The sequence below is a fragment of the Carettochelys insculpta genome, chromosome 8 (assembly GCF_033958435.1).
Source record: "Carettochelys insculpta isolate YL-2023 chromosome 8, ASM3395843v1, whole genome shotgun sequence".
NCBI lineage: Eukaryota > Metazoa > Chordata > Testudines > Carettochelyidae > Carettochelys > Carettochelys insculpta.
This window is the reverse complement of record NC_134144.1, coordinates 45,052,659-45,113,606: the sequence shown is the minus strand read 5'-3', so window position 1 is coordinate 45,113,606 and position 60,948 is coordinate 45,052,659. Positions and strand designations below refer to the sequence as shown.

The following is a 60,948-nucleotide window of genomic DNA, read 5'->3' as shown; positions in this document are numbered from 1 at the left end:
ATAGCTGGACCAGTGTCCTTGGTTCCCTCTGCTGTTTTTATGCAACTAACAATATTAGTCTTTGAGGTGCTACAGAACTGCTTAAAAAAACAAACAAACAAACAATCAATCTCAGGAGCAGTCAGTACCATCCATCCTGGGAAGAGAGGAAGGCGTCCAGGGCTTGGACCTCCTCCTTCTTCCCCAGCCAGCCAACCCTAACTTGATGGCTAGAAGAACACACATATTCATGCCTTCCTCACTCACAGAAAGGAGAGCTCACTTCAGAGAAAGCCATTTCTTTTACAAAGGAGCAGCCAGGATTTCTTACAGGCTTATGTTATGTATAAACAATTGCTTAGTAACTTATAATACTAAAGACAGACCTAGCAGCTGCTACCAAACAAAGCTTATGAAACAAAATATAACTACATAGAACAAAGCTAAATCTATGAAGAAAAACTACTGTTACAAGGCACCGTGCTTAAAACCAGTGATGACTAGAAATTACAAAATTTACAACTGCATTGTACAGGACTGAGCGGAGGCTTTATACGTCAACTGTCACTCACTGCTAGCTTCCAAAAGCATAAGAGAGTAAACAGGCTGAGACAAATTCATAAGTTGTTCTCCTGTGATTTATTCTGTTGTAATAAGTTAAATTTAGCAAAGGATACTGAGGCATTTATAGAGGATTGGAGGCCATAGTGAAATGCTACAATTAATTCAAAAGCAGGTGAAATAAATTTTGAGGAAAGAAACTGAGCCCATATCCAGTCCATAATAAAGACATTGCATACAGCCATGGGCTCTGGATAAATCTTGTTTCTAATTCTGTTCTTTTTTCATTTTTTCTTTGGAAGCATTTTACTAGCTTCTTTCATTGGCACTTTTCAGCTCACGCTTCCCTAAATCCTGCTCTGCATGAGCCCCTGAAAAATCCTAAAATATAAAATACAAACACAAATTTAAAGAAAACAAAAAATGACACTAACAAGAGCTGAGTTTAAAAACCCACAATCATTCACACAGGCATGCCTGATTTGTGGTTACAAATGTGAGAACTACATAAAGCAGTCCCTCGGGATACATGGAACACAACCTCACGTATCCCTAATTTCGGGTAAGTCGGGGGCAGGGGGTCTTGAGTGGTGGGTTGGGGTCGAGGGGCTAAGCCTGGGGTGGATTAGGGCTGCAAGTGGGGTGGGAGGATGGAGTTGAGCCAGGGTGTGTGGAGGTTGGGGCCAGATCCGCAGGGGTAAAGGGCAGGGTGCTGAAGCCCAAGCCCTGTATGCTGTGCCGGGGACTAGAGCTCGAGCCCCATGCAGGGCTGTAGTACGCCAGGGGCTGGGAGTCCCCTGGGTGGGTTGGGGCTGAGGTGGGGCTGCGAAGAGGGGCTGATCCTGGAGAGGAGCAAAGTGGTTTTAACTGCCCTAGCTGCCTGCAGGCAGCTGGGGGGTGCTAAACCTCTTCTCCCTACCTTCCCAGAGTGTGGCTGCTGTCAGCTTGACAGCAGCACCGCTCTGGGAAGGGGGTTTTAGCCTGTCTGGCTGCTGGCAGCAGCAGACAGTTAGGCGAGCTAAAAGCCTTCCCCCTACCTTCCCAGAGCAGTGCCTAGCGCTGTTCTGGGAAGGCAGGGGGAAGGGGCTCTAAGCACATCTAGCTGCCTGCTGCTGTGGGCAGCTAGTCAGGCTGAGGGCCACGCATCTTCATGTTGTGTGAAACTCACATTGAAGTGAGGGAGGTTTGTGCAACCTGAAGACGCGTAAAGCAAGGTTTACTGTACACTCTGTAGGGCACATAATTGAACACAGCCCCTTGTCCTCTTAAAATATCTTTTCTACAATACCTTAATTACTCTAATACCTTCCATCACAAGCACTTTACTCATTATGGCTACAGCTACACTGCAGTGATCTTTTGAAAGAAGTCTTTCTGGAAGATCTCTTCTGAAAGAACTTCTTTCAAAAGAGTGTGTCACCCACCAAAAAGTGAATCAAGAGTGATCTGCTCTTTTGCAAGAGACCGTTCGCACAGCCTCTGCTCTTTTGAAAGAACACACCAAGGATCGAAAAATCAGGCACCATGAGGACTTCTCTTTTGAAAAAAAAAAAAGAGCCTGCAGACCGTCTACACCCACTTTCTTTCAAAAGAAGCTTTCGACAGAAGGCGCTCTTCCTGAAATGGGAGCGGAAAAGCGCTTTCAAAAGGAGCTCTGTCTCTTTTCATTTAATTTTGAAAGACCTCTTTTTGTGGGTAGATGCTCCGCTGGATATTTCAAGAGAGCCCCCTTCTTTTGAAAAATATTTCGAAAGAACATGTTGGTGTCAACAGGGCCTATATACAGAACCACTAAGTCCAGATGCAAGCTTAAAACTTTTGCTGTTACAGTAATGATTGCAGTTATATGTTGGGTTTCATGACATTTTTATTCGGGGTAAAGCCTTCATTGTAGATGCAACTAGCCCACCAAAAAAAAAAAAATCTGGTATGGATTATTTTGTTTGAGGAACTATAGTCACACACTACAACAACAAAGGGCTTTCTTTCAACAACCACCAAACAAGATCTTTTTTCTTCTTGCTAAATAAAAATCTGAAAGAGAAAGAATTCACATGCAACCAAAGGGCAAAACTTGATTTCTTCCACACACAAGATTTTTTTCATCCATCACTAGGCTAGCAGCAGCCTGAAAACGAAAGGATGAGGCAATCTTACTGTACTCCAGCAGATGGCAGACTGCTCTAACAAGCGGCAGACAGTACCTTGATACCAAAGCTACTACACGTGGATCTGACGCCTTTCAGAACTCAAAGTTTAATTTAAGAGCTTAAAAGACTCTTTTAAAAACAGAGGCATGCACAGCAATCAAAGAGTTCCCTGACTATGTATGGTAATTACTACTATGATTGTGAAGTGTATACAGTGTGTGCTTGGCATTTTTCAGATATCAGAAAATGCTGCATCCTGTCTTTTGTTTTTATATATGTAAAAATACTTAAATTAAAAAGCTCTCATTAGAATGTTTACTGCTGGTTATTTTTACAGACAGAGAGAGAGATTTTCAAGCCCTACGAATTTGAATGGGGCTTTCTAAAAGCCACAGATAATTGCTACCGCAGCAGTTAAGGGTGAAATTTTCAAAAGTATCAAAGGGTTGGAGGAACGCAAGTCCTACTGAAAGTTAATTGGACATGTTCTCCTAAAGTCTTTGTCTATTTTTGAAAAATCCTTGCTTTACATGTTTTGCCTCTTAAGTGTGGCTTAGCTCATGTTTGAAAGCAAATATGAAGTTCCATCATATGACGCTGTCACTTGAGAATTGTGAGTAGTGTGCCGAGTGTTCAGAAGCATGAGAGGAAGGATGATGACTTCAGTGAATTCCATGCTAACTGTTCCTTTGTTTTATTTGGGGTGATTTCATGCCTCAGCAATGTGTCACACATCCATAAGCACATCCACAGGACAACAATTCTCTTCTTTAACCATTTCTACTTCTGCTCCTCTCCTTACCCATCCATAGGTCCCTTCTCTGAACCTTCTTCCTAGTCCAAACCGCTTCCTCAGTCCCATATGCTGACCATATACATTTCTTTATGTAGTTATATATGCTACTTAAATTAGGGACCATCCATCCTGTTTTTAGTGGGATAGCCCCATATTTTAGGTCTCAGACAGGTGTGCCAAGTTTTTTTTCAAAAAAATGAGCAAATTGTCCCATATATTACTTTTATGCACACACCCAAACCAAGCTGCCCCTTCCCGGTCAGTGCAGCAGCCTCCGGCTTGTGGCTGAAGATAAAAAGCAAGCAGGTGCCAGACAGCACCTGCGGCACATACTGACCAGCAGGCAACCGGAGAGGGAGCCAGCCCTACCAGGGTAGGTTGTGGGGGAGGGTAGAGTCACCCCCCCATGTCCAGAGCTGGTAAGGGGGAGTGGAGAGCCCTCCCACCACACAGACAGACAGATGGTTGGTCAGCGTCTGGAATTGAGGAAGCAAACTGCTAAGTTTCTGATGCTCAGGGCACCAACACACACAGCCTGTGTGAGCATTCAGAGACCACTGAGCATATATAGGCCAAGAGACAGACAATGACACTGTGGCAGCCACTGGAGCCGATAAAAAAGTGAAGTGTCCCCATTTAGAGTCTAAACTCAACAGGTCGGCAGACATCACGAGCTTTAAGAAACACTAGTGTGAGGTGTGTGGGGCCCACTACACAGTCTCCCCTACTAGAGAGGATGCTGTGGCAGACAGACAGGCGGCACTGTTTCTTATGCAAACATTTTAAGTTTTCCATGCTAGGGAAGATGTGCCCTAATACACTCACACTCCTAAGACCTCTGTCTGCTGGGTAAAAGTTGCCTAAGAATGTTTCTAGGACCCGTTATGAAGAAGTATACAACAATGAAGAAAGCAATACCCAAGCTCTAGACAATACAACTCATTTTTAAATCAATTTAAAATAGAATGCTATCCTTTAGGTAAACAATAGCAGAGTATTTAATTTATTACAATTGCCATCTTCTGAAAATCCATTATGTGAATTATATTTATAAAATACAACATTTAAACAAATTATTTACATCCAGAGGCAGCTGCAATATTAAGCAATAACATTAACCATTTTTTAAAAATAAATATTTTAGTTGCTACAGTGTATGCTAGATTAAATATTTTACAGTGACTGACTTCATCACTAAGTAGTATGCTAAGTTCTAAAATATTGTTATTTCTAGATAAAATATTAATATTTATATAAAATGCACAGCTTATACAGAGACTAGTACATTGACAAATACTACACATTTCTCTTTGGGGACTGAGCTCTATGAAGTTAGTCACTAAAACGCAAGACATGTTAAATGCATTCAGTCTGTTTATCCACAAAATACATTCAGAGCCTTTGGACACAATTTATTGCACATTTTACACTGTAGAAATATTTTGTACTTTTTAATGCTTATTTCCCTGTACATCCATAACTTGTGCAGTCTAATAAAAGGAACATTTACATTCCTTCCAAAAATTTGATAAAGGCAAATGTGTCTCAAGAGACGATCCTTACCACAGATTTTCAAAACAGAAATCTGCAGCTGGCAATGGGCAGTTAAGATTGTTTTATTTTATATAAGACAACTAATAACGAGTTCTATTTCTTATATGGAACACAACAAGGGTGGCATGGTGCTTCAGAAACCAGCAAAAATTATATAACACTCGTACCTGAACAATGGGGTTTTGTGAGCCACAATCTTCACTTATATGGAGACAGGTGCATTTTGCATCATTTTCACAGTAAATTCTACTTTATTTAGGTTACAGTAATCCTGAACTCTCTACTCAAAAACTTCCCATTAACTCATCCTGGTCTCATAGGAGACACTTGGTCAATTGCTATGGAATTGCTCCTAATATATGCTGGTGTTAATGAGATCATAATCAGTCCCACTAACTTCAGTGAACAGTTTGCCCGAAGAGAGTAATTTTTTAAATGTCCAACCTATGCTTCCCTTGCTGCAGTTTAAACCCATTGCTTCTCGTCCTGTCATCAGAGGCTAAGGAGACTAATTTTTCACCTTCCTCCTTGTAATAGCCTTTGAGATGCCTGAAAACTATTATCATGTCCTAAGTCTTCTCCTTTCCAGACTAAACAAACCCAATTCTTTCCACGTTCCCTCATAGGTCATGTTTTATAGACCTTTAATCATTTTTGTAGTTCTCTGTATTAATGAAAATTGATCTGAAAAATAATCTTCAATAGGGGATGGATCAGATCCTTTCATGGTGAAATTCCTTGACAATTTTTGTTTTTAAATAGAAGCTGGTTTTGAATTGCAGCTCAAGATCTTAATCATCTTTAAAAGGTAAAACAGATAAAATGCAAGCCTTAAGAATTTCTGGAGTAACAGAGTTGTAGTGGTTGGTTACTTTTCATTGAGTTTTCAAATAAATATTGTAAATTAGAAAGTGTGTTTGTGACAAAACTGCCTAATTTACACCCTTGGAACATGTCAAAAGTATTAACATACACATTCAGTTTGACTGCAAATCAGAACAGATGGAAATAAAACTTACTAGTCATTACAGAGTCAGGTTCAGATTTGTACAGATATTTAAATATTGTTCTACTCAGCACCACAATACACAGCTGTTCTAGGAGCGTACCCCCACTGACTAAGTCACTTATATAAAATGAGACATAGGGCTTAATACATGTCCAGTTAGTGTGCAGCAACCCCAGGTGTAAATTTACAGTGGCCTAGCTTGCTTTGCATTCTCTGACCACGTAGACCAGGGTGGGTAATAAGTGTTGATGGGGGGCTTCGCCAAGAGGTCAAAGGCGCACTTTTTTAAAGAGGGGGTGTAGAGTCTGGGGTGGATGTGGGGGGAGAAAGGAGCTGACGGTAGAGGACTGGAGTACAGGAAGTAGTGTGGGTCTATGAGGGAATTTGGGTGAAGGAGGGGGCTGTGACCTGGGGCAGAGGATTGGGGTGCAGGGCCTGGAAGGGACCGAATGCAGGAGGGTGGGAAAGGGAGAGTGTTTGGGTGGTGACCTGCAGCAAGGAGTTGGGTGGAGATGGCGTGCCAGGGTTCAGGCTGTGGTCATGAGGCTCTTATACAGGCAGCTCATAGCAAGCAACTCAGCAGACCCCTCAAAGCTTCTGGCTGGTGGGGCCATGAGTGTCTCTGCATGCCATGTGCCCCATAGAGGGAGCTCTGTAAGCAGCACGTGTCTGCAAGCACAGCCCAGGCAGCTCTCATTGGCTGGTTTCTAGCCAATGGGAGCTGCAAGGAGCTGGGGACGGGGGCAGCGCTTGGAGCTCCCTCCCACCAGTGGGCATGCATTGTGCAGAGATACAAAGGCTGGCCCCAGAAGCTGGCCACTTTGCGTAACAGGTGGAGAACAGGCAGGGAGACTGCCACAGGGTTCGGCTGAGCCACAGGACACTGGTGGCCCAGAGATTGTGGCAAGCCAGATCTAAGGCATGGTGGGACAGATCTGACCCAGGGGCTGTATTTTTCCCACCTCAGCACAGACCTTGCTGCTTCATACTAAAAATATGCGTTTAAAAAATTGATACAGGCCAAGGTACTGGTCTCCTAAGTCAGTGAGACACTGCAATGTTGAGTGGAGCAATATTGAAATACCCTTACAAATCTGGACTACACCCTACAGTTTAATTACAGGGCCACAAATAGATAAACCTTCATTCCACTTCAAGCAGTGTAAAGTGACTGTATAAATCTACAAACATGTATGCTACATCTCACTAGTATCAACGTAAAGAACAAACAACATCACCTGCACCAAAAGTCAACATGTCAGGATAAGCAGGGATCACTGACACTGCTGACTGAAGGCTATATTCCCGGTTTGTCACATAAAGCAAAAGCCAAAAGATTCAGTGACAGAGGTTTGTCATGCTCACAAAAACTACTGAGCGTGTATAGTATGCAAGATCTCTCACCCTTGTAAATTTTTTCTCCTCTCCCTGCACCATAATGAAGACTATTGCCCAAAATCAGTGGTGTTAGGGAGGGATTTGTAGATATAATCTTTGCATTTCCTGGATATTGTGGATTTAAAATATAATTTTAAACTGTGGTTACAGTGTGTACAAGAAATTATTTTTGTAACAAAACAACATCAAAGACACATGGACAGAATACATCCCAAAATAAATCAGAGTTTTTTATCCACATGCCTTCTGATCAGCAAATTGTGAAATACCAGAAAATTCAGGAACCTCTGAAAATGCTTAAGACTACACTTTGTCAGCTAAATTATTGTGAAAATAACTATTTACGGTTGTTTTAATGTCCTGTGAGTTATTTACCAGATATCCTGGGGCTGTTCATGACATGCGTATTTGATTCTTCTGAGGAAAGCAGGGGGAGTCATACATTCACCCGCTGTGAAGCACAGCCCCTACTGGTGCCACTCCATACCTGCTTACAATTGGGGATGGCACAACAACACCACAAAGTGCTGTCACTGCCACCAATGCTTTACACCAGGGGTGTGCAAAGTGTGCATGGGAGGATGTGAAATTTCCTAAGGGAGGCACAGCACAATCGGCTGCTGGGTCTCAGGCTCATCCATCTCATTAAAAATATTGAAATCTGTTACTGGTTTTATGTCTGTGGATTCACGTTTTTATACCAATTGACATAGGTCTGTAGAATGTAAAAACTATTTTCCTACACGTGCAGAAGGCAGGGAAGGGGTTCATATGAACAGAACTGAAATTTCCATTGGTTTGGATTACATTAGACAGGTTGTGGGAGGGGTGGGGTCCCTGCTAATTACAGGGACAAAAAGAGGGGCCCAGTGTAAAAAATTTGCTCACTCTGGTGCTACACCCTCCCCAGGCCTTCAGTCTGAGGGCAGGCGAGGCTGCCCCCCAAACTATATCCATGTGAAGAGGTGGACCCATCCAAGTCCTGTGCCAGTGCCGCTGCCAGTTCTACATAGGCTCTGGGACCCTGCCACTGGCCCTTTAAATCCACTTACACTCCCTTAAGCTGTTGAATGTGCATATGAAGTTCCTGTTCTAGAAGCACTGTCTACAGCGTGGTTTCAATTGTTTAAGAATAATTGACATCTGGGGGAAGTGGTTGATGGGAGGCAACTTCATCCACAAAAGCTGGACCAGAACACAGGAATTGCAGTACAGTCATTTCTGAATACTACAGCTCCAGTCTTGAGCACTCAGAGCTGGAGGAAGCAATTACTTAGGGCCCTGAGCAGATCAAGGGGGACCCCCTATGCGCTTCACTTCACATGTTTTATGTGCAGGAAAGCCAAAATACTCCCGCTCAGGTCACCCAATGAGACAACACCACCCCTGTGACTACTGTCTATACTAGTCCCTCACTGTGTGGGAGCAGTGACAAAACCATCTGTGCTGGTGTATATGGGATACAGGCTAGCTCGGATGAGTTTCTGCATCTGGAACAATTTCACCCAATAAACTGTATTTTACAACAAATAACTTTGTTAGATCTTCTCACTCCCCCTCACACCAAAAGATACTAACACGTTGACTCTTGGTCTATAGAAAGGTTAGTTTAAATATATGCTTTTTAGATTACATTAACATTCCTATCATTTTTCCCATAAATACCAGGAAACATTCCTCAAATTATTTTCCTCAAAATTTGATAAAAAAAATTCATCCTTGGTTGATATTTTTGGATGAGTTAGTTCAGAGTAGGTGTTTATGGCTGTTTGACTAATCCCTGAAATAGGGATACTTTACAAAAATACCACCAAATCTTAACTATAGAGTTGCAAATGGAGCTGTAATGATGAATATTAAAAAAGAGGGCGGGAGAGAGAGTCATATGTTTGCTTTAGCTTCACAGTATATATAAATATTCATAGGTATATTCTTTTTGTTTGGCTAATTGATAAATATAGTAAAAAAAAAAAAATAAATGCACTTTACTGTCATATAGTCTATAGTATTCTATGGGAAAATACCTAAGAAGCTCAACGAATTTGGTCTGTTTTTGGTTTGAGGATTAAATGAATGTGGTTTCTTTTGCATATCTGTCTTTGAACCAATACATTCCATTAACCATATATTTTGGTTTTAACTAGAATAAAAAGCTTACAAGTAATAAAATAGCTTTAAAATGTAATGTTTCATAGCTCAGTTCTGCTATTTTCCTAATGTCAACTTTTATGCAAAAAAATCAGCATGAGTTGGTGATTTGCTTTATAAAAACAAAAACACCAACAAAAAGCTGCAGCTGGTTGTAGCCAACAGTGAAGTTATTTTTCAGTGCTGTGGTTTGGGCACTTAAATACTGCACTGTGTATATATGAGGTAGACAGGAAAAAAAAAATCACATGTAAAATGATGAAGCGAACGATTCCTTTTTCCTTCCCCCAGATGGCTCATTTAGGCTTTGGAATCTTCATGTACACAGAGCTGCGAAATGGTCTTCTTAATGCGGAGCGCAGTCAGTCGAGCTGCACCATTAGCATACCAGCATTCGCGCATTATTCTACCCATGATTCGGAGTGCCTTAAGACAAAGAGGGTTAGGGTTACAAAAATCCACTACTTTAATGCAGTGAGTAAAAAGAAATACTCCAACGCAAGGTACAACACAACTCTGAAATGCCAGAAACCTGGAAAGTTTTGTTTTGGTTCAGTCAAAGAGACCAAGTACTTTGATATTCAGTGCTGTAAGGCCCATTTCACCATATTTACCTTAAAAATGCCCCTTTCTTGAACTCAGCAGGGGATGGATTTTGTTTGGGCTTCAGGGGATGCAATATAGTGCCCACCTGAGATGAGAGGTGAGGGGGTGCCCAGAGAACTGCAGGGAGTGGGAGGAGTAAAAGAATGCATACAAGGCAAAAGCAGGACTGCCCACATCTCTCAGATCTGAAGACTTCCCACACACTTGAAAGGGGTTCAAGTTAGTGATTGGTTCCAGAGTGAGCCAACCTGCATATTTAAGTCCATCCAGGTTTTTCAAATGGTCCTTGCTTATGCCAGCTAAAAAGCTAGACACCCAAATCACATTGAAATACTACTGAAGTCTGACACTTAACTCCTTTCGGTTGCTGTGCAAATCCCAGCCTTAAAGAATCAATTTATACACACTTCCAGGATGAGTGAAAAAAACCTCACCTCACAACTTTGCCATTGATTTGGGATATTTGGTCTAAGTTTCTGTTCACAAACTACCCTTCTCATATCTTCTATGGAGGGATCTGGAGGCACAACATCATAATAAGGCAACTGGTACTCGTCAATAATTCCTAGAAGAGAAACAAGAAACCATAATCCCTTACCAGATTCCATTCTGAATATCACTGTTCTTGTGCTCACTTGTTCAGATATCCTCTTGAGCTCTGGCATGGAAGATCCTTACCCCTTTTACCCTTTGGATTTCAGCAATGGATAGGCCAAAATGACCCAGTTGGAAGCAGTCTGGAAAGGAATATTACTAATCGTAATAAATATAAGGTAAGTGATAGCTGATCCTTTGCATAAGGGGGCTTTGGAGAAAAGAAGTTCTGGCTGAAAAGGGGAGAATGTGGAGTTCCATGAACAATGTAAAATTCAACCTAAGAGATTGTAAAAGCGTTTTTTCCCCTAGAAAAGGGGGCGCCAGAACTCAAGTCTGATGATTCCTCATAAGGGTTAGGGTGTTCAGTTTTAATGCCCTGGTCCCTACACTGCTGCGGTTCCAATGCTGCTGCAGGACTAGCATGGGCTCCTGCCGGGGGTGCTGGGGGCTCCTGCCCTAGTCCCTGTGCTGCTGTGCAACTGATGGGGGGCTCCCACCCCAGTCCCTGCACTGCTACAGGACTGATGGGGGTTCCTAACCTGGTCCCCCGCACTGCTGCGGGACTGATGGGAGCTCCTGCTGCGGGGCAGGGATTCCTGCCCCAGCCCCCATGCTGTTGTGGGACTGGTAGGGGCTCCTATCCTGGTCCCCACATTGCTGCTGAACTGGTGGTGAAAATTTTTCTGGTGATCTAAAATAAAAAAGATGTCAGAACAGCATTCTGGTGCATTCCACCAGGGAAAAAGCTATGGTAAAATCTGACCCTTGCAACCTAAATTCTCCTGGATGTGAGCAGTCTACTGCATTCCCTGACAATATGGCTCTCTTATTTTTCATGCTGCCACCACATAGTATCATCATTATCTGAGGTTACTTTTGTTTGTTTTTTTTCAGATCAGTGTTTTGACAGATGAACTTCCTGCAGATTAGAAACTGATCAGGTGAATTGCATGGGAGAAACTTATTTTCTAATGAGTTCTGCTCAATGAATTTGAGGGAGGAGATAACTCATTGGTTTGAGCATTGGCCTTGTAAACCCAGGGCTGAGAGCTCAATCCTTGAGGAGGTCATTTAGGAGTCAGGGCAAATAGATATAAAAAAAAAATCTATCAACATTGCTTGGTTCTGCCAGGAGGGAAGGGGAATCTATCAAGGTCCCTTCCAGCTCTACGAGATATGTATACATAAACAAGTTTCTTTGACAAGTGGAAATGAAGAATAATTTATGGATCTGTTTTGTCGCTTTTGATATCTCAGAATACTTAAATCAGATAGGCATTAACTGCTATTTACTCACTTGATAATTCTTTCATATCCATAATTACTCAACAGAAAATCTTAAGTTATGCAATTCTCTCTCCTTCTACACACTATCTGGAAAATTCAGTTAAAATGATACATACATGGGATTAACGTATTTCCTTTAAATTTACATGGTTATCTACTTTGAAATGCAACATAAAACAGTCAGAATTTTTACCTCCAATTGAGCATCTTCGTGATATTTCCCAGTACACTAGACCAAGAGAATAAATGTCTGCACGTTTGAAGGACTCAAAGATGTTCATGTTCATTACATCATCAAGTATTTCAGGAGCCATGTACCTTTTAAGAAAAAGGTTACACACAGCATTTACCAAAGTTCTAACAAAGACTGTAATATTTGATATTGGAGAGGGTTGGGAACAACATGTTGGGGAGACATCCACACTTATTGTCAATTTTTCTGAACTTCTGTCTCTAATCCAACTTCCATCCTACATGAACTATAGTCTCTGATCCAACCTTCGAAGTAATGCTTGCCATAAGTTTCCTGAATATATGTTTCTTAAAAATCATTCTTTATGGTATTTTTTCTAAATACTAAATGTTCCATGTGACCATCATCCATTTAGTGCCTATGGTGAACTTACCTTGTTATAACAGCCAAGACACATTACAGCCCCCTTTTAGAAGTTAGTAAACCATAAAATGCACTAGGAGATACTCAAGGGCGATGTTAGCAGTCCAAGAAAACAATTTAAATCCCTAGAGGTTTTTAAGTCCTGGCTTGATATAGCCATGACCGGGATGATTTAGTTAGGGCTGATCCTGCTTTAGGCAGGAGGCTTGACTAGATGACCTCCTGAGGTCTCTTCCAGTTGTATAATTCTATGATTGATTTATTTATATATATTAATTTTCTGAATTGGTATGAAATTTGTCTCTGTAAAGCTTGTGCCAGGAGGTTTGTGATAACTGCTGTAAAAAGATTTGCCTAGTTAGCAGAGCTCATTGGTAAATCCAGAGATGTGTAGATATTGTCAGAGAAAATGAAAGGCCAAACCAAAAGTACTAAAAGGTCACCCAGGGATTAATGCAAGTCTGTCAAACAGGGGAAAAGTGGCTACTAACCACACCTACTATGACATAAGGTAAAGCATGATAATGGCAGAGTACGATTATAAAGTTTGCAGGTAATACCAAGCTGGGAGGGGGTGCAAGTGCCCTGGCGCAGGACTGTGTAAATTAAGGGGTGTGAAATTTTGTAAGGTGGGGGCGTAGTGCAATTGGACCACCCCCTCTCCCTCCCTCACAGCCTCCATTGCCTTCCCCGCAGACACTCTGCTCCTGTGATGATGTGGAGAGCTGTCTCTCTGCAGAGGGATGTTTCCTGGCATTTTTTTTTTTTTTGCTTCCTAAGGCAGCAGCTCACAGCGAGTGTCATTCCTGGGAGGAGGATGGGACAACAGTTTGATCAATTACCCTCATTCAGGGAAGTGAGGAGGAGTGTGGGGCGGGGGGGGCGGGTTTAGGTGAACTACAGCAGAGCTTCACACAGCCTCCTCATGCCTTACAAAAGGCTCTGCTTGCAACTGCCAGAAGGAGAGGCTGGGGGACAGTGTGGTTAGAGAAGCAGGAAGGCTCCACACCCTTTGCAGACATACCCGCTGCTCACTCCCTGCTCCAACCAGGCAGGGCCAACAGGAATAGTAAGTCCCCCTTCAGCAGTGTGCTGGGATGTCCCAAGCACTGGGCTCAAGCTCCACTGGGGCTTTGCTTTACAAATGCTATTTCTATTTTATGAGTTGTGTTCAGACAATTCCTTGAGGCACTCTGGGGCTGGGCTTGCTTTGAAGCTTCTGAGAGTTTGATAGAAAGAGAGAAACATATTTTGTTTAACGTGTCACTTCTGCTGAGAATCCCTTACAGTAAGAAGCAGTGTAAGTTACAAAACTAGCATAATTACTATCAACCTCTTTTAGTTTAGTGCCAGGGCCAAGAAATGGTCCGGGGGTCCAATCGATAAAAAAAGAAATTTATAAAAATTTTTGCTGGTCTGTCTTCCTTGAATGAACTAAAAATAAAAGCCAAGCTTTTCAAAAGAGAAAGGGCCATTCAGAAAGCTAATTTATCCGCTGCCTCCCCTTCACTCCCTCGGCCTCTGCCACCACTGGTGCTGATGGAGAACCATCCGGTGAGTGGGAGAGCCTGCTAATTGTAGGGACAAAAAGTGGACTTGTGGCTGAAAAGTTTGCTCACCCCTGCCCTGGGGGATAGGATTAAAATTCTAAACGATCTGGACAAACTGGAGAAATGGTTTGAGGTAAATAGGATGAACTTCAGGAAGGTCAAAGTACACCGATTAGGAAGGAACTTCCTTCCAGGATTTTTCACAGTCCCCTGGCAACCCTCCTGTGTCCCTGACTCCTGCTTAGGAAGTTCTGATTCACCAGGTCTCCTTTCTCTTTGCTCTAGGCCCAGGTGCCTTCTTAGCCCTGGTAACCAGCAAGGAGTGTGCTGATAAGGCAGAAGCACACAGGCCCGGCTCTCTCGTAAATGGACAGTGTCACCTAGTGACAGGTGTTTGTTAACTTGTCTTCCATCTGACTAGCTGTGGTACTCACATTAACATCCAGATACTTAAAGCCCTGGGGCACACAGGCAAACCAGGAGCACCTGACTACCTAAAATGCAATACCTGCATTTGTAGATGGAATCATTTTGGAAACTTTTATTTTAAATACAGAGAGGTCTCAGAGTGTTCTTATGTCTAGAGCCCTGTAAATCCACAGATATCTGTGGGTATCTGCATCTGCAGATATGGATGCAGATATTCACAGCTCATTTTTCCAGGTAAGAATGCAGATGTGGATACAAATTTTGTGTTGAGAACCCTGCAATTTGAGGATATCTGTTTTATGGATACAGATACCTGCAGCTTATTTTTGTGGATACAGATGTGGATGCAAATTTTGCCTCAAGCAAAAATGGCACATTCTCACAAATTGCATAGAAATGGAAATCAGGCTGAAAAGATCTTCAGGAAAAATACTTATCTATTTAAAAGGTCTTACCTCTTTGTTCCCACTCTAGGATTCTGAGGTATGTCAATTGTGTTCAATACAGAATCATGTCTCACAGCAAGTCCTAAATCTGCAATGGCACAGGTTTCATTTTTTTTTACTAGGATGTTCTTAGATTTCAGGTCTCTATGTGCAATAGCTGGTTTGCCTGGTAAGGCAAAAAGGTAACTGTAAGGATTACTGTGAATTTTAAAATACAGTTAGTTTATTGATGCCTCCCATCTCAATATAGAAAAAATAGGGCTGTAATAAAACTAGTCAACACCGAAGGACATTGGCTTCTCTAAGTATGTCCAAAAACCTCATGTAACTGAATTCTATGGCAAAGTCTCCTGGATTCTGCATCACTCTAGCAGAATAGACTGGAGAACTTGTGGCAACTTTAGATAAATAAAAAGCCCCACAGTATAATTTCATTAAAATTATAATGAATACAATCAGTCCAATATTCCTGGCATTATTTGAGATTAAATTCAACTTATTTTATGCCACTCCAAACTTTTAATATTCAGCGTGTTGCAGAATTTGTACTTCCAGATGTTTTGGCAGCTGTGTGGATGGCAAGCACTACTAACAATGGGTCTTAACCTTAATTTATAAACACTGTGTATATTTAAGATTCTATTTAATTATTTTACAATTTTAATAACAACTAGGATACCAAGACATTTATAAATGAAGTCTTTACGATTTCTTATGTCTAATAACTGAAAGCATTTTTGTAAACATCCCAAAGTTTCCACTCACATTTCCAAAAGAGGATATATGAAAAAGAAATACAAATACCTTGTGTACCAACTATCTCCATATGAAGGTGTGCTAGGCCACTAGCTATTGAAAGTGCCAGCTTAATCAGACTGTCAATGGTCACAGCACTTCTGTTTAAATAATCAAATAAAGAGCCTTGCTCATGATATTCAGATACAAGCCACAGTTGAGTCCAAGTCCCATTATCTATCAAGAGAAAATAACTAACATTTTAAAAAACTAGCCAAACATGCGTGTACACACACACACCCATACCCCCACACCCATGCCAGATTTTCAAGGTGAGCAGATTTGTAAAAAGCCTATTTAAGCACTATTGTTTAGCCCCCATGCTAGTGGTTTCCACTTCAGAATTTCTGGATGGATATGCATACCGCTAAGGGAGGCTGCACTGCCTGCATTTTTCATTGTTTATCCGGTATGTTTCACAAAACAGAGATCCCAACAGATTAATGGCCACAGTTTCAAACATGCTCAGCACTAGTCTGCAGGAGCTTCTAGAAGCTGAGCACTTATAAAAACATGGCCACCAAAAAGGAGGGGCTCTCTCTTTCCCCTTACAAGAGCTGGTGACAGCACCAATAACCAGAGAACTAAAAGAAATGCAGTTCCATTGTTCTGCAGTGACAGCAAGGTGTAGCTCTTCACTTGTGTAGCTCTTGGAATGTAAGAAACATTGGTTCCTCTGTAAAGGTTTTTGTACAGAAATCCTGAATTCTGAGGCATCCTCTTATGTTTTACTTCTGCAGATGTATTTCCACATTTGATCTTTTCCGACTATGAGGTTATCTATATTGTTTAGTTTGGAAAAGAGAAGATTGAGGAGAGACATGATAGCGGTTTTCAGGTATCTAAAAGGGTGTTATAAGGAGGAGGGAGAAAACTTGTTCTTCTTGGCCTCTGAGGACAGAACAAGAGGCAATGGACTCAAACTGCAGCAAGGGAGGTTTAGGTTGGACATTAGGAAAAAGTTCCTAACTGTCAGAGTGGTCAACCAGTGAAATACATTGCCAAGGGAGGTTGTTGAATCTCCATCGCTGGAAATATTTAAGAATAGGTTAGATAGATGTCTAACAGGGATGGTTTAGACAGTACTTGGTCCTGCCATTGGGGCACGGGGCTGGACTTGATAGCCTCTCGAAGTCCCTTCCACCCCTAGTGTTCTATGATTCAAGCGATCTATTTTTATAGCCTTGACTGTACATGTATGGCTTAAAAAGTGGAGGTTATAAAGCATTAATGCAGCTTGATTGTCAAGCTGATAGCATAAATAAACAAACTTTCAGTAATATTTTCAAGCATCATTGAACTACTTGATGTAAATAGAACTTATTTAAACTTTCGCTTAGGTTAATGAGGCCCAAATCTAACACTAAACTCCACTCAGACCCCTGCATCTATGCAGAGCCTCCTAGCTCTACACAAACACAGATGTCGGCTTCACACAGCACTGCCGTCTAAAAACTAAACTAATCTCACCATCCTCATGATCATAATAAAATTAATTTTCCTAATCAGCTCCTCAAATCATTAAACACACAGGCCCATGTTTAGCAAAATAGAGCAGGGGTTATGGAAAAATCAGATTCATTGGAACTGCCATAGTGCAGAGAACAAACATTGTGAAACTATGTTTGGAAATACTATATACCCTTGTTATCAGCAGCAATAAAACCCAGGATGTTTTCATGTCTCAGCATAATTGTCTGATAGATTTCTGCCTCACGAAACCAAGACCTTTCATCCCTTGAGGAGAAGATTTTCACAGCTACATCCTCCCCACACCATCTTCCACGCCAGACTTCACCAAATCGCCCTTTTCCTACAATTTCCTGAAGAACAATAGTTCTTGCGATTGTTCTTTGGACCAACAGAGGTAAACCTAATGAACAGAATGAGAATAAAATTACCAATTACTATAAAATTCAAATTAAAAGACTTTATTCTAATATGTTGGAATTATGGCTTTACAAATAACACACCCCCATTCACTTTCCTATGACTTTTTTTTCCAATTCTAACAAGAGGGGATATACATGGAAGGTATGAATTATGTACAGTCCTTGTAAGAGTGAGGTTGCATCTACACTGATGAATTTAGTGTGGTCACAGCATCCACACTGGAGGAGAATTCTCCCAGTGCTGTAGGTAAACCACCTCCAGGAGGGGAGTAAATAAGCCTGTTTACACTGGCATTTTAAAATGCTGTGGCTTGTTGCACTGGTTGAGGGGGAGTTCACACTCTTTGCCTGTGTCTACACTACAAAAATAACCTCGAAGTTGCTTAGTTCAAAGTAACCAACTTCAACGCTGAGTGTCTACACACACCCTACTTCGATGTTAGAGTCGTTACGATAGGCAGCACATGAAGCTGTGGAACTAAGGCAAGGGCTCTGCCAGACAGATCTCCGAGATGGCTTGTGCTTACTAAGCTTTGAGAGAGGTAATGAGCAGTCAGCATTACCCAGATGTGCAGGGCTTGTGTGGGTGTTTGCTCTTTCCCCTGCATGTTGTGTACTTTAGGCGACTAGCTAATACACCTGTTTGGACGGAGCTGTTTGGAGTAGCTTTAGACAGCTGCTGGTTACAGGAATTCAGAGAAGCATCTTTCAGGTAGCAGCTGCAGTTTGGCCTACCACGTTAACACAGCTAGAAAGGGGAAAGGGACTGCCGCCCCAAAATCCAGGCTCAAAATGATGGAAACACGAGGCTCCATTGGGAGACCAGTGAAGGCAAAGAGACCTGTCACCCAAGAGGTGCTCTCACAAAAGGACTGCAAGTGGTACAAGGCACTACTTGGATGGCACGATAGGGGAGCAGTGGCTGTTGCAGCCTGGTGAGTTGGTCTCAGGTGGGGTGAACCATGGAGCTCCACTCTGGGAAAAGGGCAGGTAGAGGCTTTTCACTTGGAAACTGGTTCTTATCATGGGAAGAGCTAAGCTACCTGAACAGGAGGTGCCACATCCCCACCCATAATAAAAGAATGACAAACTGGTCTTATTTTTTAGCTAAAATTAAGGAATTCTAGTAAGCTAAAACTATATTTATTTCAACACAGTTTTGATTGTCTTACCCAGGAATCACCATCATGAGACTGACCTTTGAATTGAGGACATTTATCTCCTCCTTAAGCATGCATACAAAAAAGCAGCAGCCTACAAAGTATCTTTAACTACTATTATTGTTTGCATTCTTCTAATAGTTGCTCCTGCTTCACTGGCCTATCACCAGATTTCTATCAGACGATCAAAAATCTACTTTCTTCTGGCAGTATTAATCCAACTAATCACAGCGAAGGATTATATTTTTAAAGGTGCAGATAATACTTCTACAGTGTTAATACATTTTGTAGCAAGCGTTCCAATCTTTCAATATGAACAGCATCAAAGGCCTGGTTTTTTTGTTTTGGTTTGGTTTGGTTTTTTTAAACCGTGACATTGAGAATATGTCTATACTATGCAGAAGATCAACCTGCTCAAGGTTAATCTCCCTCGGTTTGATTTCATGTGCCTGGTAGAGACACACAAAATCAAACTATCTGGGGTGAGCAGGTGACCCCTCAATATTGCAAGGCATAAGGGAGGTTGATGGGAGAGTTTCTCCCATCGACCTCTCTCTGTGAGGAGAGCAGGTGAGTTGATTGCAGATAAGTCAATTCTAGCTACACAACTGCCATAGCTACAATTGTGTATCTATAATCAACTTCAATACCTAGTGCAGACCTGGCCTTAGGTTTAAACAGCAGTAATGTTTAGCTTGGTTGAGATTCTTTTTCTTCCAGCTGTTCCCTGTTATCCCTGTATCACTCTCTCATGCCGTAACTATTGTGGCTTTACCGACACTCAAGGTTTTCCCCCATTACAGCTGTGATGAGGCAACTAATGGAAAAACCCCGTAACATGGACAAGCAAGCCACCATTTGTTTTGAAACTATGGTAAGCTGCACCAGTATATATTGTGGATTTTTCTAAATTAGGGCTTTGCAATACAGTCATACCACTATCTAGTGAAAAACGACTCTGACTGTGACAAATCCTCATTGTAGAGCAGGCCTAAATCTATGGACTGTAATCAAAGAGATAAGATATAGGATTTTTAATCTGGTTTTCTTAAGCATTGATTATATATTCAAAATACTAAATAAGCCATTCAGCTACAGACATCTGGGCCAAAGAAAACATAGCCCAATATGGTAGTTTTGAAGTTTGGTGTTTGCATTGCGTCACCTTTTCAAATCATTGTAACAATGTGGGATTCTTGTTAAGTGACTCATGATATCAGGCATTACTCTCATTAATATGAAAATCTCTTTACTTTGTCTTGACAAACTCTTACAGCTATGATGCATTTCTTTTCATAACGCAACACATTTCATGCAACTATGTAGTGGGCAATTTTTTTTATCCTCTTTATCGTAAGAAAGATACTGTACTACAGGTTCTAGTAGTACTTCCCATTCTAAGTGTCAGGAACGCCCAAACAAATCAATGGTACTTTATTTGGCATGAGAAACTTTAACTGCCTTCTCTTTGACTATTGTACTAAGAAAACTAATATCACAGAATATTGTGATTCTGTTCTCCTGACTATTCAATAAAGACAGAGGTTTTAGTGTACATAGGAGTATATACATACCAGATCCAGACCCAGACGTTGTCATGTCATAAATAAGATCTTTAAGAGTTTTCCCAGCATTTACTAAGCTGCATTCAGATAGAGGTTCTTCAATATTTTGTCGCTTCCTCTTTCCAAACGTACAGTGACGGCCTTGACATGTATACACAGTCAGCATTACAGCTACAGACAAGATGCATACTGGCACAGTAACAATCACTGTCAACACCACAGGTCCAAGGTGTGGTCTGCTTGAAGATTCTGAAGCTTAAAACATTACATCACAACAAATCACCATACACTGCATTGTAAATGTTTTAACATTTTCACTATTGCAATTTTATTTTTAAAGCATGATCAACAAGCCCACCTGCTGACTTGCTTTCTAGAGCAGCCATATTTTTGGGAGGGCTTGGATATGGGTGGCCAGACTCAGGCCTGCATAATGCAGTGTAGATGCTGGAGCCTCAGGTTGGGACCTAAGCTTCAGTAATTCCTAACATGGGATTACAAATGAATATCAATGTTTAAGCCATATCTTAACAAACCTAGGGTATACTAACTTGAATTCTACTAACCCAGGTTATATTGCAGTATAGACCTATATCCTATAGTTAAATGGTCATGGGATAAGTTGCATCACATGTAGGGCTGCAGAAAAGTTTACATTAAATCATCACCACACTTGAGGTAAAAATACAGTAAAATTAATTTGTTTCACCAAGCACTATTTCCATTCCTATTTTAGATGAGTTTATTAATCATTTTTATTCCAGGAAAATATGTATCTGTTCTCTAACCTATTCAGAATCAGTGCGAACACTAATCTGTTTTTTTTTAAATCTAGCTTCAAATACTGAAGCCATGTCACACCTTCATCGGTTGTTTGTAACTAGTATTGTATAAACTCTAATAAACACATACAGTAAAATCATCACAGTATAAGTGTGCAATGCACCTGTACAGAGTCTCAGAGGGGTAGCCAGGTTTGCTGTACAGAGTACCCTTAACAGCAAAATTTTCACTGATTTCCCCCCACCCCAGTACTCTTTAATGCACTGGCCAATTCTGCCCTTGGATGTATTTCCAAAACTCCCTTCCAAATCAGTGACAGAGATAGCTGTGTTAGTCTGTATTCTATCAAAACAAAATAGTAGTCATGTAGCACTTTAAAGACTAACAAAATAATTAATTAGGTGATGAGCTTTTGTGGGACAGACTCACTTCTTCAAATCTGAAGAAGTGGGTCTGTCCCATGAAAGCTCATCACCTAATAAATTATTTTGTTAGTCTTTAAAGTGCTACATGACTGCTTTGTTTTCCTCCCAAATCAGTGTGATATATTTCCAGATAGTACTAAATCTTTTAGACTTGCACATGAGGGGAAAGAGCAGTCATATCATGGAAAGCTGCAAACAAAAAAGTATATAGTCACAAGGGGGAAAAGTGTTACACTTACCACTGTGGTGCACATATTACATTCATAATAATGTTTCAAATGCAGTTAAAGACTTACAAAATGCATGCTGTCATGAATGCAACACTAATATTGAGAAATCAAAGTATTATAGGTTAACTTTTTTCAAACTACAAAAGCCTAGAAAATACATTGCAACAGGGATACCTACTACCCTAAATCTAGCAAATTACTAATTTGCAGCAGTTTTGTCAGCAGCTCAGCTTTTGTAAACAATGTCATCATAAACTAATCTAAGTAAGCTAAACTTAACTGCAGAACCAAAGTACTGAACATACCCACAAGAGGTAGAGTTTGACACTGAATGAACAGAAATCTTACAGCCTTACCCATTTAATTTAATTTAAAGTCATAGTGATATAAGTTTTAGAGAGAAAACTCTTGATCTCAGCATGAGGAGAAATTAATAAAACTGGGACTTTTCAGCTTGTAAAAGAGATGACTAAGGAGGACTATGATAGAGGTCTACAAAAGTATGACTGGTATGGAGAACGTAAATTAGAATATGCTATTGACTTCTGATAACAAGAATTAGGGGGTTACCAAACAAAATCAATGGGCAGCAAGTTTAAAACAAAATGAAGTATTTCTTCACACCATGCACAATCATCCTGTGGAACTCTTTGCCAGAAGACGTAACAAGACGGTATGTAACAGGGTTCAAAAAACAACTACATAAATTCATGGAAGATAAGTCCATCAATGGCTATGAGCCAATGTGGGCAGGATTGGTGTCCCTGGCCTTTGTTTGCCAAAAACTGGGAAAGCGCAACAGGAAACAGATCACTTGATGATTATCTGGTGTGTTGATTCCTTCTGGAGCACTCACCATTGGCCACTGTCAGAAGGCAGGCTACTGGTCTAGATGGACTTTTGGTTTGACCCAGTATGACCATGCTTATGTTAAGCAATAAAGTGCACATGAAAGGCGGTAATTCTTTGTGCACTCTTCCTTTCAGTCCCCACCCACTCTTTGCAGCTGGAAAGCCAGAAGCATGTCTGAGGAAGAACAAAGTAATTTTTTAACAGCAAAGAGTCTGTAGAAGAGCATACCTCATCATATGCAGGAGTTTGTTGTTAAATCATAAATAGGTAACATTACAAACTGCATAATTGCATATGACCAATCTTCCCTTTTACTATAAGCACAAGTATATTAAGTTAGGAAATACTAATACTGTATAACTTATCATGCCAATAAAGTTATTAGGTTTTTCTCTATCTGTCATCACTGAACAGGGAAAGTGAAAAGATTTTGCTCCTGGGCAGATAAAAGTTTCATGCACGCCGACACCCAACCTTCTGTGAGTGAATTTCTCCACCTGTAAACTGTGGATAATGATGTTTACCCACCTTTGTATAATGCACTGAAATCTGCAGATTAAAGCAATACTAAAATATTAAGAATTATTTCCACATTGTAAGCTTTTGCTGGGCAGTTCTCTGTTACTGTAGTGAAAAACCCTAGCAAAACCAGCTGCATAACTCAATTTCAGTACCTCTGCGGGAATAGGTAAAGAGAGAGAGCTCTTCTTTGTAGGCACCTCAGCTTACCTGCTTGATAGTATTCTGTCACAGTGTATGGAGTAAAATCAAAGCAGCATGTAAGGGGAAACAAAACAGTTACAGAAATAAGATGTTTGCAGAGAAATATCAAGATGGAGTAGCTATTAATTTGAAAATAAATATCCACCTGTCTGGCTTCAGTCCAGACACATCAGACTTGCTTCTCTGTTTGAGAGCTCAAGACCAAGAGAAGATTATTCAATTGAATTAATCTGGTTGGAGAGGAGGCGACCAAGAGGGTTCTCAACAGCTGCTCAAAGTGGAAGACCATGTTAGAGTTGTTATGATAGGCAGCACATGAACCTGTGGAACTAAGGCAAGGGCTCTGCCAGGCAGATCTCTGAGACGGCTTGTGCTTACTAAGCTTTGAGAGTGGTAATGAGCAGTCAGCATTACCCAGATGTGCAGGGCTTGTGTGGGTGTTTGCTCTTTCCCCTGCATCCTGTGTACTTTAGGCGACTAGCTAATACACCTGTTTGGACGGAGCTGTTTGGAGTAGCTTTAGACAGCTGCTGGTTACACGAATTCAGAGAAGCGTCTTTCAGATAGCAGCTGCAGTTTGGCCTACCACGTTAACACAGCTAGAAAGAGGAAAGGGACTGCCGCCCCAAAATCCAGGCTCAAAATGATGGAAACATGAGGCTCCATCTGGAGAGCAGTGAAGGCAAAGAAACCTGTCACCCAAGAGGTGCTCTCACAAAGGACTGCAAGTGGTACAGGCACTACTTGGATGGCACGATAGGGGAGCAGTAGCTGTTGCAGCCTGGTGAGTTGGTCTCAAGTGGGGTGAACCATGGAGCTCCACTCTGGGGAAAAAAGCAGGTAGAGGCTTTTCACTTGGAAACAGTGCCCACTGGACACACCTGGGGGCGAGGGGGTGGGAGATCTTGGGTGCACCTTGACCCTGAGCCATGGCAGCAAGACAAGGTACAAAAGCCTTGCTTCAGTTAATACTCGAAGTATCTATGATTACAGGGACAATGGCTTGTATACAGTGAACGCTGTCTGAAGTATTATCAGTTCATATTTGTTAACTTCTGTGATGCACATCACATTGTTTCTCTTTCCTTTCCCCTACATCACAGATTATTCTCCTTCTTGAATTATACATCAACCTGTCCCAAAGTCTCTACAAAGTATACAACAGCTGCAGAGCAGCTACGCCAAAGTTGGAATTCACCTGATAGACTCGGAAAGTCTGACACCTACAGAGAAGCCAACAGACCGACCAGGCCCCTGAGCAAGGTGCGGTGGGTGGCTCAGGTGGAAGGGGCAGGGTGGGCTGGGGCAGTCAGCCCTCAGTACCACCCCGAGCACGTTGTGCAGGACACCAGCAGTGATTTAAAGGCCAGAGGCAGCTGTCCCTTCACCTCCACCCTGTCAGGGCGCCTGCTCGCCTATTAATTGAATTTTCACCCTGAAAAACACCCTCAGAGATCTTATCAGCAATTCCTCAAAATAACCTGTTACACACTGAAAGAGCATAAAGCCATTTCCCCAGTTAGATATAGAAGCCAATTAGATTCAGCAGGAAACGGTCCTCTGTTCTTCCCAGCAAGACTTGTTTGGACTCTACGTATTGGCAGAGAAAAGTCAACTCAAGTCACAGCTCTGTTACACACAAACAAACAAACCTTCAAACATAAAAGCCTAGAGAATACTGATCAATACAAATTAATTTTTGCACTCTATTAACATTAACATGGGGTAAATTTTATAAAGAGATAAAAATTAAGTCACTGCCAGGAAGCATTATTCTGTCAAAATGTAGCCATCTGTATTGTGCTATTGTTTGCATACTTTCATTGTAGAATCTTTTCAATCTCCTCATATGCAAAATAGGAATTATTAGTCTTGGCTCATATCAAGAAAATCAAGTTGTGCGTCACAGCCAAAAGGAGGAAAATCAGTAAGACAACTGTCAAAGATTCTGTTGTTTGAGCAGTACATTCTGCCATCTATGCCTTTACACCAGAAATTCACAAACAGGCAAATTGCACAAAGCAGACAAAATGCCTTCTGGTAAGAATCCCTCGTGACACTGTAACACAATTTTTAAAAAGACACTTTTGACATATGTAGAACATGAGCTTTTAATTTAGGAAGCTTGGCATGCCCAGATTATCAATTAAAACTTGTGCTTCCTACTGAACTAGTTCTACCTTTGTGAAATTGTTCACCCTCTTCACCTCAATCTGAAAACACTTATCTGTGTGTTTTTGACCTTGCATGGTTACAAACAGCATTATAATATCAACCAATACATTTTAAGTTTTCAATAAAGTGTAAGCAAGCACGAAATTGTGTGCACAAATATTTGCATGCAGTAAATGTCAAATGTCAGTGGAAATAAGGTCTTGTGGATGCATAAATTGAGCACTAAAGCACATGGCAAACCATTAAATTACCCCCAATTCTGTTTTGTTTTAGACTGTTTTCACAATTTCACTGTGATGACAGACTAATCATTAACACAAGCCTGCTCCTGACTGTGCCCTCATCTTCACCATGCAGGCAGCTTCTTTTCCCCATTTATGCAAAAAATGGCCTTCATCATCAAAAAGCAAATTAGTAGCAGACAGACTCTTCCCATTGATGCTGTGACCAAAATGTAAATTATCTTAAAATATTAACTTCTCACCAAACTTCCTTTAAACTTCTCATAAGTATTTGCTCCTTTTCAGCCCTAAAACTTTTAGATACTTGTTCCTCTTATTTCAGCCTTGTAAGTTCTGCTGGGCCCATGGGAATAAAACAAGTCATGTTTATTTTAATTGTGGAGGGAAAAAAGGTATTATTTTGCATTCAGATGTCTGCAGATACTGAGAGTATGAAAAACCTATTACACACAGCAACTGCCAGTGTTCTCAATGCATCATTACAGTAGCTAGAAATAGGCAAGATTCAGAGAACCTCCAGCAAACATCCTCCCCCTGGACACACTCCTTATGCCAACTGCAGGGCCACGGTCGGCACAGACAACGTTATCCTGGCTCTTAGTGTCGAATAAAGACACTGGTTTTAAGTCTTATTACAATAATCCGTAACCATCTAATCCCCACTACCATCACGGCTAGGATAGGAAAAGTGGGTTGACCCCAGCTTTCAAGTGGGGTGGGCAATGATAAAGAGCAAAGGGAAGGTATAGGGGAACCTGGGGGAGGCACGAAGGATCAGATGTGCAAGAGGGAATGGAAGGGATAGGGGTTGTGCCACCCCCACCCCAAATGCTCAGCAGGAATCCAGGGCACTATGGCTGCAGGGCACACGCATTGGGCAGAGGGAGTCCCAACCAAGGCTGGAGATCTGCCCACCCCTTCCAATCCCAGCTTGATGTCTATCACCCTCGACACATAGTTCTCCTTCTAGTGCTAGCCCAGCTCAGGCCTGCCCCCGTGACACGCCCTCCAGGTGGCTGGCACTGGGACTAAAGATGGGAGGAAGCAGTGCATGGTGTCCAGAGGACAGCTTTGTGGCCTGGCTGATGGATGCATAGCTGAGATCTGGAGTCTGGATCTGCCCTATTTAGATGGGCCAGAATGATAAGTGGGCAGGTCACGTCTCACTCAGGCCTACCTGTAGCTATGCCCCTGATGACTGCAGAGGTGTCAGTGGGCCACTTCACCACGAATGGCCCCTTTGGACAAATCTACACAGCAAAGAGACAGGCTTGCAGAACTCGGACTGTGCAGCTGTCCTGAGCCCAGAAGTCCACACAGCAGTGAAATCGCTCCACAGCTTGAGCCCTGCAAGCACAAATCAGCTGGCACAGGGCAGCTGTGGGGTTTCTTTGCTGTGTAGACGTAAGCTTAGAATACATGCTGCTACTTATGCTAAGCTATGTGCTCGAGCTTGTATTTACTATGACATTCAGGACCTTTCCCAGACCTGAGAAGGAACTCTGTAACTCAAATGGTTTTCTCTCATCAACAAAAGTTGCTCCAATAAGAGATATTACCTCACCCACCTTGTTTCCCTAATATTCCCAGCGTCAGACATACCAGTTTCTGGGACACTTTGCACCAGAAATATAAGGGCAAGTCAGGCCTAATGGATCCAGGATCTGGGGCCTACAAGTCCAGTAATTTCCAAGAAACCTGCTTTCACTTGGACCTAGACAGTGTTTGTCCTGTAATATGAATAATATGTAAAAGGACTGTCAGAACAGATTAGGAATGAAGTAACCTTGGCACTTCTGCAGTCACAGCTAGCGTGAACTCTCCCAAATGTGTAGGGCAAAGGGCTTAGTTTTCAGACCAAGTGGGTTAACCTCACAGCAAACAGTAATAAGAAACCAAATGTTTTGCAACTACATGTTCAAATAATAGAAAGGCAAACACTATGGGAAGCACATATATGAATATACTGTTATATTTGTTCCACTTTTCCAATAGCTACACGTTTTATTTAATCAAGCATATGTTTGACACACAGTCAAATTGCTGACAAGAATATAATCACTTTTAGTATCTATCTGCAAGCATCAACTCAAAAATGATCATTCCTTGCAACATGTTGGTATTTAAGGCTGTAAATATCTATGTAAATTCAAATAGACTTATCTTAGTCTTTCTTAAGGTTTTTATTTGAGTGACTGAATATGAGCTGAGAAAACTGTACAAACCTATCACTTCCCCTCCTGCACCAGCCAGTTTCACCACCCACTCCCAGGCCTCCATCAGCTCCAAGTGAGACATCTCCCCCTGAGATATTGGGAAAGGCAGTATTTCCCTCTTGCAAGCCTCCTGCTTCCCCCTTGAATTCTCTGAAGAATCCTGCCCCATCTTTCTCCCACATGGGTACAAACTTCTGCAGCAGCATCTGCTTTCATTTTGTGCCCACACCCTGTCTCTGTTGGGAGCAAAGGATGACTGGCAGGCCCAAACAAAATGGGGAAAACATCCTATAAGAGATGTTCCCCAAGCATACAGACTACATTTGTGAGCCAGAAAGATGACACGGTTGCAGGAACATTTGAACAGATGCTAGCATGAAAAGGGTAAGAGGTCAGATTTACCGATTATATTCTCATACAGCTTGGATAAGAAAAGCATGAAATACTCCACTTCAAAAATACTGCTACTAAACCCCTTCCGATTCTGCTTCAGCTTCATCTAGCTCCCTACATTCCTCCTACTATGTTCCTCTTACTACTCCTTTCCTTGTCACACACTTTTATGTTTATATTTCTATTATGCTGCTCCCTATACAAGAACCCCCATTTCTCATTTACTAACCCTTCATACCATGTCTTTAACCCACAGCTTCCAGGCATCTTTCCCCCTTTGCTCATTTCATTAATAACTTCTCCTTGCTCAGTCTTTGCCAAACTGCTGTTCTATCATTTTATGCCGTATTACAAAGTCTTTAGCGTAGTCAGCCTCTCTAATTCTCTAAGTAAGGTGCTGTAAACTTCACAGCATAAATGACTAATTATAATACAGACTAAGACTATGTTCATATCTTATATGAAAGTAACAGGCTTTGCAAATAAATGCTACACTACCTGAAATGTTATTGAAATAAGTGTGAGTTAACTAAAAACTAAAGAAGAAAATGCAATGTTTATCCATAAGTTAAACCTAACAGGAAAAAGCAGTAAATAATCTTGAGACTGTCAGACTCATATACAGCCTCAAATTTATGGCATAGCGTTCCTAAAAGAGCAAACCCTTTTCTCACCTTTGCCTCTCTGATTGGAATCCAGAATCCATATTTACTGGACAAGGTTCAATGACACCAATATAACACTGGCCAAAAACTGTTCAGTCAGCTACTAAACTCCTTTTGCAGAATTTGAAAGCTCAAGACATATATACTTATTTGCAGATGCTACAGAAAGAAATGCCACTCTTATAAGCTATAGTATGCACCTAACAGTAAGATTTCAAAATGTAAGGTGATCACATTATCTCAAATAAACATGGTATTCAAGACTAGCTCTGAAGTGTACAGAAAGCAATACTACACACAGCTTTTCCTGCCTTTCTCCCTCTGATCTATATATTAACCGATACTGTAAAACAAACATTTACTAATATCTTAACCATCTCAAAAATGACATTGCCTCTTGAAACTGAAAGACTATGTCCAGACTGCAGGGTTTCTGTTTTGTCGACAAAACCCATGGAGCGTCCGGATTGCTAAGTACGTTCTGTTGACAGTAAGTCAACAGAATGGAGCACTTTTGCTGACAGCCATACTCAGCTTGCCACGAGGAAGAGCGCCACTGTCGAGAGATCTTGCAAAAAAACATGGGTCTGGACATTACAGGGGCCTTTTGTTAACAGAAAAGTCCTCTGGGATGACATAAGGTAGCCTGGGGGATGACACAAGGTACCCTGGGGGACACCCTGTCCACACCCATCAGCCTCCAGCCCTTCTTAAAGCTGCAGGGAGCCTGGGGAACGCATAGCACGAAGCTGAGAGCATGGAAGCAGCAGAGCTACCATCTGCAATCCCCCAAGACCTTACAGCTGCACCTGGGGTGAGAGCATTTCCAGACAGCAAAGGAGCAGGTGCCCAAGACCCCTCCAAACCCCGACAGGAGCCACCTCAGGGTTCCAAGAAGAGGGACCCCTCCTTGTTTGGCCCAGAGATTCAGGCTCACCTCCTCACCCAGACATCCAGGAGACCCTCCAGGACCCCTGTGCCAGACACCACAATGCTGAGATCTACAGCACATTGCAGAGGCCCTGGCCAAATGGGTCCACCCTCACTGCACTCTCGAGCAGGTCAGGGCCAAAGTTAAAGACCTGAGGCAGGGTTACGTCCAGGCCCAGGATGCTGCAGGCCGGATGGGGCAAAACCACCCTCCTTCCCCTATTACTGGGGGGGAACTGAACTGGATCCTGGTGGGGGAACACCTCACCCCCAGGCCTCAGCCTAGACTCAGGGCCTCCCCATTGAAGCAGGAGCCCATGAAGGATGAGGGGAACGGCCAACCCAGGGCCAACCCAACAGCAGATGCAGTTTGAGAGCAGCAGCCTGATCATCACTCTGGACCCAGTCCTCAGCAGCCAGTCCACCTCCCAGGCACCCTCCAAGCTCGGCAAGGGTCCTTCTGGTGAGTGCCCTGTGCATCACACACCCCAGGGCATGGGAGGCAGAGGCAGATGGGGCATGCTGCGAGCATCACTCAGCCAGAACCTCGTGCTGTGGTCCCAGCACATGGAAACACATGCTGTGTAGTGTGCAGCACCCAGACCCAGCAGACAACCCCAGGGCACAGGCAGCATCCTGCTGCCAGGCTCCCAAGAGGCCAGAAGGGCGTCAGGCCCTGGGGTCGGGGGAGACTCCCAGCACCAGCCATGGCTGGATGTAGCCCAGCCACAAGGCCGCCATCCTGTCCCCAAACACACTGAGGTGCTTGGCACCCGGCACATGGTCATGCCCACAAGTAACGTGTGATGCGTACAAAACATTAACCCTTGGGCAGCACTGCAACCCACACAGTAGGAGGCATGGCCTTAGGAGCTGCCTTGCATGAATAACTCACTGTCTTGACTCCTTGTGTTCCATATAGCTGGATCTGCACCTACCAAAGGCCAGGCCACCCCCACAGCCAGAGAGTCGATGATGAGTTGATGCGTCAGCACATCCTGGTGCTCCGTGACATCCAAGGAATGATGGAATGCCACCTCCGAGTGGACGTGAAGTGCTGGTCATGGGTATGGGATCAGTTAATGTCCCACTATGAAGCTGGCACCTGTGCCTGGCAGGACATGTTGGCCCAGCCTCCTGCAGCTGTCCTTGCCACCCTGCACCCACCTATCCTGCTCCATGGTGCCCTGGACACGAGCTTGATCCCATGAGCAATGGCCATTGCCCTTCCCCATCACCCAAGCACCTCCCCATCCCCCCTGCTCCCCCTGCCCACCCAGATCCCACGCAGCCCTCCTCGTCCATACATCTCCTGGGTTTCAGCCCCAGCCCAGCCACGACAACGGCCCTGAACTTGTGGCAGGAGGGGATCCCAGGCTGACGTAGCTCAGGGTCCCTCTCCCCCTGGGGTTCATGCCCCCCACAAGTTCTGAGGCCTCCCCACTTCATCACAAGACCCCCTGTACAAGTACTGAGGTCTCCCCACCCCTGTCCCAACCGCCTCTACCTACTATAAATAGTTCATTGATTAGGGTTAACATTTTGTACACATCACTTTTTTGTAAATAGTTTATAATTGCAGAGTTTGTCTTTTGTATGTCTGTCTTTTGTTCAGTAAAACACACTTAATTATTCATCACGCATGCAGCTGTCTTTATTGTGCAGGGGTCAGGAAGAGGTGGGGAGGTGAAGGGAGGGGTCATGGTGGAGACGGGAGAGGGCTGTGGGTCCAAGACCCCTGCTGGCAGAGACCCTGGGGAGAGATACTGGGGTCCTTGAGAGAAGATCTCCCTCGGAGCCTCCCAGATCTGCAACCTGTCCCAATGGGTCTGGCAGATGGCATCTGTGCTTGGCTGCTTGTAGGTATGCCTCTTCCAACTGATGGCTGCCCCCACCCTGGGAGGAAGGCCTTTCCCTTCTCTTCCACAATGTTGAGCAGGACAGAGCAAACCCCCACAACCTAGTGGATGTTGTGCTCCTCCACGTTGAGGTGGGTCAGCAGGCACCTAAAACATGCCTTGAGGAAGCTAACGGTGCACTCTCTGTGTGCATCCTCACGCAGTTCAGGCGCTCGTTGAATAGTTCCCTGTTGTGGACCATCTGGTGTATGGCTTCATCAGCCACTGCATGAGGGAGTAGGCTGCATCCCCCATGATGCAAACTGGAACCTGCATGTCTACAACCACCAGCTCACAGTGGGGGATGAATGTGCCCTCCTCCAGCTTCCAGCAGAGGCTCAAATCATGGAGCATGTGGGCATCATGCACCCTGCCCACCCACCAGACATAAATATCCATAAACTGTCCATGGTGGTTGAACAGGGCCTGCAGTACCATGGAGGAGTAGCTCTTCTGGTTGATGAACTTGGCCGTGCTCCAGGGCATAGGTCAGGATGTGGTTCCCATCAATAACTCTGATGCAGTTTGGGAAACCCAGAGGAACAAATCCAGCCACGAACTAGTTGGAATCTCCCCAGACAGATGACCCTCCACAGCAGGATCGAGTTGATGGCCCTCATGACCTGCAGATGGAGGCAAATGAACACACACAACAGGGACTGACGGAGGGAGAACCTGGGCCCTTGGGGGATCCTGTCCCCCACCCCTGAGTTCTCCAGGACCCACCCCATGAGTTCATCCCCTGGCAGCAGGGCTGCATGAGGGCAGGATGGCATGATCCCCCAGGGATAGGACTTCTCTCCCCAACACCCTCACACCTTCCAACCCCCCTGGCCGAGGGTACCCCTTTAGCAGGATGCCCCCACTTCCCATGGGGGGACCACTGCCCAAAATTGTGTTACCTCCATTAGGAGGGCCTCGATGGTAGCACATCAAACTGGTTGCCCACCAACCAGTAACTGCCAGGGGTGGAAAGCTTCCAGAGGGTGATTGTGACCTGCTTCTCCATGGGGATGATGGGCCACAACTGGGTGTCATGTCTCCAGAGGGCAGGAGTGAGCCAGACACAGAGCTCCAGGAAGGTGGCCTTCCGCATGCAGAAGTTTTGGAGCCACTGATGGACATCTCACTGTTCCATGACCAGCTAGTCCCACCAGTCTGAACTGATATGGTGCCTTCAGAGCCACACGTGCACTGGCAGGGGTGGGGGGGAAGGTGTGGGTGTCCTACAGCCAGGGTGCCATCCCTGAAGGTGCTCTCAGAGTCACCCTCAGTGGGGAACAGAAGGGCAGTTGCCAGAAAGTTCAGCCCCAGATGCAGCATGCCCACATGGGGCCATTGCAAGCCAAGGGGCAGCTCCAGAAGCATGGCACCCAGGGACCAACTGTGTCGCCCCTGAAGGCGGGGCAAGCACAGCGAGAACTCTGCTGTCCCTCGCAGGGATAGGCAAGCCCACAGCAGGGGCAAGGAACACCTGTCTGGAGAGGTCCTTTTAAGCACTTGTCTCCACTAAGGGCTCCAGCACGGTCTCCCTGAAGAAACTGGTGACTGGCAGCTCTGGCTGCCATGGTTCCAGGAGATGGTTTTGTCAAGAGAGCACCCGGGCTCTCCAGCTACTCTCTGTCAATAGAGCGCATCGCTCTTCCAATGAGCCTTGGTGTCTGGACACGCTCTGTTGACAGAAGTTGTCTCATAAGATATCTTGCAACATGAACATCTGCTGACAGAAGCCTGCAGTCTAGACATAGCCTAGCAGTAACTAGTCAAAATATGGTGAAAGATGGCACAAGTCATGAGCACTACCTGCACCAATGCTTAGAATAAAAGACAAATGCATATATTCTCCTGCCCACAGGTGAGAGGAGCGTTTCAGAATGTACAACCAGCAAAATAAAAATATACATTTAGTTATCCTCCTCAGTGGAAGTACAGACACAGTTTCAAACTGTTTGCCTGTCCAAGGCATTTAATTCCAGACCTCAACTTTTAAATATATGTAAGCCCAGTTCAGACTGCAAAATCCTTGGGGCAGGAATCCTGTCTTACCCTTTACTTGTTAAGCACTATCACTCACAACACTATCAAATGACATTTCTGCATGGCTCATTCCCTTCGCAACACAGAGCTCTCTGTGACCAAGCAATCTTTAATTCACAGCAAAAATATGCATTTCTCTGCTGCTCCACAATACAACGTCTCCATGAAATGGATTATAATTTTGTGAACAGTGTATACAGGACACCAGTAAATCAGACTGAATTCTAAACTAAGATACTCCATCACAGAAAGATTTAAGTAATTACATTTCTTTTACTTCCTTCACCAACTTTACACTGTTAGCACTAAACACACCTCCCACTGGCGACTGGGAGAGCTTCATGCGAGTCCAAGGGAAGACCGTGTACCTATTTAAAACTGCAATATTGTCTTTACCTATTCATGATAATTCAAACGCAGCCTAACCGTGAGATACTGCTTACCTATAGGCAGGTGGAGTGTTATATTGTTGCAGAAGTCAGTGTAGCAGCATTCTGTTTTTGTAATGTTTTTAGAACTATGGCAGAAGACTTGAGCGTTCAGTTCTGGTAGGGATACACATGACTTGATCACCTCTTCTTTACCATTAGTTAGCATGACTGAAGCCCAGCATGCTCCTTCGGTTTGGCAGGTGAAGTTTGTGTGCTCACACAACTGACAAACACACTGCAGACCTGAAAAATATTTTTGAAAATATTATTTTTCACTTAATATAAGCAGAACTTCATAACATACAATGTGCATTTATTTAATAGTTCAGAGCAAGTCGGATAGTGTTTTGCTTAGATAAGGAGATGGGGATTCAAGACTCCTGAATTCCATTCTCAGCTGCATCATGGATTGATTGCAATACTGCTAAGCTAATACTCAGCAGAAGACTTAAACACATTTAACTTCATACGTGAGCTTAAGTACACCTACATTCAGCAAAGTACTTAAGCGTGTGTGTAACTCAAACACCTCTGGGTGTGGTTCACTGTCCCATATTATGGCACCAAGACCATTTACAAAGAGAATGAACGAGACTCCTCTTCAGCCTTAGTTGAGAGCCAGCTGGTTTTTAGCTTAAATGTTAGTGGCTCATACGCTTAACTCCAAAGGTCCCAGGTTCAAGTCTACCTGTTGGTGGGTGTATGAGCATAAACAACTGGTGCGTCCTCATGCTGAGAGGGGAGCCACAAGCTAAAGTGGAGGGCTCATGACCACCCCATGTGGTTCTGTTCTCCCACTGCACCAACCCATCCAGCACATTCAGCTGCTCTCCCTGGCAGCTGGGGAAAGTGATGGAATTATTCTCAGTAGCTACTCTGCAGCGCAGACCGCCTGCCTGGAGAAGGGTAGAAGAAACTTCTTGATCCCTGCCAGGAGTTGGCCTCTGGGGACAGAGGCTGAGCATGCAGGAAGGATTCAGGGGCTCCAGTTTGCTCAGGGGCTGTCCCAGAAGTAGAGGTTGAGTGGGAGGCAGCCTACCACAACCCAGCACTCTCCCAGCCATCTCTGCAGGCAAAGAGGTCCCACTCTTTCTACTTACACCAGACCTGATTGCTGTTGGGAAACACTTGACCCTGCATGACCCCTCACCCCATATGCCACTTCTGAGAATGTGCTTAACTTTAAGCATGTGAGCAATCCCCCGACATGCCACAGAGATTTCATGAACAATGTATGTATGTACCATAGTGCACCTGTAGCACCAGCAGATCCCAGTCATCAGGGCCAGGACCAAACCTGGGACTTCCGGAGCTGAATGAATGCAAGAGCTAAAAGACACATCTCTAAGCCCAGGCTGCAGCAGGCTCAATCTCTAGATGGCCTAGGTCCCATTAAGGGGGGACTGAGTATCACATCAAGCGGGGCCAACAGCCACCGCAGGCCCGGGGCAAGGCGGGAAGGGGACCCAGCTCCCTGTCCCCAGAAGGGGCAGGGCCAAGGGCAGAAGAGACAAGGCTTGGGGCAGTCATCCCTGGGTTCCCACCCACACTCCCTCAGAGTTGCACATGAAGGGGCAGCACAGTGCTGCCCCAGTATTTCAAAGGGGCCCAGAGCTCTGCCTATTTCCACAGCGGCAGTGGCAGGAGCTCCAGGATCCTTTGAAAAGCCTCCCCCACATGGCAACTGCCCCCCTTCACCGCCACCCTTGCCAGCAGCAGGCCTGATCACATTAAATAGGCAAGGGTTACACATCCTTCTGCAAAATGGTTATGATAAAAGCCTACCTTGCTGAGGAGTTGAAAGGCTTAAATTAAATTTCTGTCAAAAAATGTTGACTCTGAAAGAAAGCTTCATAATAGTACACTACTTCAAAGAAAAAGTTTCCAAGCTACAACTTCATTAGAACGTTTGTCCATTCCTGTAGATCAAATACAAATCAGGGATAGTTTTGAAATAGATGCATTTGCTGTCTTTTACCTCAGGCTCTGGCACTTACAGAAATAACACTGCCCCAAAATCAAGCTGTCACCTGTAGATTAAAGTTTTGTTTGTTTTAAGGAAGGTCTTTTCTAGAATAATTCAAGATCACGGCATGTAACCAAAGAGGAACAAATTAATGAAGTTTACATTTTGTAGGCTCTACAGAGAAGAAGAAATACCACATCCTTTTCTGAGTACATGCTCAATTTAATCAAGAAACTAGCATTAACACTGATCTTCCCAAGAGAAGGCACCATTTGGGGTATGGCTCCAAATACAGCTGGTTCGAATTCATGCAGATAATTCTGAGGGTATTTAGTGACCTTGCCTCAGCATGTACTCTAGTTACCACTCGCAAAGTGGTATTTTCTACTGATGTCCTTCAGGTGCTGCTTCAGTCTGCCATGTCACTAGAAATGGAAGGAAGGGAGATCAAAGAATATGGAGTGCAAATGGTGTTCTTGTCCATCCTCCCTGTTGAAGGAAGGGGTCCAGGTAGAGATCGCTGACTACAGGAAGTAACTGCACGGTTGCGCAGGTGCTGTCAGAGAGAGGGATTTAGTTTCTTCAACCATGGGATTCTTTTTTTGGAACAAGGAATGCTCAGAAGAGATGGGATCCACCTAACAAAAAGAGGAAACAGCATCTTTGCAGGCAGGCTTGCAAACCTACTGAGGAGGACTTTAAACTAGGTTCATCGGGATATGGTGACACAAGCCCCGAGGTAACTGGGGAAGGAAGAAGAAACAACAAAGGAGGACCCCTGATTTGAAAGGAGAAATTAGGCCAATCAGCTAACTATCTAAGGTGTCTGTACACAAACACAGAACAGCCTGGGAAACAAACAAAGAATTGGAGACCCTGGCACAGTCAAAGTAGTATGAGATGACTGGAATATTGGAGACTTGGTGGGATGACTCGCATAACTGGAGCACTGTCATGAAAGGGTATAAACCGTTCAGGCAGGGGAGAAAAGGAGGAGATGTTGTGATGTACATGAGAGAGGAATATGATCGCCCAGAGCTCCAGTATATGAAGGGAGAAAAGCCAGTTGAGAGTCTTTGGGTTAAGCTTAGAGGCAGAAGTAACAGAGGTGATGTTGTAGTTGGTGACTGCTATAGACTGCCCGATCAGGTAGATGAGCATTTCTTCAGACAATTAAGAGAAGCTTCCAAATCACAAGCACTGGTTCTCATGGGAGACTTTAATCACCCTGACATTTGTTGGCAGCCCAATACAGCAGCACACCAGAAAGTTACTGGGGACAACTTCCTGGTACAAGTGCTGAAGGAACTGACCAAGGGCCATGCACAGCTTGACTTGCTGCTCATAAACAGGGAAGAACTAGTAGGAGAAATAGATGTTGGTGGCAACCTGGACTGCAGTGATAATGAGATGGTAGATTTCAGGATTCTGAAAAAAAGGTGAGCAGTAAAATACAGACCCTTGATTTCAGAAAAGCAGACTTTGACTCCCTGTGAGCGAGTGAATAGGCTGAATACCCTGGGAAGCTACTATGAAGGGGACAGATGTTCAGGAGAATTGGCAGTATTTTAAAGAAGTCTTGCTGAAGGTACAGGCACAAAGCATCCCTATATGCAGTAAAGAAAAGCAAATATGGTAGCAACCAGCTTGGCTTACCAGGGAAATCCTTGGTGAGCTTAAACTCAAAAACTATGTGTATAAGAAGTGGAAATTTGGACAAATGACTAAGGTGTAGTAGAAATACATGGCTGGAGAATGCCAGGGAGTAATCAAGAAAGCGAAAGCACAATTGGAATTACAGCTAGCAAGGAACGTGAAGGGCAACAAGAGGGATTTCTACAGGCATGTTAACAATAAGAGGGTTATCAGGGAGGGTGTGGGGCTGTTACTGGATGAGGAAGGTAACCTGGTGACAGATGATGTGCGAAAGGCTGAAGAACTCAATGCTTTTCTGCACCTCAGTCTTCTCGGACAAGATCAGCTCCCAGACTACAGCACTAGGCAATGCAGTATGGGAAGGAGGTTGGCAGCCCTCACTGGGGAAAGAACAGGTTAAGAGCAATTTAGAAAAGTTAGATGCACACAGATCCATAGGCCTGGATTTAATGTATCCAAAGGTAATGAGGGAATTTGCAGATGTCATTGCAGAGCCTTTGGCTATTATCTTTGAATACTCTTGGAGATCGGGAGAGGTCCAGGATGATTGGAAAATGCAAATGTAGTGCCCATCTTTAACAAAGCAAAGGAGGACTATCCAGGGAACTATGCAGCAGTCAGCCCTACCTCAGTCCCCAGAAAAAATCATGGAGGGGATCGAGGAATCAATTTTGAAGCACTTGGAAGAGGGGAAAGTGATCAAGAATAGTCAACATGGAGTCACCAAGGGAAAGTCATGCCTGACCAATCTGATTAGCTTCTATGATGAGGTAATTGGCTCTGTGGACATGGGGAAGTCAATGGATGTGATATACCTTGACTTTAGCAAAGCTTTTGATACAGTCTCCCACAACATTCTTGCCCATAAGTTACAGAAGTATGGACTGGATCCATGGACTGTCAGATGGACAGAAAGCTGGCTAGATGGTCGGGCCCAATGGGTAGTGATCACTGGCTCAGTGTCTGGTTGGTGGTCAGTTTCAAGTGGGGTGCACCAAGGATCAGTTCTAGGGCCAGTATTGTTCATCATCTTTATTAATGACCTGGACGAGGAGATGGATTGCACCCTTAGCAAATTTGTGGATGACACTCAGCTAGGGGTAGAAGTAGACACATTGGAGGGTGGGGATAGGGTCCAGAGTGACCTAGATAAATTGCAGGATTGAGTCAAAAGAAATCTGATGAAGTTCAACAAGGACAAGTGCAGAGTTCTGCATTCGGGACCCAAGCACGGTTACAGGCTGTGTGCCGACTGGTTAAGTAGCAGTGCAGCAGAAAACATTGACGCTGGATATAAGTCAACAGTGTGCCATTGTATCTGTAATACTGACAGACCCAGGTTGCCGGCACCAGGAATAGAACCTGCGAGCATAGGGTCTAAAGCTCTGCACTCTACCACATGAGCTAAAGGCCAGCTGGAGCTCAGCTGAGGCTGTAGAGCAGAGACTGCACTCACCCCAGCTGAGGTCTCAGTGGCTCTGGGTACTACATATCCAAGAAGGCTAATGGCATAATGAGGTACATTAGAAGCAGCATTTCCAGCAGATCTAGACAAATTAGTCTCCTCTATTAAGCACTGGTGAGGGCTCATCTGGAGTATTGCATCCAGTTCTGCCCTCCCCAGTACAGAAAGGATGTGGATGCACTGGAGCAGGTTCAGCTGAGGGCAACAAAAGTGATTAGGAGGCTGGAGCACATGACCTATGAGGAGAGGCTGAGGGACTTGGGCTTATTTAGTTTGCAGAAGAGAAGAGTGAGGGGCAATTTGATAGCAGCCTTCATCTTCCTGATGGGTGATTCTAAAGTGGATGGAGGCTGTTGTAAGTAGTGACAGACAGCAGAATGAGCAATGGTCTGAAGTTACAGAGCGAGAGGTGTAGGTTGGATAGGAGAAAAGACTATTTCACCAGGAGAGTGGTGAAGCACTGGAATGCATTACCTAGAGAGGTGGTGGAATCTCCATCCCTAGGGGTTTTTAAGACCTGGCTTGACAAAGTCCTGGCTGGAATGATTTAGTTAGGATTGATCCCGCTTTAGGCAGGGGGCTAGACTAGATGACCTCCTAAGGTCCCTTCCAGCCCTAGGATTCTATTATATGGTTTTCCCATTTTGCACAAGTTTCTAAGATTCCAAATATTTTTCCATTGCACGTAGACTTGAATCAGAATCTTTCCAAAATGTTTTGCAAAAATGCAGAGACTCACTCCCACAACAGCTGATAGCCTGGTGGTTAGGCATTCTCTTAGGATGTGGGAAAGGCAAGTTAGTAACTTGCCCTGAATCAGGCAGATCCATCTTCTGCTTTGCCTCACCTCCCTTTTCCACCACACTGGTTCCTAGTCCCAGCCTCTCGCCTTCTACTTCCCCCCTTGACATCAACATTCTAACCCCAGCCAAGAGGATCCCAAGTCCTCCTCCTCAATTTGTTTACCTCGCTGACTCCTGTCCCAGTCTGCACCAGCTTCTAATTCCAACACCTTTGCCAAACAGTTCCATCCACTCCTTCCCCATCCACCCTCCAGTTCCTGCCTCCCTTCACCACCTCTACATCTCCCAGGCTCTTTGCACAGACGGTCTCAATTTCTCTCCAGTCACAATCTCATCAGAGTCCCTGTCCAAATCTTCCTTTCCTCCCTCCAATCCACCCTTTGTGCTGAATGCATTCTAATCATACTTCTTCCACCTCTGTGCTGCCTGTATGCCAATGGGCATCACAGAGCGCACACAGAAAGAAAGGACCTGTGCCCCATGGGCCTAATACCCAGTCCCACCTCAGTCCAGCACTGCTTGGAGTGGCCATTAGAGGAAAAGTCTGGGTTCACCTGTGAAGTCGTGACCTGGAGGAAGCATGCTCAGTTTCCCTGTGGGGATGGTACATATCTGATCGTATGTATGAGCAGTGGGTGAGGTGAGCACACTTGGCAAGGAAATAAGTTTCAGAGATTTCAGCTGATGAAATCAAAGAAGTCTCTACAGACCGCGTGCAAACTGATTTTTTGTAATTTGGTCAAACTTGAGCAGATTTTTAAGGAGATGACAAATGATACGTCCCTGTCACAAGGGCTGCTTCCTGCCAAATTTTAGCTCTCTTCTTCAAATCATGGGGCTCCTAGAGCTGTTCAAAGAAAAGGCTGAATATTTTTAAGATGAGCAAAATAGCATATGCCTCCCTAGCCTTGATCTCAAAAACAGTCAAACAATTTGGACTGAAAGTTCAAAAAAAAAAAAAAAAAAAAAAAACAAATTCTAGGCCTGCAGAAACTGAGAAATACTGGCATCCAGGCTTTCATCACAAATGGTTAGTTTGGCCACAATTCTGCTACAGTTTGTATCTCCTACTGTACAGAGGCTGGGAAATTCTCATCACAATTTTCTTTTAAAAATCTGGGTTTAGGAAGAAAGGAGAGAGGAGATGTCTTTCTAATGGTTTGAACATAATGAAATCATCTTTCCTATTTCCTCCCTGCTACCATTAGCTATATGTAGCAAACCCTGCACAATCATCCCAAGGAGAACCCACACAAATGCACAGCATTCCCCAGTAACACACCTATTTTCCCATAATATTGACATACATATTGTTGATGGAGCACTGATCAAGATGTAAACAAAACTTTCACAGCATTACAACCAATGTAGCAAAATAGGATATTTGTGAATTGGAAAAAGATAAAATAACCCAAGGGGATGAGTTGGGGGAAGAGAATTGTATTTTTCAGCTTTGATAGAAAATATTATGATGTAGTAATGGAAAAGGAATTTTCATTGTTTACGTGAGAAAAAGCAAAACAGAGTGTCCTTAAAACTTCACGTTCTCTTGTTCTTGGGAAATTAGGAGAAAAGTTAGAAGACAAATATTTCATGGCTTCAAGAAGCTAGGTCTGGCATCCAGACCTAGTTGCACAATTCTTTAAGGATACATTTCTTTAGCAGCTCTTATATACCAAGCCCTACACCTCTACGCAAACAGAGAAGTGCAGTTATACAAAATGCCAGGGAATCTCACTACATACCACATGTGGATTGGTACTATGGCCCTGTATAGTCTGGCGTAGGAGGCCATCATGGAGGGCAGACCAAAGAAGCATTAAAAGCAGCAATTACTCTTTGAAGGATAACTTCTTTGTGCTTCTGCAGTCATTAAATATTTGTTCTTCAGAACAGAATCACTGATTTTTATGCTTCTAATTCATTGAGGTTAAAAGTAACACCATCAACTTGAAGTCCAGTTAATTTAGCAAAAAGGTAGTTCATATAAAACACCAACTTTCCAATGCCTCGGCCATTTTACAATAGTTTTTTTTAAAAACTAGAAATTGTCTCTCTTCTGTGTTGCTCTTTGAAAGACTCACACAAACAACAGAGAAAACAGATTACACACACACGGGACAAACTGTGAAACTAAATATATACCAAAATGCTGTCACGTACACAAAATGAAAACAGAGAAAAAAAGCTTTAATCTTTCAGGGATAGAAATATTGGTGGGGGGCACTTTTAACAAAAGCAAGGAATTATATTCAGATAGAAGTATGATATTTAAGGCAATTGTGTCACTTTAATTGCAATGGAAGTTGAGGGCCCACAGCTACTTGTAGGCTAGACTCTGCTGTGGCTAAAGGGAAGGATTATTTCCACTTCAGAATAACAAGTAAACTTGTTTAGCTGGTATTTGAGTAACTGGCACTCTCAAATAACCGGTGTAACTCAGAGCTCAGTAGCTCTGGTCAGGAGACACCAGGCAGGAGCAGAGGAGGCTGCCAGCTGCACTCGCACGCAGCAGGCTCCTCTGCAATCTCTGCCCCCGTCCCCCAGGTGGAGCGGCTGTTTCTAGTGCAGGCTCCCCAGTGAGCTGCCTGCTCTTAAATGGGAAAGCTGGAGGCTGGGGGGGGCACTCCAGAGCAGGACACGGCTCCCTCTGCAGTGCCAATGCCCTGTCCCGCCCACCCCAGAGCTGGACATAACTCCCCCCCGGTGCCACGCCCACTCTTTCCCCCCCCAGAGCCAGATGTAACTCCCCACATGGTGCCACCCCCCCTTCCCACCCTTTGCCGCCCGGAGCTGGACACAGCTCCCGCTGTGGTTCCACCCCCCTAGCCCCACTAGAGTGAGATTCTGCCTTGGAGGGCTTTGCAGAGCCCTGGGGGGTAGGAAATAGCTGCTATAAACTTGCCTCCTCCTGCCCAGGCCCATGCCTCATCCAATGGTCATCCTACAACTGAGCACACCAGCAATGTCCTGCCCCTCAGTGGGGAGCGGGCGTCCCGTTCAACCCTGTGTGAGTGCAGCCAGCAGGCTCCGCTGCACTCCCAGCCAGTGCAAGTACTGAGCTACTATACAGAATATTTGATTATCCAGCAACCTGCCAGATATCAAAGCGTTTACTGTAAAAACAAAAAGTAAATCTTCAGTGTGATCAACGACAATGCTGGAAGTTACATGTAACACGGCCTAGTGAAATAAACACAAACATGTATTGCCTTCCCTTATGCACACCAAATCAAGAAAGAAATAAAGAAAAAAACGAAGAAAGAAAATACCGAGCTTGGAAAATGCATTTATCTCATTTTTATCTCTTACTCATGACACAAAATGACAAAGTGACAATCATTTTTTAACCCTAGCTCCCTCAAATAAGAAGTTGCCTATGTGCATCCCTATAGCAGAAAGATCTAAACTAGCACAGTAACCTCTTTCATATCGGGCAGCCCTGAGACCCAGAGGTTGCCAGATATTCCAATATTCTGGCTAAAAGAGAGGTATACCTAGCAATGCATAGCACGAAAGAAAAACAAGGTTAGATATTATGAAACAAATAAAAAGGTATGCAGAGGACTCCATTTACCAACATCAGAAGTACTGTATACTGTAAAGTTTTACTGTATTTGTTATATTTACTCTCCCTATACTATACTTATGGAAAACATTACTAAAATGTACTTCTGGTTAAAATGCTGGTTATTTGGGAGTTCCAGATGCTAGAATGCCAGTTAAGACAGAGTTTACTGCAATTAGTTTGCTACAAAACAAAGAAAAGCACAATTTTACCAGTAACATTTCAGATCCATTATGATAGATAGATTTTTTATATATATATATATATATATATACATATATATATATATATATATATATATACACACATACACACAAAAATACTCCTGAGGGAATTCTGCACCAAAATAATTAAAAATTCTGCCCTCAATATTTTAAATTTCTGCAAAAACCTGCTCGTTATATTTGTCAAAATAATACAATATAATTATGCCATTATCAGCCACAGGTGGAACCTCTAGTCTGGCATCCTTAGGACCTGACCAGTGCAAAACAAGAGAATTTGCGGAATCATGGGAGGTCAATATTATCTAACAGCATTGCCAATACCATTCTACTGTTTACTGCGCTCTTAGAAGACATTAGAGCCAGGACTGGTGGCTGGAAACAAACTTCACAGGACCCTGGGAGACTTGACCTACATCCATAATAAATGGTCATCCAGTTAACTACAATCATGCAGAATTACAGATGTTGCCAGGAGAGTACTGGACTAGAGATGATCAACTTGTATTTGCTGATATGTATGTTGAAATAAATTACCACAATAATTGAAAATGGTGTGTTTACGTTGGCAGTATTTCTGATTTATTTTGACAATTAAAATATGCAGAAGGTCACAGTGTTTTTTTCGGGGCGGGGGGTGGGGAGGGGAAATTAGAGAAACCCTTCAAAGTACCAGGATTCTGTGAAGCATGATCTGCGTGTGGGCAGCTTAGTGGAGGGTCTGGATGCAGGAGGTAAACCTGGGTGCACAGGAGCTAACTGCAGGGTTCTGGGTTCAAGCAGAATGGCACTCTGCAGGGATAGTCCAAGTGAAGGTGGTTAAGGTCCTGCAGGAGAGGACTGGGAGAGAGGGGCAGGGATCAGGGTGCAGCTGGTTGGGGCTCAGTGAGGTGGTGTTTGAACGTGGGAGACTCAAAGCTGGATGAGTTTTGAGGGTGCAGGTGGAGGAAGCAATCACTGTACAGCGAGCTGCTTCCACAGTCTGGGCAACCTCATGCATCCGTATCCCACTCCCACCAACCACCCTCCACAGCACAGAGCTTCCTGCAGCCAGGGGAAGTTACTGGGTCTTGATCTGACCCAAGCCCTGACTACTATGTGTAGAAAAGGGGGACAGAAAACTCCTTCCTGTCAACCTCCTCCATCCCCACCCCCAGATGTTATGGCCAGGGTATTCCCAAATCCCACTCTCCCACTGATTTACACATCTGGGCTGCCAAGATGGGGTAAGTGAGTGCTGTGCACCGTCTCTACTTCCCTACAGAAACCATTTTATGACAGGAAGCAAAGAAAATCTGGGGGGTAGTGGAGGGCATTTTTTCTACTGTGCTGCAGTAGACAGAATTTCCCCAAGAATAGTAAGAGCCAACAACGATAAGGGAACAACAGATGGAAGATTTAATTATTTGGGACTCAGGAAGGTTTAAAAAAATTAAAAATCTTTAAATGCTATAGGATGACTCCAGAAAGAAAAGAGAAATAAAAGCAAGAACATATTTCATACGTGCTGGCTAAAAGTCCAGCATAAACTGGAAAAATTAAATTACAAATTGAGGGAACCAACTCTGTGCTATTTGTGAAACATAGGTGGTTCTGCTTTTCACTTCCGAGCCATTTTCATTACAAAGATACAGACTGCTAAGGTATTAATATAACCCCAGAGCTATCTATAATACCCAGTAACTTCTTGTTGTGGCTGTAGGGCAGTAGAGTGCATCAGAATAAAACTGAAATGAGGTTACAAAATAATACTTAATTTGTAATATAGTAATCATAATCTGTCCTCAAACCCAAGGAGAGGGAAAAAGACAGAAATATTTCATCGGGATTTATCTGAAATAACTTCATTTACTGTGCACGAAAATTTCAACCATCACATGTGGTCAGAGCTATTTCAAAGAAAAAAAATAATAATCTCATTTTACCCCCAAATTAAGAGAGATTATGGTATCATTTAGTACAATTACCTGGATTTCCTGTTCACACAATCACTCAGAACCAAAGTAAAGTCAAGCATGACTGAAAGAGCTTCCACTGCACAGATACTGCAAAACCTACTTCCTGAGAAACCAGCTAGTCTGCTGGCTTTTGTGGTGTCCATGGGTTTTTTTTGGTAGCATCTGGCTTTTAGCTCAAACTGTAGGCTCCTGCGTTAAGTTTCAGAGGCCCCAGGTTCGAGTCAGCCTTTAAGAGGCTGCAAGTGGGGACTTGCCCAGGATTTCAACTAGGTCACTGAACCTCAGGACCCACTGCCTTGCCTAGGGGAAGTATGTAACCCACACACCTACAGCTGTGGTTCACTGACCCACGTAGTGGCACTTAGACTACTGACAAAAAGTAAGAATGAGTCTCCACTACAGCCTTAGCAGAGAGCAAATTGGCTTTTAGCTTACAATCTAAAGGGTCCTACACTAAGCCCCAGAGGTCCCTGGTTTGAGCCCACCTGTCAGCAGTAAGAGGTACACATCTCCGCTTCCTCCCTATCCAATTTGCGGCACCACATGCTCTAATAGGAGTAGGAAGTGACTAGTCCCTCATGAACTGAATGCAGGAAATGCAAATTGGCTGACCTATACACAGAGAAGCACTTTATTCCTTTTCTTATCACTACACGTGCTCTAAAACAGGCATGTCAAACTCAAAGCCTCCTGAGGGCTGTACGAACAAAAACTGATCGCTCTTGGGGCCACCAAAGAAAATGTACTTCGATCAGAGTGTCATAATTATTATAGCTTATGTTTCAGGTATACTTTATAATATTTTTCCGGTCTTGTTTGAGTATAATAATCATTTTAATTGAGAATTTAATACTTATTGATTTTATTGTTTTAGAATGTTATTAGTTCATAAAATGTGATGTGTAAAAGTGTTATTCATATATAATTTTTAATTTAAATATAAATTTGATGGGCTGGAAGAAAAAGGGAAGGAAGAGATGGCGTGGAAACAATCACTAAGAGAATGAAACTGGTGGAATACGTTGGTGGACAGATAAAACGCAAGAGGGTCAGTATGGATATGGGGAAAATACACTGGTGGTATAGAGACAAAGTTGTTCAAATGGAGGTGTTAGGGTGAGAGGAGAAGATAAGATACAGAATGTGGTAGAATCAGAGAACAAGGGGATGGAGTTGGGGGTAAGGTAGTGGTGGAAGATAGAGGATAAAGTGCGGATGCAAGTTTGAGCTAGAAAGTGAAATGAGAGAAAAGATGATTGTACAGTAAAAGGTTACATCTACACTAGAGAGTTTTGTTGACAAAACTGGCATTATGGCAATAAAACTCGTGGATCGTCCACCTCTCAAATGCATTCTGTCAACAGTAAATCGACAACACGGCACTTCTGTTCGCAGCGTTCTGCCATTCCCTCAGGAGGCAGAACACCTTTCGTGACAGAATCTGTGAACAGAAAACCAGTACGGACTCTCTGGGGGGCCCTCTGTCAACAGCCAGGGCCTTCCAGGACACTGGGCAGACCTGTCTGCTGTGCTTCTGGTTGGCCATTGTTTCAAGAGAGTAGCTGGGCAATCGGCCGCTCTCTGTCTGCAGAGCAATCTGCTTTCATGTGTGTGCACAATCTGTCAGACGTTTTGTCAGAAGATATTATCCGACAGTAACTTTTTTCGACAGATGGCTGCAGTGTAGACATAGCCTGAGTGGGTAGTGGGGCTCTTGGAGGATGGGACTGAGGAAAGAAAGGGAGAAGGGCTGGTGGGAAATGGAGCAAGTTTATGGTGAGGTGGGAGAGAGGGTAATGGTGGATTAGCAACTGAGCTAACCTGCTACAAACATAAGAACATAAGAATGGCCATACTGGGTCAGACCAAAGGTCCATCCAGCCCAGTATCCCGTCTGTCGACAGTGGCCAATGCCAGGTGCCCCAGAGAAGGAGAACAGAAGACAATGATCAAGTGATTTATCTCCTGCCATCCATCTCCTGCCCTTGTACTGAAGGCTAGGGCACCATACTTTACCCCTGGCTAATAGCCATTTATGGACCTAACCTGCAAAAATTTATCGAGCTCTTTTTTAAACCCTAATAGAGTCCTGGCCTTCACAGCCTCCTCCGGCAAGGAGTTCCACAGGTTGACTGTGCACTGTGTGAAGAAAAATTTCCTTTTATTAGTTTTGAACCTACTACCCATCAATTTCATTTGGTGTCCCCTAGTTCTTGTATTATGGGAAAAGGTAAATAATTTTTCTATATTCACTTTGTCCACACCATTCGTGATTTTATATACCTCTATCATATCGCCCCTCAATCGCCTCTTTTCCAGACTGAAAAAGTCCCAGTCTCTCTAGCCTCTCCCCATATGGGACCCGTTCCAAACCCCTAATCATCTTAGTCGCCCTTTTCTGAACCTTTTCTAATGCCAATATATCTTTTTTGAGGTGAGGAGATCACATCTGCACACAGTACTCAAGATGTGGGCGTACCATAGTTTTATATAGGGATCTCAGCCAATTTGGAGCCCCCATAAATCATAGGTAGCCCCGTTGCGCAGCCTGCTCTGCCTGCCTTGCACTCCTGCTGGAGAGTGAGGCATACTCCCATGCCCTGACCCCATCTCCCTGGTCACAACAAAAAGGGGCAGGGAATGTACCCTGTTGCAGGGCCCCACAATCCACCTCTGATGGGGGTTTGTGACAATGGGAGGGAAGGTGGAGAATGGGGTAAGAGGGCATTAGTGGTGGGCGTGGTGGGAAAGGGGCAGACAGGCTCCCTGACTTACCAAAGAGGCTCCTGCTAAAGCTGTCCCAGAGGAAGCCGGACGTGCCCCAAGCCCAGAGGCAGCAGAGGCCGAAGATAGAGATCCACCAGCAGGTGGCCAAGGCTGATGTTGAGCAGGAAGAGGAGTGTGGGCATGCACAGGTGCTGAAAGTGAGTGTACAGCACCAGCAGGTTGTGGCACAAGCCCAGGATGACTATGGTGGCGATGAGCAGTGCCAGGAGCTTGTATGTGATGGAGCTGAAGAGGGGCAAGTCCCTGCACTGCTCCTGCTACCCCAGGCCAGGCTCCGGGCTAGGGCCACTGCTGTTGCCAGAGCACATGGCTCCAGGGCTGACTACCATGCTCCAGGCTCAGGAGGTGCTCAATTAACCCCCCACCCCCGAAACTCCCACTCCCCAGCATGCCTCTTCCCTACCCCATCTCTTCCCTACTCTCATGCCTCCCTTTCTACCCAGAACCTCCTCACACCATGAAATAGCTAGAAGATGGTGGCAGGTCAGAAGTGCTGGGACAATAGGGGAGGAGATGAACACAGTAGAACTACTGGCAGACAGGAGTGGTCTGGAGCACCCACCGAGTGAGCACCTAAGGGATCTCGCTAAGTGTAACAGAGAAAGGTCTAACAAAGAATCGATGGCCAGAAACAGGAACCAGATAAAAATGTGTGCCTTGTTTCTCCTTTAAATTTAACAGTGAGGGAGCATAACTAAACTAGCAAAGGAAGCAGTGGATTCACATTAAGACTTAAGGCTTTTCTACAAGATGTGTTGTAATCAGGCAAGTTACTGGTTTCAAAACACTGATAACCCTGTGAAATTAAATGACCTTTGACCAGATCTAGTCAAACTAGATGATCTTATGGTCCCTTCTGGCCTTAAAACTGTATATACCCATGAAAAGAGACCTACTGAAGGGAGAAAAGACTTTATAATGGAGGATTAAAACAAGATCCTACCAGATGAGCAACTAAATTTTAATGATTTGATAACATTTAAAATGGCTTATATAAAAAGGTGTGTGAAATAGTCACAATGAGCAATGAATATTCTATTTGAGCTTTTTTGCATTAAACTTAAAAAATGAAAAGTAAAAAACCCCACCTGTGCCATATTCAACACATTTTAGTTTTAAATGGGCTTCTTCTTACCGCAAGAATGCTGTTTTCTAAGAAAACATGTTCTCCAGTGTGTCAAATGTTGCATAAAAGCGAAATGCGAAGGCCCTAAGATAGCCTGAAATGAAGCAGCAAAAACAGTGTGGAAAATTTTCTAATGTTTTATATGCCTCTGTATTATACATCCCAAAACTGAGTCCATGGAGAACTGACCAAGACGTAAATCCTTGCAAGCACTGCTCTCCTTACAAGAAATAGTCTCTCTCATAGAAAACCAATGGGCTATTTATGACAAAAGGCTCAATCTATACAAGTCAGAAAACTAAACTGAATATTAACCACTCTAAAGCTAATTTTTATTGTTAACTCATGAAGAACAGTATTTGCATTTATTTTCTATCTTGCAAAATCTCAAACTGCTCTACAAGATACATCCATGACTGAAATGCAGCTACCCTGGTGGAAAGCAATACTAGCATAAAAAGTAGACCTCATCCTAGACAAATGTGTTTTCTTCTCCCCACTTCCCCTGCCCCCGCATTAGCTTAAGACCACTGCCAGAAGATTACATCCAAAGACAGAAAAATTCAAGAAGAGAAGTCAACCTAGAATTGTATATGGGAAAGATTAAAAAAGCGGAAAAAAAAAAAATCTGTCCCCGAAGCTGAACTAAGCAACAACCGAATCAATGCACATGAAAGCAGAAATCTGCAAGAATCTCTAAAATAGCAGACTAGTGTCCTTTTTTGCTTCTTTAAAAGTAGGAGAGGTTTGGACTTACAGAAGAATTGTTGTGGGATGTACATTGTTAATTCTCACAGCTCAGTACAAAGGGTCGGAGGACAGGAGACTAAAAGGGTTTTGTTCTTACATCTTAATTTCGTGTTATACAAAAGCAAAGAAATCTCAGTATTGCGGCTCAGAATTTTTAAAGGCATTTCACCAATGATGTGCTCAGACCTGTAGCACTTAAGTGGTTTAGTTACATAAATCTCATTAGCAAAAAAGGGTTTTAGCCACTTAAGGGCCAAAATCCTGTTGGCAGTCAATTAAATGCCTAAATTAAAAATAAAATCTATGCTCCTAAAACCAGGAGGACCGGTGGAGCCAACAGCCCAAAGGGCAAAGTGGGAGGGGTTGGGGCTTAGGGCAGTTAGCCGTGGCCCTCCCACCCCCACATTCCCTCAGAGCTACACGCCGAGTGGAAGCACAGCACTGCCGTGGCATTTCAAAAGGGCCCAGAGCTCCGGCTGTCTCCGCCACCAATTCAGCAGCAGCCAGAGCTCTGTCCCCCTTTGAAATGCTGAATCCCAAGGCAACTGTTCACTTTGCCCCTACCCACTATCAGCAAGCCTGGGTATGAGTTGCAAACACTAGGCACAGCAATGTCTAAATACTTTTAAAAATTCAGGCCGGTGTCAATAAACCTCTTCCCTTTTCAGTTGCTCAACTTTCACTCTCGTTGCTCATATGTCATCATTTCAATAGCTCTCCAGTTTTCAGTCTTCTAGGCTAGACAGGATCTAATTTCTAACACATAGAATAAGAAGAAAACAAAATTATTAAAAACATATACATTTCAGCGTTTTTTTAAATACACAATGAAAAACAAAAACAAAAACAAAAAAAATCACACACATATTTTCCCTTTCCAATACAGGTTACCTTTAAGCTAAAGAAGAATTTCTATTAAAGGAAATTCTTTCATATCCAGCATTCTATCACCTGGAACTCTCAAATAACCAGCATTTTAATCATAAGGAAATTTTAGTTATGTTTTCCATTAAGTACAGTATAGTGAAAGTAAACACAAATAAATACAGCAAATACAGTGTAAGTTTACAGTTGACAATACTACTGTTGTTGGTAAATAAAGTACTCTGCATACATTTTTGTTTCTTAATATCTAATCTTGTTTTTCCTTCGTTTTATCCACTGCTAGGTATACCTCTCTCTTCTCCAGAATATTTGAATATCTGGCAACCTCCCAACCACAGGGCTATCAGATATGAAAGAGTTTACTGTTATTGGCAACGGTAGCATTTCTACCCCCTCACCACGTTAACAGCAAGCGGAAAAGAAATTATAGCAAACTCAAGTATTGAAAACAAGAAGTCCTGTGGCACCTTATAAACTAACTGATATTTTGGAGCATAAGCTTTTGTGGGCAAAGACCCGCTTCGTCAGATTATCTGTGTCATTATAAGAACTAATTTACATACTTTGCTTTATCTAAGTGTTGACTTCCCCCCTCCCCACCTCCTTCTGCCCCTCTGCTCTCTGATTTACTCACCTTGATAATAATTTTTCTGATTTGTCAATCTTGATTACTATTTTTGGTTCTCTGTGCCTTAAATATTGAGTCTATTCTGGTATGGCTATGATCTGTAGAAGTGGGTCTGTCCCATGGAAGCTCATCACCTAATAAATTCTTTTGTTAGTCTTTAAAGTGCTACTGGACTGCTTTTTTGTTTTGATAGTATATAGACTAGCACGGCTCCCTCTCTGCTACTATCCAAAATATTGGTTAGTCTATAAGGTGCCACAGGACTTCTTGTTTTTGAAGACACAGACTAACTCGGCTATCTCTCAGGTATTGAAGGTTCTTGTCAGGACAGCTCTAGATCTTCTTTCACAAGTTCTGACTCTGTCCTCAGAGTTTGATGTAGGGTTGCCAACTTTCTAATTGCAAAAAAAAGAGTACCCCCCCCCTTTACCTTAGTTCTGGCCCTGCCCCACTCACTCCATGGACCTTTCATCTACTCCTTGCTCATTCCTGCCCTCACTTGCTTTCACTGGGTTGAGGCCGGAGGTTCAGACTGCAAGAGGGGGATCAGGGATAGAGTAAGAGATTGGAAGGCTGGAGAGGAATCAGGACTGGTGTCTGGGTTGGGGTGCAGACTTTGACCAGGCAGCATTTATCTCAGGTAGTTCCTGGTTGGTGGTACAGTGAGGGTAAGGAAGGCTCCATGCCTACCTGGTTCCACACAGGTCCCAGAAGCAGCCAACACTGTGCTGCTCCTAGGCAGTAGAGTCTGAGGCTCTGCATGCCTGCTGGAGCTGCCCCTGTAAGTCTAAATGGCCACAGTTCCTGGCCAATTGGAGCTGCAGTGTTGACACTTGGGACAGGGCAGTGCGCAGAACCTCCCTGATCGTCTTTGCACCTCTGAGCTGGCCACCCTGGATGCTTCCAGAGCCATGGCAGAAAGAGAGCTTTCCTTAACCCCTCTGCACTGCAATCAGACTTACAACATCCTAGTCAGCCATGATGACCAGAGCCACCAGAGCCCTCTTCCATCAGGTGTTCCATTAGAAAAATCAGACACCTGGCAACCCTAGTCTGATATCTCAAGGCTTGATTACACAGAAATGCTAAATTTGCTCAGCTGCAACTGACTCACTAGCAGCAGCAATTAGCAGGTCTGGTGAAGATACAATAATTTGATGGCAAAGCACTCTCCATCAAATGACAGTACTTCGCTTCTCTAAGAGGTGGAAGCTAAGCTGGCAAGAGAGCATTTTTAGCCAACATCATATGGCGCAGACACTTAGGGTATGTCTATATTTACCAGAAGATCAACTCGATCACATTTGATCTTCTGGGGTTCAATTTAGCACACCCAAGCCGTGTCTACACGTGCACGCTACTTTAAAGTAGTGGCACTAACTTCGAAATAGCGCCCGTCACAGCTACACGTGTTGGGCGCTATTTCGATGTTAACATCGACGTTAGGCGGCAAGACGTCGAAATCGCTAACCCCATGAGGGGATGGGAATAGCGCCCTACTTCGATGTTCAACGTCGAAGTAGGGAACGTGTAGTCGTTGCGCGTCCCGCAACATCGAAATTGCGGGGTCCTCCATGGCGGCCATCAGCTGAGGGGTTGAGAGACGCTCTCTCTCCAGCCCCTGCAGGGATCTATGGTCACCGTGTGCAGCAGCCCTTAGCCCAGGGCTACTGGCTGCTGCTGCTGCAGCTGGGGGTCCGTGCTGCATGCACAGGGTCTGCAACCAGTTGTCGGCTCTGTGGATCTTGTGCTGTTTAGTGCAACTGTGTCTGGGAGGGGCCCTTTAAGGGAGCGGCTTGCTGTTGAGTCCGCCCTGTGACCCTGTCAGCAGCTGTGCCTGGCACCCTTATTTCAATGTGTGCTACTTTGGCGTGTAGACGTTCCCTCGCTGTGCCTATTTCGATGTGGTGCTGCGCAACGTCGATGTTGAACATCGACGTTGCCAGCCCTGGAGCACGTGTAGACATTATTCATCGAAATAGCCTATTTCGATGTGGAGACATCGAAATAGGCTACTTCGATGTAGGCTTCACGTGTAGACGTAGCTCTAGTGGGGACAGGCTAAATCAAACCATCAGGGCTCTGCTGTTGACCCTGTTACTCCAAACTGTCACAAACAGTAAGGGAAGTTGATGGGAGAGTTTCTTTTGTCAGTCTCCTGCTGTGGTGACAGCCAGGAAAAAAAATTGAGCTATGATATGTTAACTCCAGCTATGCAACTGTTGTAACAGGAGTTGCATATTTAAAATTGACTTTTTGACATAGCATAGACTTGGCCTAAGGTCAATATAAGCTACATCGTTTAAGTGAATGATTTTTCCACACTCCAGAGCAACATAATTTACATCTATATAAGTAAGAGTGTAGACCTGTCCTCAGTGTTGTATGAAGGAACTCACAGACCAATGACATATCTTTGCAGTCTCTCTCACAGGAACAACACTTCCAAAACTGAACTTTCAAAGAGGTTTCAAAGGAACAAAAACCTATGATCTAATCAGTACTAATGAACATCACTGTAGAGTAGCTGTAGAGCTACTTTGGGTACTTACTGTTAACAATGAAGCTCAAAGTCTTGGCAGCTTCTGATTCCTATTCTGATTCCTAACATGTAAACAGGTTTTCATTCCATGGCAAGTCTATCTCTGACACTGTAGCACTAAGGCTGCATCTATACTAGACACCTTGCAGTGGCAACATCTATACCACTGTAGGAGCAGCCCTGTAAGATCTCCGGTAGCTAATCTAGAGAGCCCTCCCATTCACATAGCAAAGTGATCCCCAATGAGCAACGGTAGCTTCATCAGCAGGAGAGCATCTCTCAACAATATAGTGCTGTCCACACTGGTGCTTCTGTCAGCACAGCTGACGTTGGTTGTGGGGAAGATGGGTCATACCCTGACTGACCAAAGTTTTACTCACAAAGTGCTAGTGTAAACATAGATAGGTCTTAGTGCACACAGTTTTTGCACTGGTATAACTATTTCGACCAGAGCTGTGATTTTTTTAAATCAAAGCAGATGTAACAGTACAAATTTTATCAAAACAAAACAAAACAGCAGTCATGTCGCACTTTAAAGACTAACAAAATAAAGTGCGACATGACTGCTGTTTTGATAGAATACAGCTAACACGGCTACTTCTCAGTTACTATTCAAAGTACAAATTTTAGCATGGATAGGGGTATACAGGTGTCTTACAGTGCTACAGCTATTGCTCTTTCAATTCTCCATAATCCCTGTCTTAGTTTAGCTTTTATTTTATTATTATGACTAGCTCCATACTGAACACTTTTAAGGCACTCAAGGCAGTAGCTGATTTTAATACAGGTGGAACCTCTCTAATCCAGCATTCACTCATCCAGCAACATTCATAAACCAGCATAATTTTAGTTAGTAAATTGCATTGCGTGAATAGCTCAGTTACTTGGTTTTCTGGTTTCTTTCCTTTTCTGTAAGTTCATAAAGAGAAGGAGAGGGGAAAATATGACTATACATATATACACACCCTATATTTGTGCATATACCACATTTAAATATATGCACAATACAAGTTGGAAATTACAAATAGTGCAAGGTAATTAACAAGCATATACCAGTCTGTTCAAACTACATAATATTTTCTCATTGTTTTGTATTGTATGTTAATAATTTATCATGCAGCTTCTTGGTAACAGAAAATTCAGCCTGAAGGTTCACTATGAACACAATCATAGCAGCCTAAAAAGACTCATGTAATAATGCTTCAATCCAACTACTTGTTTCATAATAAACAGATTTTCTCTTTTGGTATTTCAACACGTGTATCTTATTTGACCATTTTCAAGAGCGGCTTGTCCTGCCTCTGTTCCTCTGACACAGAAATCCAGCAGCATACCTATTTTGAAGAAAAAGCATTTTTAAACAATTACTTATCTCCATTACACCAACTGAAGATCTGCTCCTATTTTACCATCACACCTTCTCTCTCTCCCTCACACAAACAGCATCCACAGAAACACCAATGTCTTTCAAAAGAACAGAGATGATCTCGTGATTTTCACCTTTTAATTCCCATAGAGAAAATTCTTGATTAAAAAAACATTAATGTTGCTTAAGGGGAGCATACCCACAAAAACTCTGAAAAGCAAAGAAATATCTGGTTAAGGTATCCTTTTTAATAAACACATTATATTCACTTCTATAACTAAGTCCTGCATACTGCCAAAATGTACTGTAATAAAAAATCTGTACGTCACAAGACTCAGATTCCCAGTAAGCCCTACATATTAGCTATTCAACAGGTAGATGACGGTTGTTGTACAAATGCTGAGCCCAAGCATGCAATAAACTGGGTACCTACAACTCCCACCAAATGATAATGTAAAGGTTGCTGAAAGAAAAGCAATCAGAGTCTGGAAAGGCTAATTTATGAGGAAAGACTAACCATCTACACAGGTTGTGAAAGAGGAAGGGAATGCAGCTAACCATTTCCAGCAGATTTTTAAGTATATACCATGAGAGTAGAATAATTATAGAAAGTTGGCAAAGAGTGGGTGCAAGAAGTCATCAGATGAAATGTAAGAAAAAAGAGCATAGGCTGAACAGTTACCATCTGAGGGGATCTAAAAAGTGGCCAGCCTAAGGTGGGAGGTACACAGAGAAGGCAGGGGAAGGTTGATGAAGTTAGCAACATACTTCGTGCATGATTCTTCCTGATCCCAAATTGCAGGGGTAAGGACTGGATGGCCCATGTTCTGGATCCAGCCCACAAGGCTCCCCCCAACAGCAGCATGACCCAGTACTGATGTTCCAGCCCCGCAGCCTGAAACCTCATTGCTGGCTCCCCTCTGAAGGGGGAGGATAGTCCCCAAAGGCCAGATCCAAGCAAGCCAGGCTGGACCTGGCCTCTGGGCTCTGCCTGGCAAGGGAAGGAAAAGGCTGTGTGCACTGCCTTTCCCCTGCTGCCCCCGGGGGCTGGGAATTGTGTGCAATGGGAACACTGGAGGGTGACGCTGGGGAGCCCAGTGCAGAACCATGTGTGGCCCCCCAGGGACCTATGCAGGTAGGTGCCCCACTCATCCCATGCCCTACATCCCATCCAGACCCCCTGTCCTACCACCTACCTCCCCCCCGACCCTGCAGCCCACCTTTTGAACCCCTCCCTGCTACCCAGACCCCACATCCTCATCCCGCTTCCCAGCAGCCCCCTCCCACACTGAAATCCTCATTCCAGCCACACCCCGAACCGGGCAGGGGCCAAAATCTCCTGGCCCTGCAAAACCTTCCAGAAGTCTCAGGTTGGGCACCCAAACCTCCCTGTGCCTTAATACAGCCAGAGGCTCGCAGCAGGGCCAGCTGCACCTTACCTCTCCCGAGGGGTCCTCGGGCGCAAACACCTTCTCCGTACACCAGCGGCAGTTTGCGATACGCAGCTGGGAAGCAGCCCCCTCCCCTCACCAGCCCCTGCTGCAAAGCGGGGCGCGCAAGCCCTGCCTATCCCCGCAGCACACCCCGGGCAGCGGCTCGCAACGCCACTGCCCTACTCCCGGCCCGCCGCCACGAGCTGAGCCCGCGTAAATCCGAGGGCGCCTCGCTCGGGTGCACGGCGCTGCGCGCAGAGCGGGATCCGGCGGCGCGCAGCAGAGCGGCTCCCCGCGCGCCCCGCCCTGCCCCTCCCCGTACCTGAGCAGAGCGAGGCTGCGGCGGACAGGAGCAGCAGCGCCAGCCGCATGGCGGCGGCGCGGAGCCGAGGGCGGCGCGGGCGCAGCGCGGATCCCGGCGGTGGCTGCGCCGCGGCTGCCAGCTGTGCGCCTCGCGCTCCTGGGTTGCCACACGCCACGAGCAGGGGGCGGGCTTCCCCGCCAGCCCCGCCCCGCCCGACACACCTTCCCGCCCAGCCTGTCCCCTCGCGCCCCGCTCTGGGCTACGGGGGGAGAGGCGTCTCGGGCAGCTCCCTCCGCACCCCTCCCCGCCCGTGGCGCTGGAGCAGCCCGGCGTGCTGCGTGCGCCGCCCTTGGGGTGTCGGGGCGGTGGGGGGGGGTGTAAGCTGCCCCACAGAGAACCGCGCTGCGAGTCCCGGCGTGAGCGAGCCGCTGGTTCGCTTCCAAGCCAGGCTCCCTACATCACCATGAAGGAAAACTGGAGTAAAGCCTCTGCCCCCGCCTCGCCCAGCCTCAGCGCTCCCTCCTGCACTGCCAGGGGGCGGGCAGCCCGGAACAGCGCTAAACTCGCCTGAGTTGCCGAAGCTCGTCCTCCCCCTCTTTAACACACGGGGCAGCCGATAAAAGCGCTCAGACTTCAGCAGTTCTAGGGAAATCAATGTGACCCAGGCGGGACCCGGTCAAAATAGCATTAAGTGTACCGAGCACCCATTGAAAAGGCACACTACAGCCTTACAGTGCGGCGTTACACACCACTTACACTACAGCCTTACAGTGCGGCGTTACACACCACTGTGTTACCCTACAGCCTCACACTGCAGCGTTACACACCACTGTGTTACCCTACAGCCTCACAGTGCAGCGTTACACACCACTGTTACCCTACAGTCTCAGTGTGCAGCGTTACACACCACTGTTATCCTACAGCGGTACAGTGCAGCGTTACACACCACTGTGTTATCCTACAGCCTCACAGTGCGGCGTTACACACCACTGTTACCCTACAGCCTCACAGTGCAGCGTTACACACCACTGTTATCCTACAGCCGTACAGTGCAGCGTTACACACCACTGTGTTACCCTACAGCCGTACAGTGCAGCTTTACACACCACTTACACTACAGCCTCACAGTGCAGCGTTACACACCACTGTGTTATCCTACAGCCATACAGTGCAGCTTTACACACCACTGTCACACTACAGCCTCACAGTGCAGCGTTACACACCACTGTGCTATCCTACAGCCGTACAGTGCAGCTTTACACACCACTGTCACACTACAGCCTTATAGTGCAGCGTTACACACCGTGTTACCCTACAGCCTTACAGTGCAGCGTTACACACCACTGTTATCCTACAGCCGTACAGTGCAGCTTTACACACCACTTACACTACAGCCTCACAGTGCAGCGTTACACACCACTGTGTTATCCTACAGCCATACAGTGCAGCTTTACACACCACTGTCACACTACAGCCTCACAGTGCAGCGTTACACACCACTGTGCTATCCTACAGCCGTACAGTGCAGCTTTACACACCACTGTCACACTACAGCCTTATAGTGCAGCGTTACACACCGTGTTACCCTACAGCCTTACAGTGCAGCGTTACACACCACTGTTATCCTACAGCCGTACAGTGCAGCTTTACACACCACTTACACTACAGCCTCACAGTGCAGCGTTACACACCGTGTTATCCTACAGCCATACAGTGCAGCTTTACACACCACTGTCACACTACAGCCTTATAGTGCAGCGTTACACACCACTGTGTTACCCTACAGCCTTACAGTGCAGCGTTACACACTACAGTGTTATCCTACAGCCGTACAGTGCAGCGTTACACACCACTGTTACCCTACAGCCTTATAGTGCGGCGTTACACACCACTGTGTTACCCTACAGCCGTACAGTGCAGTGTTACACACCACTGTTACACTACAGCCTTATAGTGCAGCGTTACACACCACTGTGTTACCCTACAGCCTTACAGTGCAGCGTTACACACTACTGTGTTATCCTACAGCCGTACAGTGCAGTGTTACACACCACTGTTACCCTACAGCCTTACAGTGCAGCGTTACACACCACTGTGGTATACTACAGCCTTACAGTGCAGCTTTACACACCACTGTGTTATCCTACAGCCGTACAGTGCAGCTTTACACACCACTGTGTTATCCTACAGCCATACAGTGCAGCTTTACACACCACTGTTACACTACAGCCTTATAGTGCAGCATTACACACCACTGTTACCCTACAGCCTTACGGTGCAGCGTTACACACCGTCACACTACAGCCTTACAGTGCAGCGTTACACACCACTGTGTTATCCTACAGCCACACAGTGCAGCGTTACACACCGTCACACTACAGCCTTACAGTGCAGCGTTACACACCACTGTGGTATACTACAGCCTTATAGTGTGGCGTTACACACCACTGTTACCCTACAGCCTTACAGTGCAGCGTTACACACCACTGTGTTACCCTACAGCCTTACAGTGCAGCGTTACACACCACTGTTATCCTACAGCCGTACAGTGCAGCGTTACACACCACTGTGGTATAGTACAGCCTTATAGTGCAGCGTTACACATCGTGTTACCCTACAGCCGTACAGTGCAGCGTTACACACCAGTTACACTACAGCCTTATAGTGCAGCGTTACACACCACTGTGTTACCCTACAGCCTTACAGTGCAGCGTTACACACCACTGTCACACTACATCCTTACAGTGCAGCTTTACACACCACTGTGTTATCCTACAGCCGTACAGTGCAGCTTTACACACCACTGTTACACTACAGCCTTATAGTGCGGCGTTACACACCACTGTGTTACCCTACAGCCTCACAGTGCAGCGTTACACACCACTGTGGTATACTACAGCCGTACAGTGCAGTGTTACACACCACTGTTACACTACAGCCTTACAGTGC

The 60,948-nt window shown here is 44.3% G+C and overlaps 1 protein-coding gene across 3 annotated transcripts; it reads right to left on the bottom strand.

Annotated features, from left to right (window-relative positions):
• Nucleotides 1-4,420: 4,420 nt before the first annotated feature.
• On the bottom strand, nucleotides 4,421-58,116 carry ACVR1C (activin A receptor type 1C). 3 transcript variants are annotated; one of them, XM_075001219.1, is made up of 11 exons: nucleotides 58,018-58,043; nucleotides 56,397-56,472; nucleotides 51,495-51,597; nucleotides 34,551-34,781; nucleotides 20,548-20,793; nucleotides 17,564-17,794; nucleotides 15,931-16,098; nucleotides 15,136-15,292; nucleotides 12,279-12,403; nucleotides 10,636-10,766; nucleotides 4,421-10,021 (listed from the first exon to the last, which is right to left on the bottom strand). In XM_075001219.1, the coding sequence occupies exons 4-11, from the start codon at nucleotides 34,702-34,704 to the stop codon at nucleotides 9,896-9,898; spliced, it is 1,338 nt and encodes a 445-aa protein (XP_074857320.1). In that variant the 5' UTR covers nucleotides 34,705-34,781; nucleotides 51,495-51,597; nucleotides 56,397-56,472; nucleotides 58,018-58,043; the 3' UTR covers nucleotides 4,421-9,895. The 3 variants fall into 3 exon arrangements, with proteins under 3 accessions (XP_074857320.1, XP_074857318.1, XP_074857319.1); XM_075001217.1 differs by lacking the exons at nucleotides 51,495-51,597; nucleotides 56,397-56,472 and having other exon boundaries at nucleotides 58,018-58,116; XM_075001218.1 differs by lacking the exons at nucleotides 51,495-51,597; nucleotides 56,397-56,472 and having other exon boundaries at nucleotides 15,136-15,214; nucleotides 58,018-58,116.
• Between the last annotated feature and the right edge of the window lie 2,832 nt (nucleotides 58,117-60,948).

Bases quoted from the DNA above. Each gene is read 5' to 3' on its own strand.
- ACVR1C (XM_075001217.1), bottom strand. From the start codon at position 58,066: ATGCGGCTGGCGCTGCTGCTCCTGTCCGCCGCAGCCTCGCTCTGCTCA. The intron at 34,782-58,017 runs GTACGGGGAGGG...AATATTTTTCAG, and splicing joins CGCAGCCTCGCTCTGCTCAG to GTCTGCAGTGTGTTTGTCAG. The intron at 15,293-15,930 runs GTATTTGTATTT...TTGCCTTACCAG, and splicing joins GGAGATAGTTGGTACACAAG to GCAAACCAGCTATTGCACAT.